The sequence below is a fragment of the Rhopalosiphum padi genome, chromosome 2 (assembly GCF_020882245.1).
Source record: "Rhopalosiphum padi isolate XX-2018 chromosome 2, ASM2088224v1, whole genome shotgun sequence".
NCBI lineage: Eukaryota > Metazoa > Arthropoda > Insecta > Hemiptera > Aphididae > Rhopalosiphum > Rhopalosiphum padi.
The window spans coordinates 946,266-998,508 of record NC_083598.1 but is presented as its reverse complement, the minus strand read 5'-3'; the positions used below and the strand labels follow the sequence as shown (position 1 = coordinate 998,508).

At 27.0% G+C, this 52,243-nt stretch overlaps 3 protein-coding genes across 3 annotated transcripts; 1 reads left to right on the top strand and 2 right to left on the bottom strand.

The window, feature by feature from the left end:
- Nucleotides 1-13,401: 13,401 nt before the first annotated feature.
- Nucleotides 13,402-50,406, top strand: LOC132921268 (angiotensin-converting enzyme-like). Its single transcript, XM_060984197.1, has 14 exons — nucleotides 13,402-13,881; nucleotides 14,306-14,669; nucleotides 19,105-19,263; nucleotides 19,555-19,651; nucleotides 19,752-19,895; nucleotides 19,982-20,173; nucleotides 20,245-20,342; nucleotides 20,477-20,646; nucleotides 21,982-22,106; nucleotides 22,177-22,420; nucleotides 25,095-25,193; nucleotides 44,767-44,907; nucleotides 48,885-49,051; nucleotides 49,599-50,406. The coding sequence occupies exons 1-14, from the start codon at nucleotides 13,709-13,711 to the stop codon at nucleotides 49,748-49,750; spliced, it is 2,325 nt and encodes a 774-aa protein (XP_060840180.1). The 5' UTR covers nucleotides 13,402-13,708; the 3' UTR covers nucleotides 49,751-50,406.
- LOC132921270 (uncharacterized) lies at nucleotides 25,190-31,045 on the bottom strand. The gene is made up of 2 exons (XM_060984199.1): nucleotides 30,851-31,045; nucleotides 25,190-28,070 (listed from the first exon to the last, which is right to left on the bottom strand). Exons 1-2 carry the CDS (start codon nucleotides 30,854-30,856, stop codon nucleotides 26,361-26,363), a joined length of 1,716 nt encoding a protein of 571 aa, XP_060840182.1. The 5' UTR covers nucleotides 30,857-31,045; the 3' UTR covers nucleotides 25,190-26,360.
- On the bottom strand, nucleotides 31,301-35,503 carry LOC132921269 (calphotin-like). Its single transcript, XM_060984198.1, has 2 exons — nucleotides 35,342-35,503; nucleotides 31,301-33,530 (listed from the first exon to the last, which is right to left on the bottom strand). The coding sequence occupies exons 1-2, from the start codon at nucleotides 35,357-35,359 to the stop codon at nucleotides 31,509-31,511; spliced, it is 2,040 nt and encodes a 679-aa protein (XP_060840181.1). The 5' UTR covers nucleotides 35,360-35,503; the 3' UTR covers nucleotides 31,301-31,508.
- Nucleotides 50,407-52,243: the final 1,837 nt, after the last annotated feature.

Genomic DNA, 52,243 nt, shown 5'->3' with positions numbered 1-52,243 from the left:
GATAGAGCTGTATAGAGGCACACATTTAATATGAAAGGTAATTCGATTCGTTAAATTCGTAAATATAAAATATTTGTTCAATATAATAATATACAGGTAAAGGATGTATAATTCATGTACACGTGATGGTAATTCAATCTAGAACAGGCTCGCCCCTATTTTACATTTGTTACTCGTGAATTTATTCAAATTATGATTTTTTGAATTCTCAATTTTCATTTACCTTCATAAAGTTATTAACTATTATTGTAGACGCAATCATTCAACGCTGTTTTGTGACTTGAGAAGAAGTATTCCATGACAATATACAATCGTATTGATTAATTTTTTTCAAATGAGAACTAAAATTTAATTTTTTTTGTGGAGATTAAATGGTTTTACATATTATGACACAAAATAAAATATGTAATATATAATCATATCATGTATTTATTATTATTTATCGTTGTCGTTGTCGATTCACAAATTCATAATGTTGGACATCGACATTATGTGGTGATATTGATATAATTGTTTTAATGTAATTTTATTACTTATTTATAATACATTGCTTATTATTATTGTTTAAAACTGATAATTATATATATGTCTATTGTTATATAAGCGTTATTATTATTATTATTTAAAACCTGTAGTTTATTACCATTAATTAAATTCATTAAACATATAAGTATACTATTACTTCATATTTTATAATTATAATATCATTAATTATTCATTTAAAACCATACAAGTAAATAAATAATTATTCATTAAGGGTATCACAATATAATATGTTTTAATAATTACCTACTCAATTTTCACTATAACTATAATCAATAAAAAGTAAAAAAATTAATTTGTTTATCTTTTTTGTTTAGTTTTATTAAGTCTATATATTATATATTTTTATTTCATGAGTATTTAAAGTTGTTATTGCATATTATTATTCTTTTTTATTTGGTACTTAATCGCGTATACCATATTAAATAAATATTTTGTTTTAATTTTTCAACTTAAAACGTAAACTTCGTTTTTTTATTTACGTAATGCAGATGAGTCACTAAAGTATTTTTTTTATATTATATATTTTTTTTGAATTAATTTAACTTAATTAATTTAATTAGTAAAAACGAAACATATAGATTTAAAATGTATTATACCTACTATACTGATAATATTAATTTATATAGGTACATGATATATAATGTAATAGTTAATTATGATTAATGTGAATTATATTAGCATATTTCTCTGTATGAATATGTATTTTTTCCTAAACAATTCTTCAATATAATATTATAATAATCGCTTATTAACTATACATCGTATTTAACAGAATATTTATTTGAAAATAATTGAAAACAATATAAAATAAAATATACTTACCTATATACAAAATTCACACGCATGTACTTTCAGAACATAATACTTGTTAGTTAATACGAAGATACTTATTATAGTTATTCACCTATTATGAAAAAAACCATCGACTCGACATAAAGAAAAAACGAGAGAGCTGCACCTCCCCAAAACAATAACTGATTACTATTCTTCTTGTTAATATAATGTTATTATTACTTGTTGACTATAATATTGTTGTTCTTTACTTTGAATAAGTGGTGCTCTATTATTTTAAAGTTCTGTGGAAAATGTTAAATTTATTTTATGCTAACCCACTCGTATTTAAAAAAATGTTTTTACTATTTGTATAGCTATTAACATATTAATAATTACTATACAGTTATAGAATGGTTAGGTCAGTGACATTTAAAAAATAATAATACTGATTGCTTTTTGAGTTTCTATAATTTAAACACAGGCTGTTCTGTGATGAAATTCTGGCATTTTTTATTATTATCCACTTATCTTTTGTTATCTTAACCTAAAAAATCTTTAAGAGACATTATTAAATCTGTAAATAATAATTTATGCAATAAATTTTACAACGATTTTTTTTTTTGTTTTTAAAATAAATATTTCTTTTCTTCCCGGAACATCTCATCACGTATTTAGAACTAATGTGTTGTTTTCTCCGCAATCCTCGTTAAATTATAGTCAAATTTAATATAACTGTCCAATTAAATCCAATGTCAACGATTATTTTTACGTGTTGAACGGAGGAAGTGTCCGGAACTTACATTATATATGACACGTGTGACCTCTAAAAGTAAAATATATTGTGACCGATTTCAAATTTTTACTGCAAAAAGATATTCAAGCAAAACAATTTATAATTTTTCTGTTTAGATGTCTGTACATATACATTACATAAAAAACATATTTATTATCCATATGCCGCGGGGATACGTCTTTATAAAATTACTAACAATTAGTAGGTAACCTATAACCTAACTTGACAATTATTATTTAAGTGTATACGATTTCAATACCCAGCGGCTTCTTAGTCATGAGTTATTTAATTTATAATTTAATTGTATAATATTATGTTGTATAACTTAAACAATTACAATTTAACTAAACATAACAATAATATTAAAATGTCTAAAATACCATTATCATTTATCAGTTTTTATCACCGTATAATATAAGACAATTCGTTATGATTTAGTGACTAAAGTACTTACTACTTATTATATAATAAAATATTATACATATTTCTTACTTCCCTACATAGTATTTATATGCATGGTGATTATAATAATTGTCTATTGATGATTTAATTGTTGGTATAATGCTGTGCGCTCAATGAAATATTTATTCAAAGAACTTAATCTATAACGCATTGACGTATCGTTAATAATTAATAAGTTAGATACATATGTATGTATGGTGCGTGATAACCACGTTGTTTTCATCTGTTCAAAGTAATAGCTTTAGTTATTCTTATTAGTATCTATTAACTTACAAGCTTAATTTTACCTAGTAATTTTTTAACATGCGAATAACTATACATCGAGTATTTATATTTTATATACATCATTATTCGTTATGGACTTATAGTTTTCCTCCTTTTTTAGGTATTGCATACTATTGAATGAGTATGTATATTATTAGAATATTAGATATGCATATAGGTGCCATTTATAATATTATAATTTACACATAGGTACCCATCGGTGAAGAATTTACGAAAAGATACTATTAGTATGACTAGAGGGGATTAGGATCCAGTTTCAGAACACACTTGCGGACGAAAATCCGGGGACAAACCGAAGGCATTTGCAGTGGACGTAGGGGCGGTGGTGAGAGTGACACCCCCTCCATTCGGCAGCAATATTAGATTTTTAGTTGATAGTAGGAGCTAGATACATTTTTTGACATAAAAAAATTCGTCATTTCAAAATCTAATCAGAAATTTTAAAGATTACACACAACACCAATGGTTTTTTTAAAGATCATCTCTGAGTGAACTAACATAAATAGTTAATATTGTTGTGATGTCTTAACATAGGTCTATAATATTATGTGTGTCTATACAATATATTAAATTGATATTATATGTATTATGTAATTATTATACTGTGACAAATTATAATAAGAAGCAAATTATTATTATGTTTTTTACAAGAGTTTATAAATAGGGATCTATTATAGCGGTAATTCTTACTTCTTGTAGTGTATTAAGTGCAATAGTAGTTACTATAAAGGTATTAAAGTAGACAATAGTTAGTAGTATAAAGTCAGTACAAGTAAAAAAAGTTACTTATTATCAATTATTATTTATCAATCTTATCATTTTCTTCTTCTTGATTTATAGGCTTATACAGTTATTAATAATATTATAATCTGCTTTATTGTGATTGAGAATACGGGTCAACAAATATTGTGTGTATTTTTATAAGGATTATATTATTCTGTTTAGGGATTACTAGCCTTAAGTACCCTTTAAGTTAATTTTGTTCCTATTGTATATATATAATATAATAATCTAGTAATCATCACTCTTGTAGTTATATTAACATATTTTTGATGGTATCAATGCATATTGCATACACAGATACACAGTTTTATACTAAGTATATGTATGCATATAAATAAGGCTGAATAAGTACGTGCCCATCGTCGTTGTCGATGACATGGCGATCGCTACAGCTTTCAGTCCAGTGGCGAAGGACACGAATTATTATCTTATCTACTATGACCCCTTTTCACGGTGTCCTATTTTGTAACCGGCCACGCGGGGAAGGCACATATATACGATGAAGAGTGTCGACCGATATAAAATAGCTGTGACAATGGCGTTTTCGTTGCCCCCGTCCTCGCCACTTAGAGCAACCCACCGTTTTCGGGTTTCTTTCACTATCCGACTATCGTTGTTATTAATTTATTGGGCAAGCAAATCACCGTTATACCTACCTTAAGATAGTCCATGAATTATTAGCCGACGAATCTGTTTAGGTACATTCCCGATAAGAAATACATTGCGGATAACAATCTTAGCTGTCCCCTGACGACAGTGACACGACGCTCACACACCGCGATAATAATATACCAATAATATATCACAATAATAGGTGTTAGAAATTAAAGTTGAGAAGGCTAGTAAGCTTGTACTAATATGTAACCAAATAACTATGGTGTTTTGCAAATTTATATTATTTATATTTACGTAGGTATGCGTGTTTGAATCCTGAAATATGATATTTTGTTTTGAACACAGCTCATATAGTTATTGACTTATTGTAAATAAACATTATACATATTGTAAATTGAATCATTCTGAAAAGAATAACAAGGTACTATTAACCATTAGGTATTATATTTTCTCTTTAGATAAATTTTGCCAAATTATATTTTAGATGGTAGTCGAGTTAAGCGAAAACTGGATCAGAAATGAGATTATTCTATAAAGAACAAACAAATGTTTCTTGTCTATTGGTAAATTATTAACTTATCAGTTAAATTTTACAGAAATATAAATTTATATTTAATGAAGGGAAAAAGTAGATTACACGGTAATTATTGGTAACTAAATTTAAATATTTTCTTAAAAATTAATTAAAAAAAAAAAAAAAATTCAAATATTTAAAAATTGTATATTTCATAAAATTTTCAAAAGATACCTGATTAATTATTAAACTATTACGACAATATAATATGAAATGGGTATAATTTTGGACATGGATCAATTCCGCCTAACATAAAATTTTTGTTTAGGTTCAGTATACCAATTGCACGCCTTATATTTTAGGATGAGTGTACCAATTGCGCTTGTATCATATATTTACTGAAATGCTTGCAAATTAAAACTTATTTATTGATCAATTGATTTTACTGGTTAAAGTGACTGGGAATTGAATTGTATAACATTATTGGGAATTTTATGAAACGAATTATAATGTAATGTAACTGGTATTTAATTTTAAATAATTTTACAATAAAAAGTTAACTTGTAAAATGCGAAAAAAATTATTTATTTATTTATATTATATTATGTATTATTACTCACAAAAAATCGGTTATTGTTTTCATTTATTACATAATAATTATATAACTAACTAATACATTTTCCTTAGGTATTGTAAAATGTTTTGAGCGCAATTGGCATATAAAAAGTAATTTTGGGCGCAATCGGTAAACTGCTATAATTTTTATTACGGCGCACTTGTTTTGCCTATGATAATGTGATATAAATGTTTTTTTAAAATCTTTTTATCCTTACTAATTACGACCGTATTCGAAGATGGATATTGAGTATTAGAAGGTAATTAGTAATTATTGTGTCCATTTAGCTGTCGTGTTATAGTATTATATCATCATCGTTACGATTCGTCATTATTTTATTACGACGGTATAGATTGTGAACAGTTCATTAAACTCGGTGAAGTCCTGATGGGTATTTTATATTAGACAGATTTATACTATATGATAAGGATAGCGCCGAAAGTATTTATGAGTATACAAGACGAATATATTATCGGAAAAACGTGATGAGCGCTCATTTCCTATACACATGAGATAATAGAATTAAGTGATGTTGAAGGACGTGGAATTCATTTAAATTTCTTATAAGTCTTGGTATTTTACAAAAGTTTGGTTTTATATTCCATATAAAATTACTATTACATATTTACGATTTACATCGTATGTATGATGTATACAGTATATTTTGAGTATATTTGGTTTAAAACTTAGTTAGAACATATTTATTTTATGTTGCCTTTAAATATCGTATAAATGCAATACACTACCAAGGGAAAAGTAAATTATCTATTCTTACCTATGCGACTATAGATATACGTATATCAAGTTAAATTTTATTAAACATTGTTCTTATTTTTACGACTACTATTTATTCTGCCGTGCTTTAAAGATAATATATTTCAATAAGGTATTTATTCCTGAAATTTAGTCTATCAATCATCACTTATAAAATATACATTTTACTTACGGTGAATAAGGATTTTTATATTCAAAATATTAATATGATTTCGAGGTAAATGAAAACGATTTTTTCTTATAGAACTTAATAAGTAGGTATTAAAATTACACTATACAAAAACTTGTTTTAACGTATATTAATTAATTATTGATAGTTAATTCCCATCGAAATAAAATATTTAAAAACATAAGTTGATTTATTCAACCATGAATGAAACTGCAATAAAAAAGGATACTTTTTTTGTATTAAATAGAAGGTTATTTACTTAATTAAATATTTGTATATGTATTAACTATTGACATGTGTAATGTGTACATAATTTACCATGTCTTATCATTTTACGTGCGTTTTATAAAATATTAAAATTTCGAATTTATTGATAATACATTTAAAATTTTTATTGTGATCATACATCAATGTAAACGGACAAGTTCTTCTTAATAAATATGTATGGAACAATTATTATTTCAATACATGTTTAAAAAATCAAAAATGTATACGTACTATTTTCTTCGATATAGATTATTAGTAAGTACAGGTATATAATATATGTACATAATAACTGGTATTATACTATTATAGCTATGTAATTTGAACAGCTCAAAACTTGTGTTTGTGTCTTTATTACAATTAAAATGAATTTATAATAATATTATAGTTCAAACTTTTTTAATAAACATAAAATTGTTTCAATAATATTGAACAATGTGATTAACTATTTATATTATATATATCTAGCCGAACTAAATAATTCGAAAAAGATAGAACTATATAAATGCTTATATAATTAATTAATGATACTACTTTTCAAACAAACTCTATATAGGCACATAATGTATACTAAAACAAAATGCAAACACTAGTATAATGACCGATATAAAATAATCTTCGAGACTTTAAATTTCTATTTATTTTTTCTATTTAACAATTAATATTATTCTAAATGTTGCGTAAGAACACTGCAGTAGGTATATTGCACTTTTAAATTAAATAATGACTTGTTATCCTAATTGTCTTTCAATTTAAAAAAAATCATTGTTATCCAAAAAAGGTAATATAAAGATAGTATCTCATTGAGTAATGTTCTATAGAACTATTATTGATAGCAATAAAAATTATAATAATATCTATTCTAAAAATACAATATAAAAAATGTTTTATGATAAAATTGATAACATGTTCATAATTATGTATTTATGCGGCCTATAGTGTCCTAGTATAAACATCTAAGGAGACTATATTATCAAACAGTATAATATATTATTTTAATCAATGTAAGTGGCAAGTTAAAAAATATGCCACTTGGGGGAAAATTTTAAAATTCCGCCTTTTACAACCCTTACACCGATCATAAAAATTAAATTCTATTAAAAATAACATCGTTAAAATTATTATGATACTTGTTAATAATCAAATTGTAAGACATTGGACAGATTAAAAGTTATTAAATATGTCAAATAATGCTGATACACCCTTTATATAAAATAAACAGTAACCAATGTACAAATTAATTTTCACAGAACATCTTAAATTAGGCCTAAAAAAGGTATACATATTTAATTAAAATATATACTATGAGTAGAATAATACTAATAATACTATTCGTATTTTTTTGAATCGTGACAAATAAATTATAAATACAAATGTTGATGGTAACTAGAGGAGCTTGTTTGTTTATTTTATATACGTATAAATGACTAATGAGACAATTTATTATTATTTGGTTTCACTTTTTTCACTTCAATTATTAAACAGACATTTAAAAACTATAATATTTGATTAATCATTGTATTGTAGTATATTATGGCTCATCCAAGTACCTATTTTTATGATATATACTTACCTAACTTACCTATAATAATATTCGTAATAATATTATAGTATAATATGTAGGTTAATTAATACTTAATAAATAACACAGATATGTAATAAATTACTATTTCAAATACAATACAATAATAGTTATTTTAAGACTGATATAAAATTATGGATATTTTTCCATTGATATATGTCAGTTCTTTTTAATTTATTTTTTGCTCAATAATGTCGAATATATATGAAAATGTGAAAACTATTAAATGTAATACATCCAATGATTTATAAAAAAAACACAATAATATATTATATGCTAAAAAACAGTCATAAGATTATAATAAACTGTAACAATTATACAATATTATATAACTGTATCTATAATACTATTATTGTAGCGAACGTTTATATTTGAATGGTAACTATAATATTAACTGTGTTTATAAATCGTAAACACATTTAGTTTGCATGTGTACTTGATTATATATCATATGTTATTATCGCTGGCGGAAATGTGTTTCCTGGGACTGTAGGTATAAGCTTTCTAAAATGATTGTTTACAATGGTAGTATACCCGCGTTCAAGATAAAAAATACCATAAAGTCACACGATTTCAAAATATTAATTTTTTTACACCTACTGAAAGAAAAATTGAAAAATCGAAATAATAATTATATCGGGTTTTTGTGCGTTGGTACCTACATAATATATGTGATAATCAACGAACCGTGAAGATGATATTTTGTGTGTATTTTTTACGACAAGCAAAAAAATATGCGATTTTTGGTGGAAAAAAAGTTTATTGTACTTATTGTATATTATCAGACAATACAGTTTATTTATAATCACGGATTTACCATAATACATGATAGGTGAGACATATTGTTATAATATAAACACGACATGATAAAATTTGGCTTCATCAAGAACACGCAAGTCTGCAACTGTAGATATAGATGTTCATAAAAAAATTTAGGTATAAAAATATTTCACAATTGGTGTAATACATATAAAAATATAAGTTGAGAGTAAAAATATCATAAAAAAAAAAATACAGCGTATAGTGCAGTATTCCGCTGAGCCGCTCCTGTTGGGAAAATGCGTGATGGGTGACCTCAAGCTTTGATTAGCGTCGTTATACGATATAAATTAAGTGTGCAACGCATAATAATTAATTATTGTTAACGCATATAATTGCACATAAATAGAATTTCATAGTTGAAAATTATGTTGACGCATCGCTGGTGCAGTATTCATTATTTAGTAAGTTTTGCATATTGCACATACTATTACTAAATAAGTCAACTTATCGTAATTACTAATTTCATGCCTACGTATAATACAATGAAAATTTGACTTTAAAATAATAGTGAACTAATGTTGTATTTTATTAACTATCAAACATTTTAGTCGGTTACGTATTTGCATTGGTTAATAGCATACGAGTAACTGAATGCATTGAGACATTAAAGTAGTTATATATTAATTAATACACGTACCTATATGCCTTTTTTCGTTTAACAATAGTCTATATTATTATACATACATCCGGAGGTTTGATTTTCCAACGTGGGATAAAAAAAAATCTTTCTTACATAAACATATAAATCTTATATTTTACCTATATAATATAAATCACTATATTTTGTCAGTTGTATACAATAGTACTATACAGATGTGGACGATGTAGTAAATTTACTTATAATTTCGTAAATTTTTTTACATATTAAGATTCAAATTTGAATAATTTTTTTTGCTGTTAAACTTTATTTTATTGTAAATTACACAATAAAAACTTTATATTTATATTACTGAATTTTAAGATAAACTTGTGTAATATATTCTTTATATAAACACTAAAAAAAAGATATCATTTACATACTGGTTAAGTCAAATCTGCATCACTAACGATTATAATAAATTATAAATTGTAGTGATTAGTAATGATAAATGTCCTTAATATAAGAGAGGAAAATTAATGTAAACATATAGTAACAATGTACCTACAATAGCTATACATTTAGTTTTTTTTATACTAAGTTATTACGTAGGTACTTTCCTCTACTATTTTATTTATTACTTCAATCACTATATCACGCATATTTTACATGTATATTATACCTAGGTAGAGTCTGGGCATCCACTACATCTAAGAAATATATTATCATTCGATAACATAATTTTTAATGAACTTTTAGAATACAATAATAATATTTTTTAGAACCTACACTTTTTATATTCTATAGTATAAAAATATATTTAAATCGTATTCTGCATTAATGACAATGCAATGCGTGGACACTTTTAGAAAATATGTAACTAAAAAAAAAATCGCAGTCAGTGGTTTGAGTTGTTCCGTTTTTAAACAATTATAGGTAATAATTATTATTTTCGGCGAAAATCGTTTTCCGACTGCATAATACAATATTGTTGCCATCTGCTTTCTACGCATAACAACAGTATGTGACCGGTAGTCGGGAGACCATACCGTACAGTATTTCCCATTCCCGGCTGCCGACAAAAGTTCGAAATGATTCAGCGATTCAGCATTTGATGTCGAATTGAAAACGCGCACAAACACAATAATACTATCGCACAAAATTGTTATCATGAGAACCACGTCCGATTTCCATATTACTTATAGACCTTCGTGCACGATGCACGCGTCCTCATGATGCCGAACACAATCGTCCGCCGAAACGTTTCCCACAGACCAGCCAGACCGTATTATACCTATATAATATAATAATAATATGACGACCTTCTTATAACCCGTGTGCGAGAACGCAAGCAACGAAATAAAAAGTGTTTATTATATGTGTTTTACTTACCTTTTTTTTTCTTGCGTTTATTACGATCATTGCTTCGACTTTCGTCATTTTCACAAAGTAGCCTTGTGACATAAATCAACGCGGCCGTGTCCTCGCGAATTCCGCGAGCGTCTTCTTCTTCGTTTTCCTTACCGAAACATATCGTCTCTCTTCAAACCCTGTTTTCGTCGACATCACATGTAGTAAGAATTATCGTGACCAAATCGACGCGATGACGGCCACTTGGAAATGTCCCAGCGATCCCCCTCGTTCACCCGCCACTTCTACCCCGACAAGACGGTATCGGGTTTCCTGTATTTATATCGGGCTCCATTGTAATATAATAATATTATGTTTGAAAAACTGTGAAAATCCTATACACCTATTATAATCTATGCAAATATAGCCAGTGTCCGTAATATTTATCGTTTATCATTTGAACAATCTCAGAGTAGCTGCGGTTACGCGTGCATATTATATATTAAACGGATGAATACACAATATAAATATATATTATAATTTATAATAACATAATGATCCACTTAAATCCTCGTTGCACTAATATTTTCAGTCGATTCTTAAAAAAAAAATGAATATTTTATGTTGCATAATCTAGTTTAACTTTTTTACTTTACAATAAGTATAAAAAGTGTAAAAGATGTGTGATGGAAAAGCATAATAATTATAGTGACTTGTTTAAGAGGCTGCAGATGGAACTTTGGTTTGTGGAAACTGGGAAGATGAGTTTTTATTCAATTAATAAGTCGTAAAATCTACAGTTTCATTCTTACACTAAAGAGTCATCTATGAGATGGTAACAGATAAAAAAAATAAAGTTATTCGAATATTCGATGTAAAAACCTTCTGATTTCTATTGTATTATTAAAAATATAAATTGTTATTAAAAAATATTTTAAACATCTTATTATATATAATGTATATATTATGATTAAAAGTAGTACTTAATCATGTTATTCATTTCTAAAACAAAACAACTTTTTGATATTTATATTATATAATATATTTTGTCTTTTATATATAAAATATTTTATACTTTTTCCAAAATATTATAGTATAGAATATAGATAGTTAAGCGAATCAACCTATATATATATATATATATATATATATATATATATATATATATTACATATGAATTCAGACTTGATGTATAAACAATTCAAACGATTAAGCAATAACCTTTATATGTTTATTCTAAATTTCCAATCATATATTCAAACGACGTATGTGATGCGTAGTTCTTGGTAATATATATAGGGGTGATTCCAATCATATTATACTATTATTTTATGAGCACAAAAAAAATATTTGATCCATTAATATAGTTATAATAATAAAATATATACATCATTTTTGTATTTTTATAACGATGACGGTGTGTTGTAGTCGCAAATGCGTATTATTATCAACTATTTATAGTTGGTAATTGGTATACGGTCATCTATAAAATATTTTAAGAGCATTATTAGTTTTTTATAGATACCTATAATAATACAGATTGTGATACTATTATAGGTCATGTTATTATGATTTCGATGAAAACAAATGAAACATTGGTAAAAAATACTGCTTAATTCAATATGAGTTGAGACAATATGTCTTGTAGGTACATCAAACAATTAAAAATGTACATGGATATACAAGTATATAGGTAGCTAATGCATTTATTAGTGTACGGTATACGAGTCAAATCTTAAAAGAATACCATTAAATAAGGTCGATTGTTGACTAGTATAATATTATACTATATTATACTGCGGTATACTGTATTACTGTATATATAATTGTATATGATTTTACCATTATTATACATTTCTTTGAAAATATAATAATATTATTTGACAAAAAGAAGACAAACGCGTGACACTGTGACAGACTTTTGGGCACATATTGTTATAATACTCTATTGTAATAATTTTCGTATTCGATGATCACGCATTTCAATCCGGTCACCGGGGTAAACGCATAGGTATTATACGAATCAGGAAATGTGAATCCACACTTTCAGAATACTTATATATATATATATATGTGGACATAGTATAATGATAGACAGTCTAATTGATCGATAATATCGCGTTAAAAAATTCATACAATATACGTTATTGTAATGTCAAATCCGAAAATACATTTTTGATGTTTCTATTTTTTATTACAATATAATACCATGTTTCGTGTATTTTGTTTTGAAAGACTAAGAAAAAAAGAGACTTCTCGTCGGCAGATCTTGTTGACTATTATATTATGTTATTATGCGGTTCAAGGCGAACTTTCGACACGCGCCGCCGTCCAGTGGAGAATCGTTTTATGTATACACTATAATATAATACACATCGTTTCCCCACCTACGCCCAACCGTTGTTTTATTACTATTATTATTATTATTAGGAAGCCCGGCGGCGGCGGCGGCGTTCAAGTCTTTTCGTCGTCGCCGTCGTTATCAGTATCTATGTACGACTCATTAGGCCGCCTCATATATGCAACGCACACGGGTTGTTTGCCAGCAGTCCGATCATCGCCGTGTTCGCGTAGTTTTGGTTTTGTGTGACGGAGTTTGTCTCTTTTTGAATATCCCGAATTTTTTTCTGAAAACATTTCTTTTCGCCGATAAACGCGTTTATAAATAATATACCACAAGAACCCATCGTAATATTATACTTTTGAACTTAGCTTAGTCAAAACGATCGTATCATATAATTTTAACAATCATTTTCGTCGAGTTTTTCTCTGGCGATATAATATGAACGTCTTAGTGACGATCGTTGTCGTTTCGGCAACGATCCTTTCAGTCGCGAGGTTGGCCCGAGGCCAGGATGATCGGGTGGACAGCAAGTACTTGGATCCCAACGATTATTTTCTGGCCGGCGGAGATCAACAAGACCGACGTCGCATCCTGCAAGACGCGTTCAACAGGTACGTACCATACGGTTTTATTCTGTGGTTTTGTAACCAGCGTGATAATAATTAATAAATATATTAAATACTATATTTATTATTATATATATAAATATATTATGTACTTCCAAACGTTTTTAAAAAAAAATTGATAATTACAAAAGAGAAAAATTACAATGCAATGTAACTTCTATGTAATTTTTTGTAATTATACATTTCTTTTATAACTTTATAGAAGTATATGTAATATGTTAATTAAATATGTATTTAAAATGCCTGCATAATGCGTATTGACAAAAATAAAATTCTGAATTTCAAGTAATCAATTGTTACAGATAAATTCTTACCCTTATCCTTCCTCTCAAATATAATTAATTTATTAAATATACATTCAATATATATACAATATTGGTCACAATTTTAAGTTTGACTTTTGGTGCAGGTACACGATACAACAACAACAACAGGAACAGCAATCACGGACTGGTTTTGATGGAATATTCCAACAACGTCAGCAGCAACCACAGCAACAGCAGCAAGGGTTCCAGAGAGGTGGCAGGAAATTCACTACCGACGAACCCGAACAGAATTTCGAGACTTCCGGAAGGTTCACGTCTCGGTCCGATCCACGGACGTCACCTATACCGACACCTTCGGTTCAACAGGGACCGTTGACGTTGTCCAATAGCAACATCCGGCAATTACTGCAACAGCTTGACGTGGCCGGATCGCAACAGTGCAATCTAAATGTGCAGGCGCAATGGGATTTCGAAACAAACGTCAACGAGGGAACGCAAATAAGAGCGGTAAGTTCTATTGCGATTGCTATTAAAGTTATATTATCATAATTATCGTGTACACGATGTCCGGGATATAAATTAAATAATTATTGAGTTTTACAATTTATAACGTAATAATAATATCATATGTATAATGTGTAACAGATTCCTCCTATCAATTAATTAGGTATATAAATATATTAAACTTTGGAGTCCTATACGTTGGTGACGAGACAGTTTTGTTTAAAAACATAAAATAATCATATTATATTTTATGTTTAATTTAAATCATTATATACGTAAAAATGTATTACCAATTTCATCTTCTGCAATTTCATAGGTATTTACATTAAAATAGGAAATTATAGTATAATTTATTCGTAATCTTTGTGATTTTATTCACGATTTGGTTATAACAATTACGTATTATATAACGCAATATTTAAATATATAATATCATTACACCGTGAGTAGGTAATTTTCATAAATTAAAAAACTTTTTGGTAACGATTTAAAAAAATATATTTACATGCGAAATAAGTCTAGCGTGAAGACCTCAGTTATGAATTTTTTTAAATAAATAATATTAGGTTAATACAGTTGTTTAGTTATAAATAGAAGTGAAAAGCTAGTCAAATTTGGCAGTATAAAATATAATATAAATACAACTATATTATATCAAATTAATAATATAATAATATTGATGATGCATATTATATAATTGTACGAATATAAGTAATTTTATATATTATGTATATTTTTTGAAATAAGTCAAACATTTTTTTAAATTTTTATTTTAAATTATAACATTTCTGTATTCACTAGAAATGTATACTATAAAATATTAATACTTCAAAATTATTATTTTTAATACCTCTACCTTAAAATATATATTCTATTAGCGATTAATATAAAATTAACGACAAATGAATATTCGTATTTATATAGTATCTTCAGATAACTGATTACTTTCATATTGATAATTATTAAAATAATTTACAAATATCCGTATTCATAATGTTCATATTTATTGTTTTGAATTTTAAGAATAGTAATATTACTATATATCACTCATATCTATATAATATAATAGGTATTTTATATATATATATATAAATTATACCTCTATAATTCTATAAATAAGGGGGAGGGAAGGTGATAATTTCCCTTTTATCTATTTTTACAAGGGGAGATTAAACTGTGATTATTTTCTTTCATATTAACACTAAAATATAGAAATAAATGTTTTTGGAAAAACTCAAGAATTTTCTCCCTGTTTTACCATTTATTTAATTGATAAAACATTAAAAACAAAAGAGAAATATACTAAATCTAATAGAATATTTAATAGATATTATTATTAGATTAATGAATTTGTCATTTCACTAAAATACTATTTTCTGATTTTATTAAAGTCCGACTTTGGTATTTTTAATATTACTTATAAATTATAATAAATAGATTAGAAAATAAATTATTGTTTTTTCTAACAAGTACTTAAGTAACGTTAATCCTTTTAAGTAAAATGTAAATGAATGTTAATTGATCATAAGATATAATAATAATATTATTAATAGTACTTTTTTCGTTTGATATAAAAACAAAATTAATAATGTATTCAAATTGTTTACATATTTAAACACTAGAACAGCGTGACTAAGTAAACTGTATTTTGAGGTAATTTTAAACTCTTTACGCAATGTCAAATTCTCAAAAACATAAAATATATTTTACCTCCATCGTATAATTTATATTTCATTAAAATTATTCCCTTTATGTATGAGTAATTAGTAAAATAAATGGTAAATGATAATAAAATCTTATAATGCAATCAAATTGTTTCCTTACAAACGTTCAAACTCAAATTATCACATCGTATTCATTAGATATATATTTTTTAATATTGCACGAAACTTAATCGTACCTATACGCTAATTGGGATTTATGGACGAATGGAGGACGCACGTGAGATCGTATTAGGTTTAGGTATATTATACTGTCCCGATCACACATTTGCGATAATCGAAATTTTGAACTACGGCAGCGGTGGTTTTTAATTTTTATTAATAAGGTTATCCACAGCATATTTACAATTACCTACATTAACAATAAAACGTTTGTGGTGGTGAACAGGAGCGAAATATCGCGCTCGAGCTACCGCCGAATGAGAAGGTCGCATCGCGTTTATTAAATCTACTCACGTCCCGTGATTTCTCGGGTAAAACTACACGATTTGTGGTTATATTTTCATATATCCATGTCGCTTTTGGCGCGGTAATTCAAAATTGTTTACAACACAACCGACCAACAATTATTCAGTTGGACGGATATGCATGACTAACGTATAAGCACAACCTTGACATTGTTGTACGTGAATACCCTACATATATATAATATAATATGTATCATATTATTATATAAAAAAAAAAAACTACGAATAATATTATTTATAACGTTTTTTTCTTCTTTTTTTTTTAGATGTGTTCAAAATTGTATTTTATACATATAAAGTAATATATGACGTACGAAAGAATATTATATGATTGGTATACATATTTTTTTCTAAGTATTGCAATTTTTTTCTATAGTTTACATTTTGTATATTATCAATAATAAGGGTGACATTGTCTTCTAATTGGGCTCAGAGTCCTTCGACGAGTTCGACGTATATCAAACGCTATAGAAAAATAAGATGCTTATTATAATAATATTATTAACTGCAGTTTTGTTACAACAATTTTTTTACTTCTCTGGAGGTTGGTTGTCACAAAACACTCTGAACAACTGGCTGTATATTGCCGTCTTGCTTGCAAATACAATAAGTTTACTAATTATTTTTTATTTATGAAATAATGCGATGGTCAGTAATCTACGTTCAAAAATAGCAAGGAGTTTCGTTTGGTACACTATATTTTTTTTACGCAAATGTCTGACCATTAAGATAATTTTAGTTTCTTATTTTAGACAACAAGCATCAAATTATATGAACGTGTGCGCACATTAAATTTTGTTTCTTATATTATATTGCACTAACGAGTTTTGATGGCGATGTCTTGTATTTGAGGTGATCGTGAAATAAGGATTACGATTTCATTATAACATGATAATATACTATTAGAATATTTCACTCATCCCTTCCCGTGTATATAGCATTATATGGAACGTCTACGTGAAATTACAAAATCCAATTAGCTCTCATCGTCTGTTGCGGCGGCGTGGCGTAACGATTAGAAAATATTATTATTCCGTTTTATCAGCTAAGGAGCATTGTTCGTCCCATAAGCGTGAGACCAAAGGTATGTGAATCTTGACCAAAATTGCACGGGAACCCCATAGTCAGCCTTGACGGTATTAAATCTGTGTTTGGACTGACGAATGACGTGCGTATATCATAGTATAGTTGGTAATAGCTGTTCTCGCATGGTCCGAATAGTTGTGTATAATATCATTTACTATTTACTACATCACAGTAGGAGTGACTATATACAGCATATATGTAATGTATATAATATATGTTTATTGCCTTCCTTCGTGTATATGAGATTGGACATTATCCCAAGTGTTTCGTTGTATAAAATGATTAAAATGTATACACAACACAATATACATTTATGTATACTTATAATAAATTATAATATATTTTATAGCATTATCATGTTATGTATTTAGTATTATGATCAACGATTATCTTTTTACAACGTTCCGAATATTATAATAAACATTATACAAGCTGTACAATGATATGTATTCGTATAATGTTTCCGGTCAATATTTTAAGTTTTTCAAATTGTTTTGTTTTTGTGAATGCGATGGAGGGAAAGACAAAAAAAAAAAAATTGGAATAAAATTTAAAATTTGAGAAAAATATTTATTCTTACTATAGAAGAAATTTGTAATTATTATGGACTCAATATAATATTTTAAATAAAATTAATAAATTTTTGTGGAAATATGTATTATGTAATGTAGTTTTTTGTTTCATTACCTATATAAAATACTTTTAATTTAAATTAATGACATATTATTTTATTTACATTATATTTATTTAAATAGTGAAATTAATCAATGTTATTAAGATATTATCATAGTTTTACTATTGTATTATAATGCAATATTATTGTTTATTCTTGATTGCATTATACAAGATAATTACGCGTTGAATTTATATTCATTTATCAGGCGTTGTGTTTATGTAATCTACTTGCATTTTAACATTTGTTGTTATTTCTCTTTTAACGGTCTTTAGAATGCGAGAAAAAATTGATATTGTTAAATTGAATTGATTATTTGAAATAATAATATTAATTATTTTATAGTTATACCATTTATAGTATTGAATTTGATAATAAATTATAGATAATATTATATTTATAAAAAATATTCTACCTAAATAACGTATTTATAATATTTCATACACAAACATTTTATTAATTTGTGCAATATAAATTGGAAAATATTACAGTTGGAGCAACAATTGTTATACTCAGAATTCCAACGAAAAGTATTTTCAATAATGACAAGATTGAATCTGGACAATGTCATCGATCCCAACCTTAGAAGGCAGCTCAAGTTTTTGTCGATGCCAGGACCTGCTGCACTACCACAAGAACAGCTGAGTCGAGTAAGAATATTTTAATAACATAATAAAGTGAGCAGTAAAATAAAGTTTAATGAACTTCTGTTAAAATGTTTTTACCAAAATACTTACAAAATACTTACAATTATATTTTTTCATTGAGTTGGTTCGGGTTTTTTTCCTAACAAAAGACATGATAATTTTTAAAATCTCATTACAAATTCAGTAAATTCCATTCATTTACATACTTTTCTTTTTTAGTGGATACTTTTTTTAAACGTAAAATTATGTAAACCACATATAATAACGATTAATTTTTCTTCTATTTTTTTTCAGTACAACCGTCTTATTAATGACATGTTAGCTGTTTATAATAGCGCTTCTGTTTGCGCTTTCGACGAGCCGTTAAAATGTGGTCTCAGATTAGACCCAGGTATGTGTTCACAATAAGTACTATTTTAGAGATTATTATGAAAACTGTTACAGAATACATAGATAATAGATATATTATGTAAATTATTATTTTACTCTAGATTTAAACATAATAATGTCTCGGAGTCGAGACTGGAATGAACTACAACATACTTGGATAGAATGGAGAAGAAGAACAGGACAAAAAGTCAGAGATATGTTCGAACAGCTAGTAGACGTTAGCAATCAAGCAGCTCTACTAAACAGTACGTTTCTGATTATTGAATTATGTTTCCAACTACTACTTGAATACTGGATTGTATTATGTTTTACTATCTATGCAATTGTTTAGATGTGTCGGACGCGTCTGAGATGTGGAAATTTCCCTACGAATCACCATCAATGAGGTTTGAATTGGAAGACGCTTGGGAACAAATAAAACCTCTATATGAACAACTCCATGCCTACGTCAGAAAGAAGTTACGTGACCTTTATGGGCCTGAGAGAATAAGTCGAGAAGCGCCATTGCCCGCACATATATTAGGTTGTAATCATATTATTTTGAACGTTTCTATTTGTCTTAGATTTTTATTGTTTTTATATTATGTGCTTTAGGAAACATGTGGGGCCAGTCTTGGGAAAATATCTTGGACTTAACCATACCATATCCGGGAAAAAATTATTTGGATGTCACACCTCAAATGATCAAACAGGTGTGTACTAATTTTGTTAACAGGTTATTTACTAGTATTTGTAGATATCGTAATAAAATATTACTATTGAAGGAAAAAATATAAAGCAAAAGTTCATTAATAGTTATACATATTATATTATTATTTATTTACAGGGATATACACCAGCTGCGATGTTTAGAGTAGCAGAAGAATTTTTCATATCTTTAAATATGAGTTCAATGCCTCAGTCTTTTTGGGCTAATTCAGTCGTTGAGGAACTTCCAGGACAACCGATAATTTGTCAACCTTCTGCTTGGGATTTTTGCAACAGACAAGATTATAGGTTAATATTAATGTTTAAAAATATAATGTAATGCTCTCGTACATGTTTTTTCAATAAATTACACAATAAAAATGTCTAGAAATAATTTAGAAATAAAATACGATCACACAAATAAAAGAAAGAATTAAAATCTGATCAATAAAAAATTGTTTCAAAATTATAATTATTTCAAAATAAAGATCTGGAAAATCAATACTTATAAACATAATATATTTTATTATAAATACGCAAAATTTATTTATATAGGACTGACTTTAATTTTTTTAAATTATAAGAATATTAGGATTTTTATATGATGATAATATGATTCAATTACATGATAAAATATAGGTACAGTGCGTATTTTTAATTAATATGGGGACTTATTGTTTGAAAAAATATTATTAACTTTTATGAATTTTTATTTTTTTTTTGCTTTATAATAGCATAATGGTTCATCAATTTTAATCATTATAAATATAATATATAATCTATTTTATTCAATGACTTTTAGTTTGTAAATTTTGTAAAATATAACCGTTTAAAAATAAACATTATATAGGAGATGAATACGATTACCGTTTATGTACAATGTACATATTATTATGTTCTTATGAACTTGAAAATATTTTGTATATTATAATTCAATATTGTCGCAATTGAGTAGGTTTATAGGCTTAAAAGATTAAGCTTCTAAAAAATAAAAGTTTAGTACCTACTTATATCTACTTGTACACAATATTAATATGTAAATAATTAAATTTTGTTAATGATGAATTTTAAATTCTTAAAAATATTAAAAGCATAAAAAATTATACTGTTTAAATAAGTAGTATAATTTATTATACTACTTAAAGATTAAACATTAAATGCAAATTAAATGATTAAGTGTATCAAAATATATCTCACTATATTGTTTAGAACATAAAAAAAGTAATTATTAAATATAATTAGTGTAGAATTTAAAAAGTATTATAATTTAATACTTGGAACTATTGCAATAATTACAAACTTTGTGAGTTTCAAAGTAATGTTAAAAGAGATTATTTGTAAAAAGTATAATTTTAACTATTATCTATTTTATGTCAAATTTAATGTAGGGGTATTTTTATTTAGGAATAATTTGAATAAAATTAAATTAAAATTAAACTATCACAGACAAATAATAATATGTTGATTATAATTATTAATTACTTATTAATTATGAATGTTGAAAGCTAAAAGTTATGTGGAAATTTCAAAGTTTATTGATTTACATAACCTTAATTAATAATTAATAAAAAATTGTAAACTTCATGATACTAGATTTTTTGATTTTGTTATGACTATAATATGATAAGTTTGCTATTGTTTTAGAATCAAAATGTGCACTCAAGTTAATATGAAAGATTTTATCACCGTTCATCATGAAATGGCTCATGTACAGTATTTCTTGAATTATAAAAAACAACCAAAGGTGTATCGTGATGGTGCTAATCCAGGTATATTTATTAAATGTATTTAGATCATAAATAATAATATATTATACTCAATTATTTTTGAATTTTAAAGGATTCCACGAAGCTCTGAGTGAAGCAATATCACTTTCTGTATCAACTCCAAAGCATTTGCAAACATTGGGACTAATATTGAACTCTGTAGATGACATTCCTCATAATATAAATTATTTATTTGGATTGGCGATGGACAAGCTTACATTTTTGCCTTTCAGCTTGGCACTCGACTTATGGCGGTGGGATATATTCAAAGGAACCACGCACAAAGAGAGATACAATTGTCATTGGTGGGACTTACGGTAAATTACATATTTTATGATATTTATATAAAAGTATTAATTCAATAGGTATACATTAGACCTAATTAAATTATGATATTATTGTTGATATAGTGAACATAATTTAAATCATATAAATACTTAAAATTACGATTGAATTAATATTATCATACCTAAGTAGACAGAATACGAATACATTTAGGTAATAATGACCGAAAATGACCATAGAAAAAATGTCTATAAACAAAAATTGTCATGTACAGAAATGTCCCTTAAGGCATTAATGAATATAATTTATATCATAATATAAATTATAATTTTAATTAATGAGATATTATATTTATTTAAATGTTCAAATAATTCAATGTTATCATGATATTAATTTCATTACATAATTTATAATGTTATAAAATATTTATTATAGTTATCCACGTTGGATTTTCGTTCATTTATCAGGAGTTATGTGTATGCAATTTACTTGCGTTTTTGCATTTAGCGTTGTTTCTGTAATGATAAATCGAAATCGTATAATTTAACTTTAAGGAGTAATATGGCAAGACGTTTCGCATTTCATAATAATCTAATATCCTAGTTTTCCAAATCACATTTCATTATATTATCTAAGATATATTAAATTCAAGCGATTAATAATCAATGTGGTAAAATAATCTCATTTATGAAAACAAAAATATTGCGCCTATAATAATTTTTTCTTGATGCTACACAATTCTGACATTTGAATGAATAGCAGCACCATATACGTGTAGACACTATATAACATGTATAGACACTATATGGTCTATATGTTTATATTGTATATTAATATTACTAAATAATAACTAAATGTTTAAAAACACACGAATGACTTTGGACTATTAATTTTAATTAAGGTTATTAAAAATAGGAATACTTAATTATTATCCACTAATTTGACTATTTTTTCTCTAGTCCATTTTTGTGTTTGGCCATATTTTCTTCCGATCAATTTTGTACCTGGACATATTTGTATTTAGACATATTTATATAAATTATATTGCATGTTTTGTGTATGACCATTTTTTACCAACTACTGTTTACGCATATATTATGTTTTTATGAACTTGACAGTTAATACTCTGTCGTTGATAGAAACCTATTTTATAATTAATCTTTTTATTAGAAAAAATAGTATCCGAATATTATTCTCATAATATTATTTTTATGAATATATAAAAACATATTTATGTATTTCAGTACCTATTATTGCTGCTTTTAATTGAATTTCAGAAAGATTATGATGTTGATTCATATTTATAATGATATGAAATATGTAGTATAGTATTAGTATACAATGGTTAATTTTAATAATTCGCTTAAAAATAGTTAAAAATATACGGATGATTAAAGCTAACACAATAATATTATGATATTGGCTTGAGTAGAAAAAACTTCATTTTTAAAAATATATGACGTTTACTTACCATAATACATAATACATAAATATCTAATGTTACAAAATTATAAATGGCTACATTTTTCAAAATAAACTAAATATTATAGTAATAGCTATTTTCTTCGATAAAAAATATAAACTTGTATGTATTATACGCAGAGTATACATTACCGTATTAGAATATAATATTTGAATTAAATTAATTGTGTAAAAAGTTTTATTATAAAATGTTTATCAATGAGAATTTTACATTCATAATTCACATGAAATAATTTTATCGAGTTAATATAAATGTCAAGGTAAGGTTATAATATAGGTAGTTGATAATTTATTAATTTAAACACCTAACTATATTATATATGCAATTTATTATATGTTATTCTTAAACGTTTATTTTAAAATAATATTAATTACAATACTAAAAAATTAAAATTACAAATAATTTTTTAAGCTTCAAATATTTGATATGAAAAATGACTATAGTTTGTGACATATTATGTATGTTATAGTATAAACTATATCATATTATATTAATAATAATAACATTTTATATTAATTACTAATTACTTTTACATGGTTTAAATATGAACATACCTATTAACTATAGAATATTATTTTATAATCTATTAAACTTTAAATAAATATTATATTAAATGCTATAGTATTATCTGTAAGTAAGTACTCCAAACGTTTTTTAATATGATATTCTAAGAGTATTTTAATTACAATTGAAAAATAATTAATAACACTTTCAGTGTCATATTTATTTTTGCTCTGAATAAACTATAAATGCAATTCACAATTAATTTTTAATATTGATTTGATAGATATCAGCTACTGACTGTTTAAGTAAACTGATATTTAATTATCAGGAATTGGGGTACATAAAATAATTTTGTACATACAACTAATGACTACAAGTTTATTGTATTAATTATAAGAATATATTTTTTAAAGGCTTATAAAAGAATAGGTAATTATATTTTTTAAATGTATATTACTTTGAATGAATATTGAATATACAATTATATACTTAAGTAGTGATTAATATCAGCTTTCTAATAAGTTATAACAATATATCATTATTAAAACTATATACAATAAAAAAAAAAAACAGTTTTATCAAATTTAAAGTTAAAAAAGTTTTTTTTTTTTTTAACAAAAATCTATTATATTCATTATAATTTTTATATTTTAAATAAAAATCAAAATTAAAAAAAGTACATAAATTTACAGTATTGTTGGTTTTTTTTTAATAATTAGCGAACGACTTGGTGGTGTCAAGCCTCCAGTACTCCGGTCCGAGACAGATTTTGATCCGGGATCAAAATATCACGTACCCGCCAACATTCCCTACGTTGGGTAAGTACCCATGTGTATAATTTCAACAAGTAGTTACACTTATATGATAAACTGTTTATTTTATTATAAAATGGTAACGGTATTTCGTATTTTTGTGGCGTAGTTTCACTACCGTCAACAATACCTGTCGCTCAATACGATAATTTCATAATAATAATAATAATAATAATGAATATAATAATATAATAATAATAATAATACAGTGTGTTTGCGAATATCAAATACCTATTTAATAGAACTATACCGTAGTTTTGTCAACAGGCGTCTAATACGATTTCGTCGGTATGTACTATATACACGGTCGTTATATATAAATATATATATTCGAGATAGCCAGTAGGGGGAAACCGCATACGGACACAACGGACGGTTTCGGTTTCTTCTTCTATAATTCGGTATGTCGTCGCCGTCGTTGTCGTTGTCGTTGTATTGTTAGAATACGCGTGTACACGCGATACCGGACGGGAAACGAAAGTAGAATTCATTTTAGTTTTCAAAAATGTTATAACAACCGAAATAATCAGTAATTGCTCTGGCATTTTTCGCGATCTACTGTAACACTACGTTAGTACTATAAATAGGAAAACACGGATACGCGGGATTGCGTGCGCGGATTGCTAAATAAATAATAGAGCTCATTTTACACGCCGGAACAGACCGACTGACATCCACATATTTGTCGTGTTGCGTCTACTTATACCGAATTTTCAATTTACGTATATTTTCCGTATTTGTATCTCTATATGATACGGAATTAAAAACTGTCGAGTTTACACCGAGAAGTCATTCCACACGTCGATTAAACTACATTTATAGACCGAAACTTTAAGAAATTCGAAGTTAGGGTGATATTGTGAACCATAAAGCGCATCGATAGTGTAATGAAGGTACAGCCTTAAAAGTACCGCGAAAATATCTACAAACACGAACAAAATATTATTCTTATTCTATTATTATGCTAAAGACTATTTAATATTATGAGAAAACGTATAACAGATATGACAATAATGTATACAAATATTTTTTTTTATTGGTATTTATAGTATTGTTATTACAGTGTTAAACAAGTCTAAAATATGCTTAATTACGTCGAGCGCAACTAGCTAGATAAAATGGCAGCAAATGTCACTTACTATGGTATATATAAGCTGGTAAATTGAACACGGATCATCCGTGTGAAGATCCGTAGTCTTCGTTACCACCGTAGGCGTCTGGCGTCCCTTGATCTTGGCCACTGCCTAACGATGTAAAACCGTTATCGTAATTGTTTACGAACGCAGTACCGTATCCCGTAGTGTCCGACGAGCTCTCTTGATTTAGTAGCCCACCTTGCCGGTACGAGTCATGATGTGTTTGTTGTTGTTGTTGTTGTTGTTGTTGTTGGTGGTGGTGATGGTTACCGTAACCGTTCTGCGATTGCGTATGAACCGGTATGTGGACAGGGACTTTGACTTCGACTGGGTATGGAACGGGTACTTTGACTGGTACTTTGACCGGAACTTTGACCGCATACGGCACTGGTCTGTCAACGTGCACGGGATATGGTTTGGGTACGTGGACCGGATATGGTCTATCCACAGGTACTTTGACTGGATATGGTATTTTTCTTTCCACCGGATATGGTATCGGCTTCTCTACCGGTATGTGTATGGGAACGGGACGGTCTATTGGTATTTTCACGGGATACGGAACTGGGTGGTCTACAGCTACTGGTACTTTTTTCTCGATGTATACCGGATATGGTTTCGGTATGTGCACTGCCACAGGTTTCTCCACGTGCACTTTTACCGGAAACGGTACATGTTTTTCCACTGTTACCGGGTATGGTTGTGGTACGTGCACCCTGACCGGGTAGGGCACTTGTTTCTCAATGTGTACAGGATATGGTCTGTGGACCGGATATGGTACGGGTTTTTCGTATGGTACTCGGACGGGGTAGAGAACTTTTTTTTCCACGTGCACTGGATATGGAACTGGTACCTCTTTTGTTACGTATACTGTCTTGACGTGTCCTCCGTACCCGAAGCCATGACCACCTCCTCCATATCCACCACCTCCTCCAAATCCACCGCCTCCTCCAAATCCACCGCTTCCATGTCCGCCACCGCCTCCGTGTCCGCCACCTCCTCCGTGTCCGCCTCCACCTCCGTGTCCGCCTCCACCCCCGTGACCGCCTCCACCCCCATGTACGCCTCCTCCACCGTGTCCACCTCCTCCTCCATGTCCACCACCCCCAAAACCACCTCCACCCCCACCGTAACCACCGATGTTGCTCCTATAGCCATCATTGTTGGTTGATTCGTGTACATCGATATTTCCGCCACTTTCGTATCCTTGGAATGTTTGTTGTGAACCAACAAAGCCATGTTGATCATCGCCACCATTGCCTGGACTGAAAAAGTGCCCTCTACCAGAGATTTCGGGTTTTCCTTCGTGATTATAGAAACTTGCCATCCAACCATGATTGTTGGCATTTCTTCCTCCTATCGAGCTATGATGATCGTTTGATCCTACTGTATTGGATCCCTGTACGTTGCCTCCGTTATCTTGGACGCCCCTTTCGAAAAAGAAGTGACTAAAACCGTTACCATTATTGTGGTTTTCATTGTTGGCCGATAACTGTTCACTATCTCCTTCGTTCCCATCTCGACCATTATTATTTCCAAATGGAAACCCCGAATAGTCTGAACTTTCTGGCGATGAGTGAGAATTAGTTCCTCGGCCATATCCGAGTACGTTTTCTAAACCTCGTTTTTCTGGTGGTTTTGATTCTGTAGAGTCTTCAGTATTATCGATTTGTTTCCTTTTAGACGACTTTGTGTCGTGTTCGGCTAACGCATAGGTCAATAATAACGTCAAAAATAACCATTTTTGTTTCTGTAAATAAAAATTCACTTGATTACTTTTATATTTAAAAGAATATGATTTTTTTTAAATGTTTTTTTTTTTTTGCTATTTCATAAAAATATATTTATTTGAAAATTATATGCTGCAAATTGGCATGCATTAAAGTATACTTGTATAAGTACAACTAGTATAGTATCATATAATAGTTAAGGAGCTGAGGACAATTCAATAAACTAAAATTAAGTGTATATCAATTACAATATTAAATAATTTGAATAGTTCATATTTGTTTTCAAAACTACCTCTCATATTTATAAATACGTTTTGTACAACGCCAATGAATTTAAAATTTAAAATTATGTCGAATTTCTGTATGTATGGTTTGGTGATCTAGTTATAAATGTTTTTGAAATGACTAGATTATACATATATACCAGTCATAGATCCAAGTGAGAATCAACCCTGTAAAGGTGGCCTCACGTATAAATTTAACCTTATTATTAAGTAGTATCTATTTTTTTAACATAAACTATTATATTATTTTCGAGGACACTATTTCTGTTCACATAAAATTTATTAAGAACTAAAGAACGTTTGAATTTCGAATAACATAAATTAAAATTTTAATAAAAATTATCTGTCTAACGATTTACCTTATATATTATATATTATAAATTGGTGGCTCTATGATTAAAAAAAATTGTAATTTAAAAGAATTGAATTATTGAAAAATTGTAAAAATTTTTAATTTATAACATAGTAATATAAAAATATAGAATGTATATTAAAATGTTTTAATTTTTTTTTTGGAATTTGTTATTATTCTAAAATACGCTAGATTTTTAAATACTTTTATAAATTATATAACCAAATAACTAATACTCAATAGTATATGTAAGTCATAATTTATCCTTAATTCATTATAGTATTTTTTAAAATACCTAAATTTTTTTGCGGTACTAACTTTATTTTTAAAATAGAATTATACTGTAGATTGTTAAACAGATGATTTTTTTATTAAATTGATAAATTGATATAGAAATTTGAAAAAGTAGTTTTTGAGTTATTACATTTAAAAAAAAAATTAGTAATAAATGTGAATTTTTAGGTTAACCTGGTTCCGATCAGATCAATTAAGTTAATAAATATTAATTACTGTAAAGACTTGAATTATTTTATTATTTTATGAAAATATTTATCTTATCGTTTTTTAAGCACGGAGTAGTTTTTTTCAAATATTTTGTCTTAGTTATTTATAAACATTTTTGAATTTTTAGTTTTTTTTCTTTGAATTTTTGCTTAAAAGATTATTTTATACTCGAAATTTAATACAAGATTCTTAACAAATGGTTTTAATTAAAAATATCAAACATTCATAATTTCATTTTTTTTTATGTATATTTAAAGCTAAAACTTGTAATTTCACAAAATTATGAAAATAATGTAGTGAAAATTGAATATAAAATGTTAGATTCCATAATTTTTTTTTACTAGGAACTAAAAAAAAAAACAACGAAAAAATCGTTATTAATATTTATTAAACAATTATTTAAATTCTGATAATATATACGAAATGAAGAAATTACAATTATTTTTACTAAATTTAAGGTATTTAGTTATAAGTATTTAGTATTTTGATTTTTCTTTCTGTACTTGAAATATTTGATTAAAAATAAAACTTAAATATATAGGTAGAATTTTTATAAATGTTTGAAGTTTTTAAAATTATAACAAATTTTGTTAAAACCATGAATTCTTGCAAATTATTTTCAGGTAAAAATGTATTCAATTTAAAATGCGAATAGCTAAGGCTAAACAATTTAACTAAAGGTTTCCCATAATTATTTCTTATAGTAATCTAAAATGATCTAGACTACAAATGGATACCTTTATATATATATATTAAAATTGAAAGGTTGACAAAATGTATATTTTAATGAAAAATTTATTTTGTTATTTTGTTGTAATAATTCAATAAAATGTTATTTATATGAATTAAAAACTTTTTACTACAGCGTTTATTATTATTAACTATACACAATGAAATCTTCAAAATATTTTAATTAATATTTAGCTGTTCTTATAAAATCCTATTCTCACAGTTATACGGTACGACAGTATTGACTTAAAAATCAATAAATAGCTTATATAATATTATTTTATATGTTTAAAAATTATTTTTTGATAAAAATGAAAAATAAGTATTAAAAATGAAGTTCAAATCTAGTGTTATAAAAATATCTATAAAAATCATTTTTATGACTATTACATAATATAAGTAATAATAATATTATGAATGTACTACGAGTTTACTTTTTTTTTAGTTTGGTAAACTTGTTGATTCAACTGTTTTAAAATATTATTACATTATTCGGGTTTATAAATCATAATGTACTATTTCTTACAATACTTGTATATCCAAGTTTTGTACTTTTATTTTTTCAATATTCAAATATTTAACCAGACTAATTCAACAATTTAAAATGTCGAAAATGTCATGCTATTTTAATGTTAACTTATACAAATATTTTAATTTAGTACAAAATTATAACTGTAGATTAAATTATAAGTATAAGTATAGTTAATAATATTATATTCTATTTTGATTTTAGTTTTTTTTTAATAATATGATAATATGATAATTTTATACCAAATATTTTTAATACAATTATTTGTATTTTACAAAAAAAATTAAGTAGGTGCTTTCATTAATAATTTATATTTATGAGTATTTGATTAAAATATTATATATACTTATATTTGTATAAGGAAGTTTTTTTTTCATAAAAAATAAAATAGCATGTACTTACTTCCATTGAACGATAAAATATTCCCGTTGGTATTATAATAAATAATAGTATAACTGGTAAAATATTTTATCACAGTATCTTTTTCAAGTTGGATTGTAGAAAAACATTATCAAAGAAACATTTACAGTTAACGCGAACTGAAACTGCTTCAAAGAAATCGACTTTTCACGAACGTCTAATTATGGTTGGTGTACATTCAGACTATGTTATATTTTATACTGTTTTTCTTAATATATCAAAAAATATTGTTTACAATTTCCCCTCCATATTATGGTAGTAACTATTAGTCTGTACTGATATGCTATAGTTTTTCTTGGTGGTATTGGCTAGTAAACAGAAGACTATTTTCCTCTCTCTTTGGACCATTTCTTTATTACACGCTCTATCCGTTTTCTTTTTACTTATATATCGTCAGAAATAACACCAGTTAAATATGAAATAAATACAATGTATAGGTACTTAATGCATTTTATTTATTTATAATTTTACAAATGAATGAATCCTTAACTTATAGAAGTGTGGTAAAATTATTCATAATTATAGAAAATATTTAAAAATATGTATATATTATATATATATTTGAAAATAGTTCTATTATTCAGTAGCTTTTTAAAAACGTGAATGTGCACATTTCAATTTAAATTGAAATATAGAAAATCTATTTCTTTACAATGTTTGAGTCTTCAGTTTTTGACTCTACCTTGTCTTGGGCCTTGGCGGCTGCACCTCCAATGGCAACTGTTTCTTGACCTACGGATCCAAAGTTGGCTGACTTGAATAAAGCCGATGCATCAGCTGATCCAGCGGAAAAAGAGTTGAATGGAGCAGGTGTTGATGATCCGAAGAAAGACTGTTCACCGAAACTGAATGGAGCTGATGTACTACTGAAACCGTCTTGGGCGAAGTTTGAGCCAAAAAGTCCAGCTGGGCTGGCAGTTGTACTGTATGAGGTTACTGGGCTAGCTGTAGAGCTGAACAAAGCACTTGCAGAAGCTGGAGTGGAACTGTAGAATGAACTTCCAGAAGCTGGAGCGATTCCAGAAGCGTAACCATATGCGGATGCACCATCAAAAGCTGGAGCTAATCCAGATGCGCCGTATGTGACTTTGGTGCCGGTAAAAGCTAATTGTTCTGGTGTCTTCAAGTTTTGGTTGTTAAGAATAACGGCGTTTGCGGGTGTGTTGTAGTAGAAGTTAGGTACTCCATCGTTAGATTGTGCGGCAAAAGCTTTGTATCCAGCTTGGCCAGCAAAAGCTTGGCTGGATTCGTATCCCAAACCGACGGGGGATTGTTGGTAGTAGTGAACTGTAGCGAAACGTTGAGCTGGGGCTGCAACTGGGACTGGGACCTTGACTTCAACTGGAACTTGGACTGGGTATGGCACTCTCTTTTCTACTGGGTATGGCACTGGTCTGTCCACAGATACTGGAACCTTGACTTCCACTGGGACTGGTACTTTAACTGGGACGTCGTACCTGACTGGGTATGGAACCCTCTTTTCAACTGCGTACGGTACCAATTTTTCTACTGGGTATGGCACAGCTTTTTCTACGGCGTATGGCACTGGCTTTTCGACGGCTACTGGGTATGGCACTGGTTTTTCCACTGGGTAAGGTCTGTCAACATTGACTCGTACTGGGTATGGGACGGGCTTTTCAACTGCGTATGGGACGGGTTTCTCGAATGGAACATGGACTGGGTATGGCCTGTCAACTGGGACTTTCACTTCATAAGGTACTGGCTTTTCAACTGGGTATGGCACTCTCTTCTCAATTTCGACTGGGTACGGTTGTGGAACGTGGATTGGACGGTCTACATTGACTTTAACGGCGTATGGCACGTGTTTTTCTACTGTAACCGGGTATGGGTGTGGCACGCGGACCAAGACGGGGTATGGAATTCGCTTTTCAACTTGGACGTAGTATGGAACTGGAACTTCCTTAGTGATGGTAACTTCGTGATGAGGTGCAGGGGCGTTAGCGACGGCTGGTACTTCAACGGCATCGTGGCTAATTGCGTCAGACTTGACGATTGCTCCTTGAGAGTAAGACGGGGCATAAGCTCCTGAGTAGTATGAACCGTATGATGTAGCGAAAGCTGGTGATCTGTTCAAAACGACGGGTTCTGGGGTGGATGACACAACTGGTGAAGCTCCGGCTAATAAGACTGAAGCGGGGGTGGAAGAATACGCAAAGCTTGCGTCGGATAGTGCGGCACCAGAGACAGCAGAACCAGACAAGAAAGGTGCTGGGGTAGATGATCCAATAAAAGCTGCCGGTGTAGATGAACCGAAAGATCCATCGAAGTAGGGAGCTGGTGTGGACGATCCAACGAATGAAGCAGCGTCAAAGGATTGAGCTGCAGCGGCGCCGGAGTAAGCATTCGATGCAAAAGAGTTACCGAATGCGAACGGAGCTGGTGTGGAGCTGTAAGAGACGGACTTGAAAGGTGCAGCGGTGGTTGAGAATGAGCTGTCGAAAGCGAATGGAGCTGGGGTTGATGGGCCAAAGCTCTTAGCTCCGAATGAGAATACAGATGGGTTAGAGAAAGGGAAACTGGCTTTTTCGGAAGCAGATCCGCCAAAACTTTTTACAGTAACGGAATCTGTTTTCTCATTGCTAGTGAGTTTGTCAGCAAATGCTGTGGACACGACTAGGAGTCCTAGGAGAGCTGCTTGAATCTGAAATAATAATTTTTTTTATAGCTTAAATCAAATGATTAATTATTATTATTTAATAGGTACATAACTGAAAAATATATTACTTTTTAGAATATGATACACATTTTATTTAAATAATTATCAGATCAAAATATATTGACAGTAGTTAACCAGTTTGTGACAATTAGTATATTTTCAAACTGACTTAATACAACGGTAGTTGCATAAGTTATTTATTATTACTTTCGATAGTGTAGGGTATGTTTCCATTTCTTAATTAATTTAATTTGTTATTAATTTTTATTTTTCTTATTGGATCTCAATCTGAATATATTATTAATCCATATTTTTATATTAAATTAATAAATTATAACATTATGAAATATGACATTTTATATTACACAAAGTAAATTCTTAATAAGCAATTTATGCTCATGTTGGCAAAAGAACTTTTATTAAAAAGGTAATTTTACGATTAAATTCAAAATAAAATATTGTAGTAAAATATTATTTCAATACGTAAAATTTTGATAATATTTATCAGTTTTTGTTTTCTTACAAAATTAGTTTGTTATTTAAAAACAAAAATTATTTTTCTAATTATGATAACTATTGTTGAGTATGAAATAATATTAAGACTCGACATTTGAGAAAAATCGTATTATATTGATTAATTTTAATTTGTTTACATTGAATATGATGATTATTTAAAAATGTTACCTAATAAAAATCAGAATTTCGTAAATTATTTTAACAACAACTCAATAAACTTGTTAAATGAATTTCGGTTTATTTTACATCATTATAATATATTATTTTTAGTATTTATTAGTTCTTTTTAATCTTATGTAACTTAATACAAATTAATTTAGTTCTAGGACACAACTTTTTAGATTGTCTCTTTAAGTATCAAATTTTAATAACAGGCAATTATATTATGGTTTATGAACCTATTTTTTAATTATACTTAAAATAAATTTGAAAGTTTATAGTAAAATTTAATATATAGCAAAACTAAATAGAATTGAATAAATGCGTTAAATAACTAATATAAAAATGTAATCAACAAAAGTTTTTGTTAAAAATAAACCACTAATGTATATATATAAATAAAAATATTGTATTGAAAATACAATTAATATTATCTAATATTATATTACTTGTGATATAATAATATTTTTATTTAATAAAACAAGAAAACAATTATTTATCAAACTTCTTTTTTAAATTATAATATGTCAATATAGGCAATTTATATAATTTTTGGTGAACTAAGAACAATTATTTATTATAAATAATTCCTAATAAAAACTTGTATATTTTTGTATACTATATAAATCTTAGAAAGATGTCTATAGAATATTGTTTACAGAAATGTAATACATATTTTGTTCTTTTATGTGTATTAATATAACTTATCTATCTAATAAATATTTAAAATATTATGTTAACAAGCTCCTATCGTATAAACAATTATATAATCAACTGTTATATTTTTATCCATACAAATAATAAATGTATCTTTATTTTAAAATAAATAGATACCCAAGTAATTAAACATTAATTTGTTTATTAAACGTAATACAATTTAGAATAAAAAAATAAAGCTATACACACTTAAATTAAATCGATGTATAAAAATTAAAAATATTTATTGAATTTTAGCAATTAATGATTTTCTTTTTCAGCTTCCAAAAACGAATTTATAATATACAAATTGATATCTTATTTTATATGTTTAAAAAAAAATTATTTAAAAAAATATTTTTATTAAGATAGAAGTGTTGGTATTAAGAATATAATTATAGAAATAATAGTATATTGAATCTCACCATAGCACGTGGAGCCATACTTGATGTTGGTTCTCTTCAATCCAGCGACTGATTGACTGGATACTTTGTTGAACACCAGCCTTTACTATATATATCTGCGCTTCTTCTTGGACTGTATCCAGCAAAATTACTGTCGAAAACCAGTAATCCGGGATGGGAGAATTTTTTTCGAACTGTAACGCAGCTTGCTCCCCCCACTTATAAATTGATGATCTTCGTTCAACTGCTGTTTTATCAGTATTTTTTATTATGAATTTTTTTATATATATATAAATCTATTTTTTTCGCGTTTTTCGCTCATCTCGTTCAGCAAACCGGTTATTTACGCTAAGTCAAGGGTGCACAACTATGGACTCCGAAGGATCGGTGGCCTCGTCGACCTTCGAACAGTATAGCCATATCCCCTTTCACACACCGGGTACCTTGCAGCGTATTCTCGTCTAATTCGCACTTTTAATAATTTTGCGTTTACTCCCTCATTATTAAAATACTGTAGAACACGTACCTGCTAAAGGAACATTATGCGAAATTGACTACATATTGTATGCTGTACATTTCTTATGCATTAAATAATTACGTTTTGTCAGTTGAAATTTTTCAAAATTAAGTGTTTACGTATTATCTGTGAGTGCTATTATTTTTTGTCTAAAATATATACTATTTATTATACTTTAAAATAGTATAGGATGATTCTCAAGTATTGTAAATAAAGTATTTTCTGATATAATAATCTTTAGTAATCGTTTAGGTTTTATTTTGTTTTAATACGTAAATGTATTTTTATATTTCTATTCGTTTTGAATTAATAGAATAACTAAACATTATTAAGTTAACCACATTTAACATTATTCTTATAACATTCGTTTTATAAGAATATTTTTCTTATATTTTTTTTTTAAGAATATTTTTTAGACAAGGGATCTCTAAGCTTTATTTTCTAAGACTATACGAACAAATTAAAAGTTTTTAATTAACAAAAATAAATAAAATTATGTCATTTTTTTATTTAAAAAGTGTATTAAATTATGATTTTAGTGAATATTCTGACTTTACACGTATATTGAGGAGTAAACGAGATATCAATTTTTACTTTTTAGTATTATATATATTTTTTTAAATTATTCATTGTCATTTAGAGGACTGGATAACACTTTTTGCAATTCAAATGCTGTCGGTTGACTGTAGTTTAAAAATTACTGGTTTAGACAAATTTTAACATAAAACAATCATTTTTCAATGGTATGTGTACTAATACGTATAAAAATTTAATAATAATGTTTAATAAAATTCTCAACTTTATTGAATATAGACTTAATCTTAAATAGATTTGTAATATTATATTCATAATTATTTATTTATTTTTTTTTGATAATTTAATTGAATGTTCATAAAATATATGATTTAAACTTTGAACTATTTACACTTTACAGTCTAAATGTAAATAGTTTAAGATTTAACTTGGCCAAGGCAAAAGTTCATATTACATATTATTAATTTTAATAAGTTGTTATATTATTCTGAACCTACGCCGAAATGGTACGAATAAAATTAAGTGTATAAAAAAATTGCATAAAAACCGGTCGAATTCTGTAGGTGTATTAAATAAATATTATATATTATAGTTTATGGTTCCATATGCCTACATGTTTATTAAGTTTCAAGTATATTGCTGAATTCTAATAATCGAATAATCAATGTAACAAATGGTCAGCATTTAACATTTATAAATTATACATAATAATTATATGTAGTTAGGTTGTTAGTATATTATTATGAAGTATTATACAAAATGTATAATAATATATAATATAACCATTATAATTTTGCTTGTTTGTTTAATTTTTTAATTTTTTTTTTATTTTTCGTTTAAAAGAAAATCAATTAATAATTTAACTGATATTCCTTGATACCATAGTAAATTAATCGTATGTACGAGTATATGAGATTATATGTATAATATGAGTAATGTGACTTATGTATTTTTATTTTTGAAAAGATTTAGAAAAATTAGTAAAAATATGGAAAATTGGATCAAGTATTTTTTTTTTATAAAAACCGTATTATTGTTAGGTAATTAAAAATATTAATAAGTAAATATGAAGTTTGGTTTTCTTTTTTCTTATATCATACAAAATAAATTATAGAAAACAATTATCTCTATAATTGCATTCAGATATGTGTATTTAATAGTCGCTTTAATATTAAATTTATAATTGGCTGATACAAACCCAATAAAATAATATAGTTGTTTTAAATTATAATAATCAAATAGATTTAAAATATTTTATTCGTGAGAAAATAAATTATTATATTAATTAATAAATAATAATAATATAGTGGAAGGTATAGTTATATAAATATATGTACATATATTTTTAAGATTATTATTAATTCTTAATAATTGAAATTCTGGTTTTTTAAATATGTAGTTAATGAAGTCATAATACGATTAAGGATGAGTGTACCAAAAAACCTTAATGATTTGTTTATAATAAGTAATTTGTATATTCTTATGTATAGTATTTTTATTACGTTTCAAACTATAAATTTCTACAATAAGCTATCATAGTTATTCCCTACATTTTTCATAGTTTTCGTTTAAAAAAAAAAAAAAAGAAAGAAAGAAAAATCTGATTTTTATTTTATAATCTGCAGCATTATTATAATAATATTGTTTCTCAACTCAGAAACTAATAATACCTATTAGGCACATTAACACTATAGACTTACAACTTAGTACTTATAATACCTTTTCATTCATTTAAAAAATAAATATAATTACATATCTGTTTAAATGTTAATATTTTCTATACAATTCTTGTATTACATAAATTATAATAATATGTAATAAAATATATAATTTATAGACAAAAATAAATAAATTATTGAAATTTGAATACTTCTTAAATATTTGATTAGTTAGATTTGTATTTTTATTAACTAATATTTTTAAGTTTATTACAATTGATATTATATTCTATACTATTTGGTATAAAAAATTAATATAAAATAATTGATATAACGTGTGGCAATACATTTGAAATATCTATTTAATATATAAGCCAAATACTATTTTAAAATATTGATGTATACATTTAATTTAAATTTTTTTTGAGGCTTACGAATAATTTTCTATTTTGCCTTTCCTAATATTTGTCTCTGTATTGACTTAATTTGAATTTTAGCCAATTGGTATGTAATAAGTAATAACATATGGCCATACTAATTATTATCATAATATTGCAATTACCTACCTACCACTGATTTTTTTTATTTGCAATTTTTATATAGGCTAATATACATTGTACACATCACACATGTCACTAATGATTGTATTTTATACTTGTATTAAAATATTCTGAAAGCGTAATTTTCAAACCAATTATCTTTTATTCATTTTATAATTTTGTGTAAATTTTAAATTATTATAATAATTTCATAACATAAACTCATTGATCATACATTTCACAATTTAAATGCAACAATATCCGATTAATCCAATCTTTATTTTTTATTTAAATACCTATTTTGTTGTGTATTTATTATACTTATATTTTTTTTGTTAAATTTGAGTTTTTTTTTTATTAATTATCCAAAAATATGTTAAATTTATTTCATCATACACGAATTCGTTAACTAAATAATAATATCTTATATTAATAACATTGTTATTCCCTAGTAAATATAATATAATTGATCAATATAATATGTTATTTGAATCCAAGTTCAAAAATGAATATTTAATTATGATTTATCGTAATGGTTTAGGTAGAACTACTAAGTTGGGTGTTAAATCGTTTAATTTTTTTTATATGGTATAGGTACACATTTGAAAGATTTCTTAGCTATTTCATTCTAACACCCATCTTTCTATTTTGTTTTCGTCTTATGAACCGCGAGGTGTAGCAAAACCGATTTTCGCTCTTCACAACCGGTTTCCCCCCGCTGTGCAATATTCTTTTGTTTGGCAAACGTTTTGCATTTTTATTATATTAAAATAATTGAATATATGAAAACACGTCTATTTATTGTCAAATAATAAAACTATTTTAACGTTTGTCATATATTATTATAACTAATCGCGCTGAGTGTTTCGAGAGACATTTTGATGACTAATGGCGGATACTTAATTCTACGATTTTCATACGTTTTTATTATTCAGACCATTAAAAAAAATCGTTTTCTCGCATCTCAGATCGCGAGTACTAAAAAATTATTTATCATTACTCTGGTCGCTAAATTATCAGCTATGGAGTATTTTTACACTCGGCTCTAATAATGGAATGTTATAAGTTATATTACAGTATTGTGGCGTTGCACAAGTCTTGTCCTTAAATTAGTATTTGTCATTATTTTACTCGTAGATAATCAATCATAAAATAAAATATCTCAATGGATAATTAAAAATCAGAGTAGAATGAGTATTTGTAGAGTATAATATTGCTTTTATGAGTATTTCGTAATAATAGTAATGTGTATACAAATTAACTACAAATCACAATTATTTATTAAATGAAATCATGATTTTTAAATTATCTGTCCTTATGATGTGTTTTATTACCACACACGTCAGTTTATTTTTTTCATCGACAATGTGTAAATCTAAATTTAACATTTTTAAACACATACGCTAATTGATTGTTTGCCTACTTCAAATGACATCATGAGTATAAATAAAACTAAATAAAAATCCCAAAAAGCGTTATACTGCTCATAATATTTTTATATGTAACGATATAAATTATTAGTATGATACATTTATATTCGTTGTTTAAAAGTGATTGTTCTAAAACGTATTCATCAAGTATATAAGTGTCCATGAATAATCTGTAGTATCTATAATACACACCTATATATGATTCTTTTTTGAAAAATAAAACTTTTCACTTCAATAGTAACTAAAAAAGAATTAAAAAAAAAAATACATGTGTTATTATTTTGTCGGAAGATAAAACATAATACGCATCGGGGTGATTTGAATAGATTTATGAAATCAATTTGTTTGATTATTTAATATTTTGCCGTTTAATAAAAATTGCTTAACTGTACGTCATTGAGTTACGTATTATATTATTATAGATGTACGACATACAATGTGGTGTGGTTTGATAGAAATACAATACATAACAACGCTTAAATAAAATACAATACATATTGTAATATTACAATTTAAACGCACGAATAGGTACGTTTTGATTCGAGTTTATTCATTATTGTTATTGATATAATATATGGAGCACACACATATATTATTATGTATATACATTGTATTATAGTGGTACACTAAGTATATATTAGCGTTATTATAAAATTAGTTTATCATTAAATTGTTCATAATTTTAAGTAAAAATTGTGTCAGTGTTTTATTAAACTAATATTATAACATAGTGATTTGGAATAATTAAAAATAAATAAATTGCGTATAAGTTATAACTTTTAAATGTTATAAATTATAACTAATAACTAATATTTTATTTTACAATAGATTATTTAAACATGAAGCATTTGGTGTTTGTAATTGATGATACAAATTATATAAGTATCATATTATGTGATATGTTTACCACAATCCACAGACTCTATAATATTATGCTTAATAGATCATCGTTCCTTTATAATCTATGCAGAATTTTAGTGTTTTTCGTACATAATTGATAAACCGTAATAATATTATATCTGCATTTGATGTTTTGAATGGAAAAAATATATTCTACAATAAATTGATTAAATTGTACTCTTTTCAACAATTACTCAATATAAAGATACACAGTTATTTTAAAATTAAATTTAAGTGTGCATAATATATTGTTTTTTAAATATAATATATAGATATGACAATTATACTAGCCTTGGATGAATAGTAGTTTGAGCCTATTAATGCAAATGATTGACTAAACATATTACTATGTCCCTAAAACCGGCTTATTTGTTCAGTATAAAAAGAAGAGAAAAAGTGTTTTTTTCTTTAAAATTTCATAGTTGTTGACCCAAATAATTTCCACTAGTTGTGTAAACTATAGATTAGTTAATATGATGTTTATTTTTGACTATATTCATTTAGGTAATACACTAATACGATTATCTCATTTCTATTTATTTTACACAAATATCGGTGTGCGTAACCAGTTTGATAATATGCTGTATATCGTCACTTATTATTATATTTTGCTTCTATCAAACTCGATTGAGTTATTTTATACTGTAACTAGCTGATGTAAAAACGATAATCCTCCTGGTTCTTGTTCATACTACATGAGCAATAATAATTATTGCTATGAATTTAGTATTTATTCCTATAATAGGCACAATAATATTAAAGAAGCCATATGAACTAAACACTACCCTTTAAAAATTAAAAACTCTAATCTAATCGTACAAAATATTTTGTTGTCAAGTATGATAGGTACCTATATATTATAGTTAAAATCTAGATAGATATAAAAATGTTTGTACCTATTATATAACCTTTAATCTGCTGATTGAGTATTTAAGTAGGACACTTGAAAACTATTTACTACACAATCTACAGTTAATAATTTTGAAATTATTAAAATTTTTATTATTATAAAAATTGAAAATTTTTAATAAGAATTATACATTGGTCTTAGAGTTTGTCAGAGTAAAACACACCACTAATTTTATGTATGAACAATAACATTAAAATAGAGTAAACATTACTGTAAAATTGTAGGTTTCTTTTCATTATTTATAAAGTTTATTATTAATCGTATTGTCATCTGAACTTATTTATAAGCAATACATTTTAAATAAATATAATTCCACAAAGTTATGATTCTCGTTATGTCGAATCTCAAGAGAAACAAGAAAAGTTATCTAAAAGTTCGAGATATCAAGTTTTATTAAAATTCTTAAAAAAAAAATGGTAAATAATTTGAATACTTAAAGTACTAATATATCACATATAGTACATATACATGTCAATAAACTTTAATAAATTAATAAATTAATTTTTTTTTTTAAATCTATAGTTAAAGCTTGTTTAATATTACTTTTGTTTTTGTAAGAACGTAAAAATTAATTTTAAAGACATATACCTAATTTAATTTGCTTATTTTCATTTCACTATATTGCTTATGAATGACTACAAACGCGTGAAATCACAATAATTATACTGAATATACTGCTTAATTTTTTGTTCTTACCGTAATAAAAATATTTGTGTATTCGAGATAACGAAAAACGATTAATTTTATTTCGAGTTATCGAGAGCAAAACGCTATTAAGTGTAATGGTAGTTTCAAGGGGATTCAATGTAGTTCGAGATAACGAAAAATTCGAGTGCGACGGTCGGCATAATAAGAATGTACAACAGTTGTTACATTTAGTAATAGTGTACATAATATAACCAGGTTTACATCAAGTCAAAAAAAATAGCAAATTTCAATCTTTAGATAAATAGGGGACAAAATGAAAACATTTCTGTTATACATTATTTGTTTTTGGAAAGATTTTCATGTTCGCTTAAAGTAAGCGGTAAATATCAAAGGGTTTCTGTGTTGTCCCCGTTTTCAGCTACATTTATTCATTTGATGTAAATGGAAAGTTGATGTTTTATTAATATTTCTAATTTTTCACCAAATTTAAAAATTAATTTTGTTGTTGTTTTGTTCTTTGTTTAAATTTGTATACTTGTTGAAAACCTAGCAATATAATTAAAAAATATTAAATTACACAAACAATAGATTTTGGAGAGCTTTTAGTTAAATAACAACATCCAATAAAATAAAAATAAATATCATATTATATGATAATCATATATTTAAAAACGATGGAAAGTAAAAAAAAAATTGTCATGAAAATTTGGAATAAAATAGGGTTTGTGTAATCACATATTCACATAACACGATATAGATTATCTATTAAACGTCTGCTAGTGTGGTTGCGTATATTATATATTTTATACGTTCTGTTAATAACATTATATTATATTATTATGTATGTATCATATATTTTGATAAAAAAAAAAATTAAATAATAAAACCAATTTTCATTGTATAGTTAAATTGTGCAATAGCGTTTGAACGTGAACATAAAAAGGTATTGTTATTATTATTACTACTACGTGTCTACAGTTTAACAATATACCTATAGATTCTACAACTGATATAATAATAACATTATTGCTAACTTTCATTGGAAAATTTAATAAGTGTTTTTCGCCAATTCGTATCAAAAAATAAATACTCGTACACTACACTAATACTCAAAGTAGGCAATGCTTATTATGACACAAAATAATGTATTAATTATTATTGTCTATTCGTCTTGTAATCGTTTTATGCCAATCCAAATCAATATTAGCTAACTATCATCTAACCGAACTGGCCAATAACCAAATTATTAAAATTTAATTTAATATGATTTTTTTTTTTATTAATTTATGCGTTGTTTTATAAGAAGAAAATGTTTTGATTAAATCAAACATCATATTATTAATTTTGACCTTGCATACGTGGTTGGAATTTGATTGACATGTAGTCGTGTGACCTTTTAATATAGTATTTAATATTATTAATTAATAGCTAATAATCGACGTTTAAACAACAATTATAACGTGTTTTTTCATAAATCATAATTGTTTTTATAATTAAAAAAATAAGTTTAAAATCCAAGACAAATAGGTAGAAATATTAAAATATTATTTTTTAGAATAAATATTCTATTTATATATAGATATGTCAATATACATATTAGGTACCTACCTACATTAAATTAACTAAATAATAATATTTAAATTTTCTATAAGCTATGGGAATTGAGTAAAAATTCAGAATTTCTGTAAATTAAGAATTTTGTTATTGAAGAATTTTGCAGTCATTATCTTTACATTGTTGACAAAAAAATAAACCAGTTTAGAGATTGTTTAAAAATATTCAACTTGTTAAAATGTACATTAAATTTGAATATTATTCGAAATTGTTAAAGACGTTTTTATTTTGCGGGTAGGCTTGTTATTTAAAAAGAAGAAAATAAATACCATCTTAACCTTGAATTTGAAAACACAACTACCCAATATGGGGTGGGTCGTTGACATTTGCACTTATAAGATAAATTCTCTCAGACTCGGCGATGCTATTTTAGTCTTATACAATATTCGTCCATTACGTAAACTCGACCATATAAAACGAGTATTTTTTTTCTTTACACATTAATAATATTATTTTAAATTTGCTCGACGACGAGTTGTAGTAAACGAGTTTGGAACGAAAATACTATAATATATTATATCTATACACACGAACGCCTTATCTCCCGCTATAACCAGCCTTAAGACAAAAAAAAACATGTTGTTCATGTATATTGTTACTATCATTTGGCGAATTTGTTTACCATAATGATAATTATTGTGTTTTAGTGTATTGTGTAATATCTGTTAATACAACAACAAATCGACGTTTGTTTAGATATTATTTCGGAACGGTGCTGCAGTTCCAGATCCACAAGGCGATGTGCTTGGCGTCCGGGCAGTACAGGCCAAACGACCCGAACAAATTGCTACACAAATGTGACATTTACCGGAGCAAGGAGGCGGGCGCCATAGTAAAGTGAGTGATATGGAAAATATGTTTTTATTGGATGTCATTAGATTATAATGTCGGCGAAATCGATCGTCGTGCGTGCAGTACCCACACGCAGTTATAACTATATAACTCTGCGTTGTATAACGGAGCAGTTGTTCGTGTATGTATCGTGTTTCAAAATATTTTATTATATTTAGTGCGGTCTATTCAAAGTATTCAAACGTCAATTTTCCAGTGAAACGTCCACATCATACGCGTTTACCCACAGCCACCACCGTCCAGTCGGTTGTTATTAATTTCCGTCTCTTCTTTTTACGTCATGGAATAGCGTGCCATACGATGCCGCGTCATATACAATTTACATAATATATATAATACGCGCGAATAATATATTGTCGTAGATCGTATTGTTCGTGTTTACCGCCGCGGGACGACGACAACGACGATGACAATAATAATAATAATAATAATAATAGCAAAATATATTTTCAACTCGTCGTTCAATGCCATTCGTGGACTTGGTGTTTGCTCGTCGTCCGCGGTCAGAGTTCCAGTTTTCGTCCTTGGCTTTTAAATCGAGTCGATATAATAATATTCTACCGACAAAATATTATTATTATAACATAACGTTTATTAACAGGATGTCATACATCAGCACATGTGTTGTCTCTGTCCTACAAATGCACAGCATGGCGATTTGCGCTTAAATTTGCAATTTATAGCAGAACCAATTTTGTGTTCTTAGCTTTAGGAATAGAATAAATTATTGACAAATTAATAGATTTCAATTTAGGAACATAATTTATGCTCTCTCATTGGTATTTACAATTTATTCATTTTCAAGCGATATATGAGTAGTCTTTTTAAGTATAAATAATTTACGTGATGCTCATAGCTCGATGAAAAATTTAAAAAAATACACGAATGTTACCTTTAAGTTTTATAATAAGTCTTTTCACTTTAATATTTAAAGGTAACAACACAAATTTGAAACTTTTAAACACAAATGGCATAAATTCTGATTTGTTAAGAATTTGCAAGAGTAAGACCCTAAGATAGGTACAACACATACAGGTGTGACGACCTCTTGATACGATCGTGGTATGGTGTGAATCACCACTAAATCGATTCGATTGTAGAACTTGCGGTGCACACCTAAATGGCACCGAAGAAAGGACGACTACTGTGTGATATAATAATAATGATACAAAATACGAATCGTGACGTTTTATTAAAATTTAATAGTATAATATTATATTAATGAATTGAAATAAACGCATGGCGGAATAATATGGGTAAAATATTTAAAATCAGAGTTTAATGAAATATGAAAAGGTATACTTAAAATACTATATGTGAGCAACCTGTTGTAACTTAATAAATAAATAAATAACATTATATGTTTATATTGTGTATGTCATATAACGATATTTTTATATAAACATCTTTAACTGAAAAATCGCAACTAGTCAAGCAATAGAATATCATATTGTTAGTGATATTATAGGTTTGATTAAATTAGGTATTCATTTATTTTTTTTCACTAAATTCGCGTTTAAAATTACTTTTTACAAATTAGTTTTAAAATTAAACAAAAAACTTTTAAATACCTATTTTAATTTATTTTTGACAATAATTTAAATGACACAGCAAGTATTATAAAAACCGAATAAAAAAATACCATCAAATTATGTCATAATGTTTATGATATGCAAATTATTACGATACTTTGAAATTTAGAATTTGTTGTTTGGCGATCCTCCAAAAGCGTACGTTTCATTAAGTATTTAAGAGTATAAGAACATTATCTATTATGTAGCTTAAACGATTTTATCATAATATTCAAAAATAACAAATTGGCAATATCTATCTTATTTATATCTAAAAAGAAATGAATGCCCCAAAATCAGTAAAAAAAAAAATGTTTAGCTCTGTCGAACAAACACCATTCTTACGTGAATGGATTTATGAAATCAATTTTTTTTCGATTCAATTGTTTTTAAATTAAATTAATATGTCATAACTATATACACCGAATTACATAATGTTTAATGTTATACTATTGTAGATATGTATGTAAATAGTATTATATATGTACTGTGCATCCTTCTCTCGCATCACGTCAACCGCACCTCCGGGCTTTCAGAAACGTTTCTGCAATATCATATTATTATATAGGTACAGGTAGAAGATGCGACAGTAATATGTCGGCCGCCGTTGCGACAATAATACTGTTATTATTATTATTATCTAACACCACGTCCGGATGTCCGGTCTGCGCTCGGCGTGTTGAATTTTGTCGTACGACTGCAGCAGCTGGCACTCATGTTCAACGCTATGCAGTGTACGCTACTATATACCTTATAACGGTGCGATAGGTCTTTTGTCGACGGGAAAACAAAAAAGTGAAACTCTCGGTGGACGTATTTCCTGTGCAGGACTAAAATGCGGAGAATGTTACAATAATAATAAATAATAATCGTAGAGAATAGGTCTATACTCCGCGTGAGATGTACGTGTATGTATAGATGTATAGCTATAATGTGTGCATTTATCAACGGAAAACGTTTAACGGGTTATTATTTATTATTGTGATGATGTAACGAGGTCGTTCGCGATCGTTTTTTTTCTTCGTAATTACAATAATAATAATAATAATAATAATCTTCTCGAAGGCGTCCGAAATGAGTGATATGACATACATATTATTATTCTGTATGTATTATATTATTCATATCGTTATTACACATGAGATATATACACAAGTATTCATTAATATATATATATATATATATATATAAATACCTGTGAGCTGCGATACATGAACGAAAATCAAAGCCGGTTGATACGATTGTATCATATGTGGCTACATAATAAGTGCGAGAAATATGTACGTATAATTTATACAGATATATCTCTGGTTTATGTGATCGCCACTCCCACTCAAATCGATTTTTTTCCCACAAAACTCACAATATAATAATATAATACAGTGTTATATTATGATAGAACGATTTATCATACTTAATATTCGGCGGCGACCAAGATCGACCGCATTTGACCATCGTATCGCAATACATTATAATATTTCATACATATAAGGACATTTCCTTGAATGGTTTACTTAATTGTTTTATTTTTTTTTCTTATAACAAAATAACAGAACTCTGTATCTAAGTTATAGATAGTTAATTATAAATCATTGTAACTGCAAATGGAAGTGTATAGGTATATAATCATCTCCCAATACATATTACATAGTGTGAACTATTTTTTTACTAACTACGTTTTATAACCACGGGGGTTGTCAAATACCCCTATAATAATAAAACCGCGAGAACAGGAACCCAATGATATTTTCATTAAATTAAGTTAATAAAAAAATTATTTTAAAGTCATTTTATCGGACAAATTTGACTCGATGACATTGCATTATAAAATATTGAGAGAGAAAGAGGATGAAGGACATCTACAACGTAAAACAAATTATATAGTTTATTGCGAAAAGTAAGAACTGTTTTAAAATGCCACCTTTTATAGACTAATAGAAAAAAGAATAAAAATGAATGTATTGGTTTTATAATGATAAATAATATATATCTACGTAAAAAATTCTTGTATTTTTGAGAATAACTAAAGTAAAACTAAAAACAAATCATAGAAAAATTTGAATATTAAGCAATAAAAATTGTTGAGAAAATAAATTTTATTATTTTGTTGTGATTATCACACAAATTTGAAATCCTCACACCTTCAAGGCTTCAAGAAAACCAATCAATACACTTATGTACAATATTTATGAATGAAACTAATCTTTGCCAACCGATTAAATAAATTACTAAAATCCGGCATTATGACACTACTATTTATTTATAATACCATTAAACTGTACCGATATCTAATACTAAAATTTTACTTTATAAGAAAAAATATACATTTTTCAATTACTAAACATTATATTATATATTTAAAATTTAAATGATTGTAATTTTATATTATAGAAAAATCATGGAATCCGGATCATCGGAAAACTGGAGAGATACTTTATCTCTAGCAATTGGTGAGAATAAACTAGATGGTTCAGCTCTAAGAGAATTTTTCCAACCACTTGAAGAATGGTTACGAAATGAAAATCTCAGAACAGGACAGTTTATAGGCTGGAATTACGGTATGTCTTAATATAATAATTAAACATTAATATTAATATTTTCTTAAATAAAAATGTACATAATACCTAGGCTGCCTAACCTATAACCTTATGATCTTAATGTGAATTATAATCTAAAACACATTATATCATATAAAATGAATTAATGAGTAAAGGATGTATCCTATTGGGAGATATATTATACTCTGAAAATATTTGAAACGTGGCCAAATTTTTTTTAACATCTAAATGGTTATAATATGAGTTCAACTGGAAATGTTTTTGACCATATATTATTTAAGTGTACTGGTACTTAATGACTTAGCTATAATGAGTATATGAAAAAAATCGAGATGAGCGACCAGTTAACCTTGCACAACTTGGAATATGGTAACAAAAAAAATAACATATTGCCAATAGTCTATATAATATATGTATACGCCGAATACGAACTGTGTAATATAATATAATGCTTGTGATTTTTGCCAATAAATTTTACTTAATATTATTTCAATTTATTTGAGAATTTTAAAAAATTATAATATTTTAAATTTGTAATTTTATTTAGATGGAGATTACTGTAAACATAGCATCGAAACAGCTAATCTACAAGTTTATGGAGGATTTTACAATGGAGCTAATTCTCCAGTAACATCAACTCTAATTTTAATATCTTTACTATCTTCGTTATTAATATGCGTTAATGGATATTTAATGTAATGAATTTTATATAAAAAAAAAAGTGTTGTACAAAGTTATATTATTATTATATACATACGTTGATATACGTATCGTTGATACGTCGTACATCCATGCTTATAACTATATAGCATATATTAATCAAAATAGTGACACTAGTTTCAGTGAATAAGAAATTATTTTAAATTAATATTCCTTGATTATATTTGTCTTTTCAATTCAAAATTACAAAAAAAATCACTGAATTTTTTCGGTTACATATGATACTATAATATTATTCTATTATATAATAAATATCTGGATATTTAATCTATACTTATTCATAATTAACTAAAAAATATTATATTATTACACAAGTAATAATCGTTTTTTATATTTTACTAATTTAGTCTAATGAACATAAAGTCATAACTTTATATTATTACTTCTTAAGCTTTATTTATGATTATGATATTTTTAAAACATGTTTTCTAGTTTTATAGATATTATTAGACCGTAAGACTGGAATTAAAAATTATTGAGCTTTTTTTAGAAAAATATTTACCTACTACTTAAATACTTAGTTATATAAATGTTCTAATTTATATAATACATATTACCATTTAAAAGCATGACAATTAATATTACCTATATGTGAATATAAATTAATATAGTATTAAACGTACTTTCAAATTAAATTTCATATCATGTTATTATTCAATGTTTGTAATATTTTTTATATTATTATTAGACAGTTAATTTTCCGCTATTATTATATGAGGGAAACGCTAAAAAATTTCAATTATAATATATTTATTGTAAAAATGTTTTATATAAAAATAACCAAATAAATATATATATATATATTTAATTGCAAGTTATTGTTATTATTGTTTGACGCGTGTATTATATAAAAAGTTACTTTTATAGGTGCATGCCAATTTAAACATTTGAAAAAAAATCTTCATTTTAATATAATACTGGAAACAGTGGAAACTGTATTATATAATTGTAATACAATATGTTCAACCTAATCTGAGTATTATTTATTTTTATTGTTTTTAAGGAGAATATTTAAAATACTATTAATAGGCGTTTTAAAAATTCTAATGAAATCTAACCATAGAAATAATACACACCCGTCCATAATACCAATATGTAAATAAATAAACTTTTTATACATTTTATAAATATCTCAAATACTTATAAATATTTACTTGTTTAAAAAAGCTCTCTTCTGAACCGGAATTTGTCTAGCTTTCTAGATAAGTTTTTTTGCGGTGTATACAAATTTATATACTAAATAAGTCACTAAGATAGAATTATTTTTTTATTTAGTGGGAATAAATCAGTGCAGACGTGTTGGAACCCAAAGGATTTATCACCAAAGTATAATTGGGTTTTTTAGGTATTTAATTAAGTACCTACTTAGCAAAATGTATGAATATTTTATAATAAAAACAGTATAGCTAACACAATGTCTTAAATATGTATTATGTTTAATTATATAAAAATGTCGTTCGGAAAAATGCTTCATACTTCTATCATCGAACTTACATTATGACATCACATTTTTTTTCCGACGCATAAACTTAAAACATCGATCATGCTTCAATAACATTAAGTTATATAGACATGATCCGAGACCTAACGGTTGGATGGCTCTTGATCGACAAGATATTGTCTAACAATTAATGGATTACGGAAAATAAAATTTCTTTTATGTTTAAATGTTATCACGTAGCAGCGTTTGTTTGGGGTGGGGGTGGTGGTTTTTTTCCATATGTGCGCGTAATGGTTATACATTTATATTACGTATTATTATAAGTTTATATACATACGGTGAATTAACCGCATTTGCCGTGTCCTTTATTACGCCTCGACCCTTTCCTACTCACCAATGGGACTTTGGAGGTCCACACGAAAATATTATGACCAATTCATTTCGTGCTCAACAGCGCATATGTGTGTCGTGAATGAAACGATTTGCGGTTTCAATTGCACCCCTCGTCAGCAATTACGAATACGTATTATAGGTATATACAGCTCACTTAACTCTCGCATTCACTACAGCAGTGCCGGCCCGTACAACAATACACTCAGTTTCCCAGAGGGTCGTGTGTAATCTGTTGCGTGTTGTCCGCGCTAATCGGAAGATTTATATAGAACACGAATCAAAAGAAGGGAGTCTTTTTTTTAAACCCACTCATTGCCGCCGCGTACATAGGTAGGTAGTATATATAGATGACGAGACGGGACTGACTAACGAGCGAAACAGATTCGAGATAATGCGTCAGTGACATGTGAGATGATATGATATTATATTATTATATAGCTGATCTCCGTCCATCGATGTTGTGTGCTGCACACACGTTATTCATCGTCATCATTATCATTATTATATTACAATCATCACATCTTTTTAAATTATGTAGGTATCGCGGTTTTTTTTTTCTAACCGTTATATGTAATGACGAACGTGGCGCCAGCCACAAAACAACTTCACTTATAAACAGCAGTATATAAAATATATAA

Excerpts from the sequence above, each read along its gene's own strand:
- LOC132921268 (XM_060984197.1), top strand. The coding sequence starts at position 13,709 with ATGAACGTCTTAGTGACGATCGTTGTCGTTTCGGCAACGATCCTTTCA. Across the intron at positions 19,264-19,554 it reads CACAAGAACAGCTGAGTCGA|TACAACCGTCTTATTAATGA; the intron begins GTAAGAATATTT and ends ATTTTTTTTCAG. Across the intron at positions 19,652-19,751 it reads TGGTCTCAGATTAGACCCAG|ATTTAAACATAATAATGTCT; the intron begins GTATGTGTTCAC and ends ATTTTACTCTAG.